Genomic DNA, 72,089 nt, shown 5'->3' on the forward strand with positions numbered 1-72,089 from the left:
TAATGCATTTATAGATGGAAATATTTGTGTCTTTGACCTATATACACCCAAATCATTACAATATGTACAACTTCATTTATTGTGCCTACTATGAAAATAGCAGGCAATATTAAACAGTTTCTTCCTAAACAGAAGAACCTCTTTGAAAATCAGTGACAGAACCAGAATATAATTCTAGTTTTAATCTAAATACTTTCACACTGAACTTCTGTGCAACTATTCTCATTCCTTTGGATTTCATGAGTATAGATCCAATATGGATTTAGTTTTGCATTTGTGGAATCTGCAGCAAAATTTTTCCAGCCATACATTGAATTTCTAAACTTAATTTCACCCCTGCAATCATGTGTTATAACTTCAGGTTATAAAGCACAAGAGGCATTCAAGAACTGAATCATAAATCTGCTTTTTGAGGGTTCCCAAATTTACGTTTCCTTTTTCTTTCTCCTCACTTTCTCTATTTAGGCTTCCTTTCCTTTTTTCCTTATGGCTCAACATTACCATTACACATTTATTAGGAAAATAAGTACCATTAGGAGAAATTTAGAGGGGAGTGGAGCTTCTTTTATTTCATCTGAATACAGTCAGTCACTCACTGCACTCCAGACACAATATCTACTTAAGCTAATTATCATTTCCCTAATTCAATTTGCAATGTGCTGGTGAGGTGTGAGGGTTGAGATTCAGATGTGTTTCCCCACAGTTATCAGATCATTACAACATGCAGGTGTGTGGATTACAGAATACTCAAACTATTTCCAAAAAAATCTGGTCTTCTCTTGCATTACTATTTTGGCTGCTGCTTCAGGCAAATGAGCTACTTTTAATTTTTAATTGCAGTTACTGAGGAAGCACACACATCACACCTGGTGACCAACACCGACAAAGTCTGTAGACTGATGCAGCTTTGCAGAAAACTTGTTGACCAAGGACACCAAGCAGGAACTCCCAGACTGTGTAAGACATTGACTATACATTTCATTCTCATTCAGAACAAGTCCTCGTATAAGCCTTAATTCTCAAAATACCATTAGCTTCCAGTTTTTCCAATTGACCTACCTTTTGTAAATAAAAGCCAAATCTTATGTTCTATGCCAAAAGGCTCTATCTCCTTAAACAGGCAGTACATAGCCTCTGCAGAAATGATCACTCACTTCAGTTTCTGTGCATGTGCAATTCCTGCTGAAGCTAATGGTTTGCCCAGATGCCCAGAGGTGGTACAAGGAAATCTGTGCTGTAGCACATCCACCCACACCCACACACATCTGTGCTACTAAAGCAACTCCTGCTGTACTTCTGTTTCTCCTACTCTCTGCATCATCCCTCTATGTCTCTAATTTTTGCTGAAGTAATTTGTTAACAAATACACAATGGGGAAAATTGTCTCTGGTCTCCCAAATCCATATGTGCTCAATGAAACATGCATGCACACATGAAGTCACACACATGAGAGAAAGACAGTAGAAACACCCACTGCAAGCCCTTGCACTTTCAAAAAGCACATGAAGGAAGTGTCTTTTATTTGGTAGGAGCACTCTTGAGATCTGTCCTAGGAGGACAGACTTGCAAAGGCTGAGCATTTCTGAATGAATCAGAGAGAAAAGGGACAGATGAAGCATTTACACCAACGCGGCATGACTGGGGGACATTTTGATAAACACGAGAGGGAAAGAATATTACAAGCGATGCTGCCATTTGGGATATAATTCACAACTGAAATCCAAAGTGTCCTGTTAAAAATATAATTTCAAAATTATGACACTAACTTTTAATCATTTATTTTGCACACTTTTCATTCTCTATGTTTAGGTTTTGGGGTTTAGTACTTTTTTAATATAAAAAGACAGGAACAGTGTAGCACTTCTGGAAAGAGCAGAGCAGAGACTTTAGGTATAGACATCTAATCAGAAGATTACAGTAACACTTATTTCCTCTATATTTCCTCTCAAAGAACATATCAAAACTTGAGGAAAGATTTTCATGGTCAGCATATCTCCATATGGGATTGTAGGGCTACATGTTTAGTGGGTTATAAATTAGCTTTAACTCACACATACATTTGGCTTAAACTCATTTGGCATTGCTTCCTCAGCAAGTATATCTTAAATCCATGTGCAGGTCAGTGTAACTGCAAAGCCTTTGCAGTATGTCTCTCCCTTTATATATGTAGTCCTATGTACATTCAAGAACATGCTGTCCATATCTTCTCTGTCTCCCTGAGAGAACATTATTCATGGTCGTACTTTGTAACAAACAGAACTCTTCTGGCAAGCACAGCTGTGTGGAAGAGCTGCTCTCCCAGTGGCAGTGAAAGGATGCAAAATAGGTACAATGATTCCATTTTTTTAAGGCTAAGGTATGTCGTGAAGTTCAGAAAGGATCAAACATTTCCTATTGCAGATAAAATTGAAGAGAAAAATCAGTTAAAAAATGTATTCAAAGACCTGATTCTCTACTCGGGAGTTTGACTGCTTCAAATTCAGCTGATATAAAATCTCCCGTATATGTGACAATCTATTTGCTGTTGTAGATAGTATTTGATTCCACAGTTGCACTGCATGACCAGTGATATATTTAAAGTACAAGCAATTCTAATCTATGTAATGAATAGCACAGCTAATATCACAAATTACAGAAAAGGGTTAAAAAACTTGTTATGTCCTGGGATTGGGATTTTAATTAGTTGAATATAAATATATATATAAAGTTTAGGTGGTTATGTAATACATATGCCCCTCTTGTACATACATAGTTCTAGTATTACAGGACTCATTCACAGTAAATGGAAAAGTTGCATGTGCCCCATAGTAATGCATAATAATTGTCCAAAATTAGAATCAATGAAAAGAAGCAATTAGTTTTAATCATTATGTTTGCTTTTTCTTGGTTAGTTTTCCACAATTGACACAGATGATGTGAACAGATTATTTCAATATCCCATGCAGACAGTGTAATGGAAGGCTCACTCCTAGCATTTTTGCTTTAGAGAAAGTAATTTTTATTGACTTGACTTTATTTACAACAGCATAAATTTAATAACTTTTAAGAGATGGCAATAGAAAAAAATGGAAGATTTTCCTCTAGTGTGGACGTACATTTAAATTTCACGTATCCTTTCAAAGTGTTTTCTGGACTCACTTGAAAAATGGCAAGAAATACGAGAGGGCATTTATAGCCAGATAATTAATACATATTAACCATATGTCTATGAAATCCCAAGGGAGTGTGAGACAGCAAGATGAGGTGAACAGCAAGCACTTCCTTTTCTTTAATGGCTGCCTTATGTACTGCATCAGGCCACAGTGTTAATGCAACAGTTCTGCAACCTGATTTCTGCTCCTGCATGCACGGCCATTGCAGGAAAATACACAGACCTACTTTCTGACAGTGCACCTTACTGGTGTGGCTGGATGGATGAAAATTAGGAGTACCATCATGCTAGCCTTTGGATACACTTCTAGTAGGTGTTATCCTCTTGTCAGAAAAAAAAAAGGAAAAACAAAAATAGAAAATGTGTTAGCAGTTTGATTAATTGCATTTTAATACAATGATGTAATGATCAGGTAAATGTATCTGCTAATGGCTTTGCATAGGCTGTTAGGACAATGTCTGAGCACAGTCTGGCTATCACATTTTCTCCTAGATCCCTGTGATGATTTACATAACCATTTCAGGAGCTTATCTTAGCTCTTTTCTTCTACAAATCAAGATAGGAACTCCAGTGTAATCACCTGACAATTGGTGATGGCCGTTTAATCTGTTATGACACCTCTTGAACTACCGTATTGTTGTTTCAGACTTCATCTTAGTCCCCGAGTAAACTGGACTAGCATTACAGAAAAATTAAATCAGTCATCTTCTTTGGCCAAGAGACCACATATTCATCAGATGTTTGAACCTCTGTCAAGGGCTGATTGTCACACAGGAAAATGACAGGTCTGTCTCCTCATGGTTGAAGAGCCTGATGGGAATGATATCCACACGCACAGTTTGTTGAGTAGGCTGTTTTCCAACCCAGTAGACACATTTTGGTTTGGAAAGAAGTTATAATTTGACAACACCAAAATCATTAATGATCACCGAAGACAAAATAGCTTTCCATATTCCTGTCTTGCGTAGATGTAGTGGGTCAGAAATTTAGGTTACATCTATCCTGTAAGGGGAAGACATGACTGAGGGGGGGGAAAGGGGGCATCTTACTAGTCCAGTAAGAGTGGATAACAGTGGTGTCAGGTTAGCGAAGCAGTCGCACATCTAATAGTCCAACGCGTTTCAACCGAGCAGTAGCTGTGCTGACAGGCCTTTCCCAATTAGGCATCTCCTGCTGACAAAAGTCAGCCTAGGGCTGCCTCTTCCTAATCTATGTAGACCTTTGACTATGGGGAAGAAGCACCTTTAGTGGGCAATTTCCTGCACAAGGTAGAAATTTTTCTACTTCTCTAAATGTTAACTAGCCATTCAAGACTCATCTAATCACCCATATAAAGACACAGGCAACCCTGGAAGACGATTCACCTCACCTTTGCAATAGATGCCAGCAACAGGTGAGACGAATCACCCTTCAGTTTATTGACTATAAGGGTGACATAGATGACTGGCATAAGCAGCTTTAGATCTTTAAAGCAGTGGCACAAATTTCGTTGCTGGTGTGCCTCAAATCTCACTTCTCTATCCCCCAGCTTCATTTGCAGTTCATTACTGGCTGAAATCCTAATGTATATAGCATTTTGAAGGCTGTGGTACATTTCCTCATTTTTAGTTTTGCAAGCATAATAAGAAAATTCCTTGAGTTACAAAACAGCAGCAGTCAATAGTTCGGTGATAGGGCAATTACAAAAATAAACAGTCCTGCCCTAAGTCTCTAATGCAATCTTCTGCTTAGAGATATGCTAACACCTCTGAATCAGTTTAACCTACCTTCTATTAGTAAACTTATCAGTAATATATCCATTAACTGATTTAGTTGGTATGCAAGAACTTAATTATGCAAGGAGACAGGTCACAGCTCTGTTACAGTGAGATAATGCACACTCCTGATGTGGTGTGAAACACCAAGTGGAACCAAGTAATTTCAAAAGCCTGAAAACTATGTTAAGTTGCAACACTGCACCATGTGGTTTCACACAGGGCATTGAAAAAAATAATAATTTGAGAAACATTTAAAAGAAAATTTTAAATTACTAAGTCTATGTAAGGAGGCTACTGAGTTATTCTGTGGCTTACTCATGAGCTGTAATAGCAGACGTGTTCTATACAAAATGTTTTAGTAATTTCTATGTTTTTTAGTAGTAATTTCAATGAATGAATGAATGAATAAGGAACAAAGCATCACAAATTTCACTGATACTGGCTTGGAATATCAACCTGTCCTTTCTGCCAGGTGAAAGATGTTTTTCACTTGCTTCATTGTCCTTAGTGAAATGTTTAGCACATCATTCATATATGAAAAACAAACAAATCTCTAAATTTCAAAAACTCATACAAATTCTCTCCTCTCCTATCCCACAGGAAAGAAGAGAACTAAGGAAAAAACACATATAAAAATCCTGCCACTGCATCTGAGTGAGAACAAAACTTTTGGAACTGCTTCTTATACTCCTGCAGCAATATGCTGATTTTGTACATGAGCATCAAAGTCCTTTCAAAAATAAATTACTAGATTTTTGCAAAATCACTTGAAATTAATATTTCTTCCATTTTACTCATAATGGGCAGAGCCTGCAGAAACTCAACGTCACAGAGAAAACCTGATATAGTGCCAGGGACCCTGGCTTCTAGACCTGGGAGGAAAGGCTAAAAAACCATTTAAATTCCCCCTCTGCTATTAACAGATAGCTTATTTCACTTTTGCAATTTATTTTCCTAATTTAATAGCTAGAGGTCATATCTTTAAACAAGCTCCTAATGGCTTCTGTTCTATCCATTTAGTACAAATTTCCCCACTGAGGTAGCTGCAGAAGTTAATACTAGCCTTTCTACAAAATATCCTCCTACCTGTAGGGACTAGGCATTATATCCTCAGTGGAAATGTGAGGATGCTGAGCAACTCTGACAAGAAACCCTGGAAAGTAGCAGTCAAGGGAAAGAGAAATCTATTTTTACTTTTGTTGCCACATTAACATTTTCGGCTCTTCTGCTATGGCACGCAGAATTCAGGAATGGACCCCAAAAGAAACTGCTGATGTTCAGTGCATGCTCACTGAGATAGGAGCAGCAAAGGGATGTCTTCCTGCTGAAGAAGAGGCTGACCCTTTGACCTTAACTGTTCCCACTCGCATACAGATATAGAAATGTAAGCTACTCAGCATGATACCAGTTAATTTAAATTACCTAACATCCCAAAGGGCAGCTCCCTGCTGAGGAGTCTTTTCTTTTCTTTTTCTTTTGACCTTCTAATACAGAGTAACTTTTCACAAGGATAAGTCAGATGGTCAGCTTGGAAGTATTCAGTTTCTGTGGCCTTTGGAGGTTTGTGCAAAAGGTCACCTCAGACTACATTCTGCTGAATAAGGGGTTGGAAAATTGCTAAATTATACTGAATGGTCAGATCCTCAGTCTTTGGAAAAAGGTGTAGCTGCACCATTGTAGCCATCTCTCTCCTCCAACTGAGTTATGCAATAACCAAAACTAGATGACAGATTTCCTTCTTCATGACGGCAATTTATTTAATTACTTTTCATCTAAGCAACTGCGGTCCTGTCAACCCACAGAACTTGCATTGTTTTAACCAAATCTGTCCAATGTTTCCTGCTTCCCTGGGTTAAATCCTGCTCTGCTGCCTGGTGTGACAGCACCAAATTTGGCCCTTTGGGTCACAGGGTGGAGCAGGACCTCTGGGGCCCCAGGAGGTAGATCCCATTGGGCTGCTCTGCAGCACCACAGCATCCTTCCATGGCAAGCTGTTATCTGGCACATTAAAGGGTCTAAAACCCAGATATACACTGCTAACATAGAAATTACAGTCATCATTACAAGAAATATTAAATGGTAGAAATTACAGAGATTGCATATTTAGAGAAGACCTGATAGATCTATCTAAAAGATATATAAATAATGACAACAATACAAACTAAAGGGCTTAATGAAAAGTATTTCCATTTTGCACGTGGGAACTTTGCTTAGGTATGACTGTGTCCACAATGTGAGAAATAGTAATGCTTTCCCTGTATATGTAACTGTGAATTGATCAATTAACAAATCAAATATCCCTTGTGTACTGTAGACCTGCATTTAGCTTTCTAGATCCTTTCAGCTCTGGGATTTCTACTTTTCTTTATTTTTCCTATTTACACACATTTCTGTTTATGCCATAATCCCCCTGAACTCATAGTCAAGACACTGGACAAACTCAGCTTTGCTTGAAGAGCTAACATTGGTTATCAGCAACCTGTGGGTCTTGCTGCTTGACATTAGTTTGATGGAAATGATGATTTGTTCCTTATTCATCATTTGTCTGGCTCCATAAGCTAAGCTGGTGTTGGAGGGCTTCGCAAAGTTAGCAATGACCCTCTGGCACCTCCTTTGCTCCTGTCAGGTGCCCCAGGCAGCCCTGGTGTGGCTCAAACCCTGGGAAGCTGCACCCCTGGCATCTCCTGCAACTCGTTTTCTCCCACTGAATTCTCTAAGGGAACCAGTGTTCATTTCAGCTGAAGTACAGAAAAAGATTTAACCTGTTTTTCTAAGGTTTCTCAAGTTTAATACATTATTTTATTTGTTAAGAAAAGGTCTCTCTTTTTTTCAGTTAAATTATACAACAGTCCTTTATCATCTCAGCAGGGCCTCTGGAAGGTGTTAGGTAGCATTTGGAGCTCCTACACAAATAAATCCCAAGGGACTTGAGTCAGACAGCAATGTTATCTTTTTTTGTTAAGGATCCATGTGGTGATTTACTCTTACTGGGCTGGTGGGAACTGATAGTAGGATCTACGTATGTAAAGCACACAAAGCATGCATGTAATTTTCTGCCAGAAAGGGACCTTTCTTCCAGTATATTATGCTTGTGAACAAATCAATTAAAAACATATTCTGATTAGCCAGGTGAACATATTTTTTGCTGGAAATTGTAACCTAAATTATAGCTATCTACTTGTGTCACTTGCAGAAAATTTAATTATAAGCCCTAGAAGAAAATAAAGTCTGTGTTTTTTCCTTCTCTGCTCATGATCTCCTGTCAACTGATATTTTTCAGTCCAGTTGTGTCTGTCCTTGCCTCCAACTCTCCATATCCCATATAATACTTTCAAAAGATTTTGCCTTGAAAGGACCAGGCACAGCTGACAAGAAAATGTTGGACCTAGGACATTCACAGGAGAAACTGAGGAGCCTCCTCATAATGATATGGATTCCATATAAATTATAAGTATACTCTGAATATATCTGCTGCTGAAGCTCTTCCCTTTGAGGAGCGACTTTTAGTCTCCTGATCATGGGAGGTATGCACTGGCTCTGCCCTTGGCTATCCCCGTTGAGGCTGGACTGGCTGCATCACCAACACATCACTTGACCCAGACCACTTCTGTTCACCATTTGGCACCCATCTGTTTCCTCAGTTCAAAGTGCTTGAAGTAAGGTGAAGACTGCATTACAGCTCCCGGGGCAATAATCTATATAACCACAGCAAGTCTCCTCTCAGAAGGAATGAGGTGGTTTAATATAGCTCAAGAAGAGCAGGAATCAATAGACATAGAGCATGGATGGTCAGGGGAGTGGTACCCATGGGGAAAAACTCAAGGAAGGAAATTACTTGGCACTGGTATATATACCTGTGCATTTCCTCTGCTCAAAGAACTTTCATTTGATCAGTAAGGCCCAAATCTGAGCCTCAGGTGGCCCAGCAGTTTGCAGTAAGAGTAATTTAGGGAGATTCAGCTGGGAACAGGCAGAAGTAAAATCATATGTTACTCCAGCACAAACTAAAGAAGCAGAAAGCTGTGGTCAGGGATTGAAGCAGCTCACACATGCTATGGGTCTGCACAGAGGGGGCCCTCTAACACCCACTCACCAGTGGGTTACACCACCTTGCTACACCAATTTACATCCCATTTCAGAGCCCTAAGTTGGCTCTGAAGTAAAGCTAAAGTTGAGTTCAAAGCAACGCAGCTGCTTCCAGGAGCTGCTGTGCATGGGGCAGGACTGTCAGGGGAAATAGTGATTTCTCTTTGAAGTTCTGTTGCTAGATGCATGTTGATTGTCTCATGTTACTGTAAGCATGAAGTGACTTAAAAGTTGAGCTCTCAATTTACTGAGTAGAGGACAACAGGAAAGGCAAAAATATTTGTCAAGAATGCTAATGACTTTCGTGTAAGACCCACATGTCTAGAAAACCAAAGAACTGAAATAAAATTGATTTCTAGAAATCATCTTCCAAGAAAACAGATACACTGACACTAGATACCAATCATATTATTGGCAAGACAAACAACACAATACATAGGAAAATTAATTTCTCATTAAGTGAAATATAAACCATTTGGGGCTTGGGTTTCATAAACCACTCAATTTTTATTCTGATATGTAAATTTATATATTTATAGGTTTATGTATTTATACAGAGAATATGATATACATAGTATTTATATTTTACTAGGATATAACTGAAAATATAACAATTAGTATAAAGAAAAGACTTAATAAACACCAGGCATGAGCTTTTAATCAGATCTCCTCTTATTACCCCTTGATCATTGGAGTGCAGCAACACTATATCCAAGACATATTCTAGAGTGAATAGTTTGGGGCCCAAGTTCAGCAATTCAGCTATGGCCCTAGTAATCTGGGAATAACTCATTGCTGCTTGAGCTATTCTGTGATACATTTGGCAGATGAGAAAGTACGGAGCAAGGAGAGTGATCATGCAAGGAAGTCTGAGGTTGGTCACATGACTGATAAGATTCTTATCTGACTTCGCTTCCGAGACTGGATGGTACCGCTTGCCCATAAATTAGCTTTCCTTTATCAACACGCATCACCATAATACGATTCCAGAACTTTACTGGGGGTTTAGTTCTCTTATCTCTGTCTCTGAGGCTGCTGAGACTGGCCAGAAGTGCACACCACAGTGTGGTAAAGGTATATAATTTACAATATGTAAACGGATATAATTTATTGCCCACTATGAGTGTGCTTGCAACTACAGTTACATCATAGAAAAAATTTTGCTCATAATATGCATCGGCCTTTGTAAGGGAGAATAAAGCAGCCTGAAAATATGTTTAATGATATCATAGTATATGACATGCACTGCAGGGTCTTTGCTCTCAGAAATGTCATTTGCTGGCAAAGTGTGTCTGTGCATCCTGGTTATGTATTGGCCATGCAAACTATCTTCCCCCAAAAATATCTAACAAGAAATAGTTTCTTTTATCATCTGTCTTGCTAAAGTGGAGAACTGTTAGTGCACACAGTGAGTTTATATAAGGAATGACAAAAGTTTGATTTCTCTGGAAAGATCTAACTCTAATGTCATCACTTTAAACCAAAGTGAGTATTTCTATGCCATTCTTTTGCACTGCATACCTAACCATTTTTTGTAGTCCATCTTTTATATCTTACCAGTCAAACCCTCCACTGTGGAAAGGTACTAAAGAAATCAGTAGATAGCTGAAAATATATAGTATTCTTGAATAGAAAGGCATTGCTCCAAAATTTTGCATAAATTGAAAATTAAGCTGAGTATCTGAACTATCCTCAGAAGGCTTTGGTTACCACCCTATAGCATTCTATAAATATATTTGTCAGTGGTATAATGTAGCTGCACAGTATTATGAAATGAGTGTGGTATAAGGATTATTGTAAAATAGAATTGAACTGAATCAGAAAACAAAGTTTTCCAGGAAGGACAGGCTGTAAGTAACCTGGGCTTGCAAAAATTCTATCATCAGTAAAGAATAAGTCTGAATTAGAAACACAATCTTAATTTCTAAAGTCAGCAAAAATTAAACTTGTTGTAGAAATACATTTTTTTATTCTATATCACTTGTACAATGGTCTAAAGACTGGCAGTTTGGATGCAAAATCATATGCATAAACACCAGGAGGTTATTTTTATCTTTAAAATTGACTGGGTTTGTTGCAAAATAATGTGATTGATTAGATTATACTTATAATTTACTTGACTGCAGAGGGATGCTTTTTCTCCTGTTTTAAGTGCTCTGACACTAGTGGTGATATCTACTGAGTGAATTTAACTGTGGTGTGTTCCATATCTTGAAATACAAAATTTCTGAGGAGACCCTTGATCTTTATAAATTCTGATCTTTTTATCAAGTTGAATAGAAACTCTTCCCAGTCTATTTGAACCTCCCAAGGACAAATAATGTAATCCGTGGAAAATCTCAGGCTTTCATCTAGAAAAATTCCATCCCCGTGTGATATTTAAGCAGCTAGCTGCTAGAGCTTTACAGCACCGTTTCACTCTAATAAGCAAGCATTCATCACCCAAAAGTGCAGTTTGTCTTCTGAAAAAGATGTAGGAGCAAATATAGTCCAAAATGATGAGTCGTTCCACTCGAATGGCCTCTGAAGACTGCTATGAAGAAATACGTTTAATATTGCTATAGAATGGTTAAAATTTTATGGAAAGACTCTTCACTACCTTTCATTTAAGTTCCACTAAGTCCTTTTATGGATGCAGGTGAATGAAATAACAATATTTTCCAAACCTAAAGTATTAGCTCAGACCTTTACCTCAGGCAGAATAAAATATACTGTACTTCCCTGGGATTTTCACTCTTCAGCAGGATGAATGGTTGTGTGTGTGTGTAAATATGTGTATGCAAGAGATAAAAATCAAGCTGTAAATCTGAGCTCAGAAATAGCCTGCAGAGGAATCACCAAGATTTCCTGATTATTCCCAATAACATTACCCCCAAGAAAGACCCTGCAAGAGTCTTTGGAGGATTCTGAGAAAAGAGGTTTTAACCTTTGGCAAGGAAATGGCCCCTAGTTTTTTGAAACTGTATGTTTTTGAAGAGAACAGAACTGTGTATATTTTTGTTGACAGAGTAGCATCAATAACTTCCTCCATTGGGAATAACCTTCAAGACCCTCAAACTTCCAGCCAGCTACTAAGCTCGCAGATGGAAACAGCTTTGTGTAGGGTTCCCCACTTCAGTTATGTGCCCTGGACATGGGTGTCTGCTGTGTGTTGAAGACACACTGATCTGCTGAACACTTCTGGTTGAAACATGGTTCTAACTGAGTGTTAGTCTTGATGATTCATTACCTCACAATTAACCTCACAACAAACCCTCATTTGAACAATGTCAAAATGCAAAGCACAGAACTCTTCAAATAGTACCACAGACACATGTTTTCTTTAGCCCTAGGCACAGCAGTGATGCATTTTGTTCATCTTTTATGGACTTCGGTGTTAATCCCTGTATGAGATTATGATGGCAATATCCCACAACAATGTGCCTGTAACAATTATAGCAACAATTACTACTACTCCTGCTGCTACAACTACCACTACCACAATTTCAAAAAAGTCTCTTTCAGCATTTCCGTATGTGCTGATTGTTTGAATAAAGATTAAGATAGATGATTGAGGTCTTGCCTACATGGAAAGATTAAAAATTACTTAACTCCAGGCTGAATTCCTCTGAAAGCCAGCTAAGATCGAACAGGCTTCCCTGGACATTCACTAATCCAAGCTGTCTGAGGTACCTATTTAAGTGTAAGATACATCACCCTTTTCTGATATTTATTTCTATTTTGTTCTCAGTTGAGCTGATAAAATATCTAATTTTAAGAAGTCTAATCCCTCCATCAGAACTGAGGCGCCTGCATTCCCCAGGTACAGCCTTGAGGCAGCCCAATGTGGGCTGCCAGTGCTGGGTCCCCCAGGGGCTGCCAGCAGCCAATCTGTCTGGCCAGAAGACTTTTTCTGTATTATTACAGTAGGCAGTCGTTAGAAAAAACTGCAAGTACAGACCCAGGTGTATGTGCTAAAAATGAGGAATGCCACGTTTCCCTTGGGTAGTGCTTGAAATCCTTATGGTTGGACTCGAAATGTGGTGTCACAGTCCTCTGCCAGCATGACTACTGTCATTCATCTGGAAAGAAAAGTGAAATGCCATTTATAGAAGATCTCATGATGCAGAAGAGATGCAATACTAATCAGAAGATGAGTCTAAAGAGTTGATTTCCATTCAACACATTTATTGAAAGAAGCAACTCCCATTGGAATGAATTTTCATTTTTTAGCAGCTCTCATTTCTGCAAGGTATCTATTCTATGAAGATTCGGGCTAATCCGTTTCCCCAAAGTTTGGAAGATTTGTAAGATTTACAGTAGTATTTTTGTAAGAAAAATTTTGTCATAATCCACACTCTTTGAAATAAAGTGCTATCCAACTATCCATCTTCTAGTAGTCACTCAGTCTTAGACCAAAACATAGTATTTATTTTGATTATTTTTCTGTAGCTCTATAATATATGATGTCATATAAAACCCATGGTTAGAAAGGAAACTCTGAAAGCTACACTCTGCATTACATTTGCTTTCCTCATTTAGTTCTATAACCTTTTCAATTATCCTTAAAAACTTGAGGAAAGATGAGGTTGTTTCAAGGACAGTCCTATTTTCTTTTTACCAAGCAAGGTCTAGAGTCCAGTCATAGTGATTTTGAATGCCAACTTAGTATGAAGCTTGTGAATTCTCACAGGTTATTCAGTATTCCAGGAAACTGATCCAGGTCCAAATTGGAAACACATTATGTAACTGTATCTGGCAAGAGAAGAAATTAGATTTATTGATTAGGTTTTTTATCAAATAATACTTCACACGGAAGTGTGAAGCTGTCTATAGGGCATGCCTGATTGCTATCACAGACCATTAACAAAGGAATAAACTGGCTTAAGCACATTAAAGCCTTTACAGGATATATTGAGCAGTGTTAAAATAAAGGATGTCATAAATTGTGTGCTGCAGCACTTTTCAAACAGCCAGTCACCTCTGCTGTGAACTTTACTGTATTTTAATTGTCCAAACTGTGCTGTTATCAGAGTGTCTTTCTTAAAGAACAAACTCAAGCTTACCCAGAAGTTATTGGAATGCTTGATCATTTTTTAAACTGCTTGCCATTGCCTCAGCTTAGACAACTGATATTCTGCTTAACCAGAAAATGTTAAAACCCTGCATGTTTGCCTAATGAGAAGTTTTCAAACAGCCTTTCTGTGCTGAAACTTGCTTACCCATTAGCACATAAAGTGGGAAAAAACCCTGGCTAATTACTGTTTATCTACCATTTTTTAAATCCCATTTTGCTGGATTTTGTTGAAAAAGTCATTCAGAAGCATACCTTTTCTCCTTGCACCCCATCCTATTTGGTCAGGTATCGGTCACATTATTGGACTGCACATATTCCATACAGGTGGAAATTTTTTTCTTAGGTAATTTTATTCTTTTACTGAATTTCTGTATGAAAGATCTCAGCAATACTCCAAAACTGTTATAATGTTTTAAAAGGCATTTCAAATAGCTCTTTATACAAACATCTTCAAGCAAGAGATCTATGGCTGTTCCTCTTCACTAAAAAACATTCAGCTGGCAATAGTCTTCCTTTGCTGCACCTCAGGGGCGAGGCCAGGCCTATGCGTATCTCTAATCTGTGCTTCAGTCAGTTCAGGTTTTGACAGTAATAATTCTGTTGCATCAGAGATGTCAGGTTGTTAGAGGACTTCCCTGGTGCCATCACAGTTGGGAAAAAATGAGCTTGAGTATGCCTGGTCCCATTACAGTCACATCTCCCCTGCAGACTCAGCCTGGCTTCAACCGGTCTATCGGTTTGCAATACATGACCTTGCATGAGCAGTGATGTTATGGAATATATTTTGCTCTCAGTTGCCTTGGAATATGTATGTCACAATATTCACGTGGTACCATTGTGTTATGTTACAGTTCGTAAGGTCTACTTGGTGTGTTGCCCAGCTGTGCCAAGAAAGAGGAGAACTTTCCAGCCTTACAATACTTTCCTCTCAATGAGGTTTTGGGTTAAGTATTGTAGCTAGCACTTAAAAAAACTCACTTTTTACTGACTCTAGGTTTCACCATGTATGTTGTAAACCTCACACTGTTTAACACTACTTACAAGTAACTGCGTTATTCTTATTGCTAGGAGACCTAAGAAAATAATAATACAAAATTTTTTAAAAATAATATATAATGATATAATAATTATATTTATAGAAAATATATAAAGTAATGATAACAGCAACAGCAACAAAACAACAACTATTATTATTGTTAATAATAATAGTAATTTATTCAAGAAAGTATGTCTGACATCTATATTTTAAACTCAGAGTACTGTATTAGGACACTGAGCAGTCTGTTGTTCATTCAGTGGATGAAGAATTAGGAAACACTACAGCTGTGAAAGAGGAGTAATAATCTACTCAGTTATTGAACAAAAAATACAATGCAAAAGAAATGCAGATGAATATTTACGTCTAATTAAAATTATCAGCTGGAATTACAGAGATGTGTTAGTGTAAATCTGGAACAATCCTGTGTATGCTTTGGTAGAGGTAGAATGCAAAACTGCAACACTTTCTGTGAAAGTTTCTATTCTACTACTGGTCTTTAACAAGAAAAAATATTAATATGATTGTATTCTCTTGACTGAGTACCAAAACTATTGAAACCCAATTTGTTGAAATGAGTTACGGGATTTCATTTCAGAGTGAAGAGATTAAACATGGTTACTTATCTGTCACCCAGCAGCTTATTTAGTTTGTCACTCATCTGCACTGAAGTCAGCAGTCCAAAATCAATATACTGCAGCTGCAGAATAAATGCAATATATGCCCTTGGAAGAGGAAAGCATGTGGTGTGTAAAATGATAGGTATGATGATCAAAGTGAAAGTGAACAATAGATTTTTATTTTTTTCTTTCCTATACTGATTCTAATAAAGAGGAGTGAGCCCTGTAAAGTGAAAGTGTTTTCACTTGCACATGTCCATTCTTCAACTCTCTTTCTGCACCTGTGAATATAAAAAAGAGATGACGGAAACGTTTTTTTTTTTAAGAATACTGTTCTTAATTCTCTCCCAGTAGGGTTATTGTGTGAATGCATATACTTCCACACATATTTTATTGCTCTCCTATATGCACGTATATACACACAAACATACAACCACAGAGACACATCCGCTATGTACATTGAAAATGAAAGAAAAAAAAGGCATAAATTAAATTTTTGCACTCTTATTTGACTGATAAAAATACCAGTTCTTTCTAGTGAGCTTTTGTTAGATGAAATAAAAGTTTAATTAAGTGAAAGGATGCAAAGAAGCACTCATATTTTAAATGTCTTATGAAGATTATCTAATTAATCCCTACAACTTCTCAAAGTCCCTTTGTAATATTTCTCTATTAAGATGCTGTTTACTCCCACTTCTTGCTAATTAACATGGATGCAAAACAAGAACAGACCAGTCCCTCTAGTCACAGCATATCTACCTGCCGCAGCTCATTTTTCTGCCATCTATCATCATTCTTTATTATAGACTTGAGGTGGTTTTAAATCCACATGACTTTGGGTCCTTTTATGAAGGGTATTTAGATAAATAAAGATGCAGATCGGTGAGATTTTGAAAAGACCTTTGTCTGAGGTCAGAACCTGCTTTATAAATACATAAAAATACTACATGTGAGAACAGCCTCTGTTCCAAAGAGCTCTAAGTCTCAACTGACAAAATCTTATCACCTCCTTTTTTGACAATTTAACATATTTTCTCTGTTGTATGTTCTTGTTACATATTTGCAAAACCATCTCTTCTTTCTCTCACCTCCCTTTGCCAATGCAAGTTCACCCAGTTAGCTGACTGCCCTTCTGTTTTCTGTGGTAGCCTTTAACATTCAAATACTCTCAAGTAACTGTCCTGCTACGATGTCTGATTAATTTAATTTTTGCAAAGCTTCATGGTGATTCCTGTACAATTAGCTGCATGTAAACCTTTCCCCTCTGTAGTAATGTGCAATAAGGAATCATTACAATCATGTAGCAACACAGGCTATTAAAAAAATAATAAATAAAAAGCAAGCAATACTGTATATAGTCCACATGCAAAGTATTGGTGAAGAGAAGAATAGTTGAAAACAGCCAATGAATAAGCTGTATAAGAAGCTGAGCTTAGAATCATAGAATCATAGAATCAATTGGGTTGGAAAAGATCTCCGAGATCATAGAGTCCAACCCTTGGTCCAAATCCAGTCCATTTACTAGATCATGGCACTCAGTGCCACGTCCAATCTGCGTTTAAAAATCTCCAGGGATGGTGAATCCACCACCTCTCTGGGCAGCCCATTCCAATGCCTGATCACTCTCTCTGTAAAGAATTTTCTCCTGACTTTTACAACTGACCAGGTCATGCAGACCCATCCTTTTGCACCTTCATAGTATCCTACAATATGAGTGAAAGCCAATTGTATCACACATCTTATTTCTCTAAGCAACTTCAAAGCACAAGCATCCTAGGCAACTGCCATTTACTCTGCTGGTGGAAAAATTATTCCATCTTAACTCAAAGACATAAAAAACACCAAAAACCACAAACCCTGAAAGAAGACCAGACCTTTTCCAAGGGACAGATAAACATGTGAATCAAACTTAAAAGCAAGAATTAACAAGTTTGTTCCCCAGATAAAGTTCTCCACATTAGATTGCTGTGGGAAGACAGAGTTTTGTAGAAGGAAAGAGGCTAAAACCCTAAATCATGTTAAAACAGAAATCCTGGTGTTCCACCCTGGTTTTGCTTTCACCATCATTTCCCAGCTTGCCCCTGCTCCCCTGATGTAGATCATTGTCTCCATTGGAGTGATTTCTTTGTAGCTCACACCACAGAGATGTCTCCTTTGAAGTGTTTGCAGAGAGGCCATCACACAAAAGTGACTGTAGTTTCAGGCTTCATTAACCCTTTGTGGATTTACTACTGATGGCCTGGTAGGCACTCCGCTTACTAAACCACTTCATTTATTGGATGCTACACGAGCTAACACAAAGAAGTATGTCACCAGGTGCCTCTTTCAAAAAAGTTCAGCTAGGGTATAATAATGAATAAGAGACAGAAGAGATGTAAGTGATTCAGACAAACTTATGAAAACATTTTATGTGGATTTTGTTTCCTGAAAGTTGAGTTTTGATGGCTTTATGGCAACTTTCTGTTTATTTCCTTCTGCTCTTGAAAGATGGTAGTGTGTGAACCAACAGACCTGACCTTAGATGGACTATGTGAAATGTATGTAATGAAAAGCAGCTACTCCAAAAAAAAATATAATGAGAGTAACCTCAGAGCTTCTCCATCTCTCACCATCAGTAAGAGGAATTGGACTATCTAGCCACATAGACCCGTTTTGTGCTTCTTGCTTGCAGGAACCTCAGCCTCACTGTATTGCTCAGGTCCACTCCTTCCCTCCAGTCTGCTGGAAGAGTTTTTGCAAGCTGTCAGCAGCAGAAAAAAAATAACAGATCCAAAAAACCCAAAAAACCCAAACTTCAGCTGTTTCCTAATGTTTAATTAACAAGGGACTAAGAATCAGGCCTCAGCACTTCCAGTTTGAATGGGTGACCTGCCCAGTCACAGTCAGTTGTCGCTGTAATGCGGAGATGCTCTGTCTGGATGTATCGCATAATCAGGCAGCTCCAGCCAGCTATTGGAAGTGCAGCCAAACACATGCTCATGTCAAAAATAGAAATTTGTCTAACTAGTGTGTTGGCACCGCTTTGACAGGTATACGATTTATAAACTATTCCTCGAGGGGAAAAGGAAGGCAAATTGTTTAAACAAAAGTGTCGGTACTTTCATCACCCTCTTTCCTGGGCAGTGTTTTCTGACCCGTGGCTGTGTTCCAGCGCTCTCCGATACCAAAGTGCTGCTGAGAAGCTTCCGTCTAAGCAAAGTCGGGTACTGTGTTCCTGGAAGCTAAATTATAACAATAACTTTGAAGAGAACTGAACCCCCCTGGCTGATAAAATGATATACCATAATAAAAAGGGAAAGGCACAGCTACATTTTGGCTTGAGTTTCCCAGACTTGGTGCAGTTGCCTGCTGTCAGCAGAGGATGTGTGTAATCACCAGTGGCAGTGGGCACCACCAGCTTTGAGTGCTGTCTTGAGAAGGAGGAGAAGGAGATTTGACCTTGCCTGCTCATAGCATACGTCATTCCCTCCCTGCCTGCAGCTGCTGGTCTGACCCAGTGGGGTGGCATCTACACTCAGGTGTGACTAGAGCCTGGCAACAACCACCTGGTTCTTCACTTCACCATTCAGGAACATTCTTCTGCAGAGGGTCAGGAGCTGCCCTGGTCTTTGCTGAAGACTGATTTGGCTTATTTTTCACTTGAGGGCCTTCACTGGGTGCACACATAGGAACTGAGCTATAATGACCATAAAGACTTCTTTCAACCACAGTGGAAGAAATCTGGGAGCTAGAAGGCATCGTACTCCTCCAAAGAGAGCAGTAGAACTTGTCTCAGCAGCACTGAGACTTAGGATCCAGGCAGTGCCTCATGGCCTCTGGCTAAATTCCCATTTGGCCTTGGGACTCTCAGTTCTGGATCCCACTGTGTGAACTCCTTTTTTTTTTATTTTCCTCTCTCATGTCTCTTTGGTGGTTTCCTAGCACCACACGGCAATGCCTTAGCAGTAAGAGGAGGGATGGAACTGTATCTTCTGAGGGATGGACCTGGTTGTCTGCTAAGGAATGGACCTGGTTGTTTACTGATCATCGTGCTGCCTCCCCAAGTTTGTTTGTCTCTTGGAGAGTGTGTGCAGGCACACAGCTATGGGTGATAGGCAAAGTCAAGCCCAGAGTGTCCTTGTGAAAGCCTTGGCCTCTGCTAAGAGTTTGAAATGGGCCTTCCTTGCAGCAGTGGAATTAACCTGAGATGGCCTGTCTTTCACTTCTCTATACAGTCAGCTGGAACACAAAAAAAATCTGCAGTAGTGCTTTGGGACGCTTTTTCCCAAGGCAAAATGGATACCTCGGAGATAAGCAACATTATGCTTCATCCCCCAAACAAACGCGTCTAAACAGCAACACATTGTAAAACATTGACTTCTATTGTCAAGGTTGCCTACTGTAATTCCAATTGCCATCAAAGGACTTTTAACATTTTATCTCAGTCAATAGAGACAAACATTTTGTGCCAATTAACTCAATTAAAATGTGGTGCATTACAAAAACAATTAACAGCTGAGGTCTCTGCAAAATGCTGTTTACAAAAGCATTTTTTGCTAATCTGTGAGTATTCTGAGGCTTGAAGCTTGTCGCCTTGTGCTGCACTGCCCTCTTTGGCTTCTTTCACATTGAAAAGTTAGGTTGTTTTAGCAAACATAATCAACTTGGCATGTCCTCTGCTTCAAACATGCAGCTGGAGACATCAACAGAAGATTAAGGGATATAGGTCAAATTTTCCAAAACGGAAGAGATTTAGAAGTCTTTCATCAAAACTTAGACTTCTAGATAACTTAACTGCATTGGCAAATCATATCCTTACTCAGAGAACTCTTTTACCTCAACAACATTTGTGCCTCTTTGTGTACCAGCTGATTGAAAAGCCTCCAGTCACGTTAAACGCATTTATGTCACGTGTCTGTCACCTCTGACTGCAGGATTATTCATGACAAGAAACATGACATAAAGCAAAACTAATTTAATCTACCTTTGGATAGGTTTAACATAGGAGAATAATGTGTCCTTGCCCTGCCAGAATTTTATAAATTACATAAACCAAATAAAAGGATTTTGACTTAAGGGCAAAATCTTTACTAATCTATAACTTCAATGACTATGATGTGAGCCTTGATTAAGAAAGAGCTGTGATTTAAAGAAGTCTTTATGGCTGCACCTGATTTTAATGGAGTAGATAGCCATATTCATAAAGCCTAACCAGTCACTATCAAGCATTAACACTTGGTTCTACTGCCTTTTCTGCCAATGACTGCTCAGCTTCAGTGGTCAGAGTATACTAAATAGGACTACTACTTTAAAATTATTTTAAACTGTAATCCATACAATTTTGGTTGAAAGTCCCATGTGTGATTCAAGAATACTCTCTACCACATGCAGAACATAATGTTATTTACATGTGGAAAGTAAAGCACTCCAAGAAAAACTCTGAAAAATCAAAAGGTGATAAAACCAGTGGGAAGAGATGTGAGTTGCCAAGAAGAAGTCAGATCAAATTAATATAAAAGATGCTTAACTCTTCCACTCAGTTTAAATACACATTTTTAAACTATGGGCTAGCTAACACGATTATATACATATATGTATATAATCAACGGCAGGAAATTGCAAATTACAGCTGAATAGGAAGTAGTTGATCATGACAGAAAGAAAGTTAAAAAGCAAGAGACTTAAGCAGTGTCCCTTAGCATTTGTCTTAGCAGTTCAGTTACACATTCAATTATGCACAGTTCCAGAAGATCTGAAGTATTATTCAGCCATATTTAATTTAGCTGGATTCATTTTTAAAAAACTTTATTTGCATCTTTTAAATGGATTACTATTTATATAATTTACAGAGTAGTTTCCTCTGTACTGTCTCATCTATATCTAGGGCAGTTTCTTTTATTGGAAAACAAACAAACACATAAACAAACAAAAACCTCCATAAAACCTTATTTATATATTCACTTGTCGTTTCCTCTGAGCACTTCCCACCATTCTGCTGTGGCAAGTCCCCTATAGTTACTACAGTATTGCCACATCATTTTCTACATCCCATATAGCTGCAAAGGGAAATAATTCACATTGGCTGCAGATCCACAGGCTCACATGTGTTTAGCATTAATGTAAAGGACACATAAAACCATATAATGTTAAATTTAGCTATAGCATACATCCAGTTTCCAATGTTAATCGACACTATATATGCCTAACTTACATTGAATTAAAAAAAAAGTATCTATATAAATAATATGGAAGACATATCTGAGCATATATTTGGACATATACATGCTGGCAGGGATTTATACACGTGCATATATGAATATATATATACCTGCACATATAGAAAGTGAGGTTATAAAATTTTACTAAAAACCTCCTAACTGGCTGTATTGTCAAGCATTTTGCCGAACTCTGCTATTATAGAAGAAAACCCAAAAGACAGTGGGTTTTAAGAGAGGGAGGTTGGAAAAGTGGTTAAGGCCAGTTCTGAATGAAGGAATGCCTCAGGGTATGAGATTCATTTGTCTTTGTACTAATGGGTTTATGGCTTTCTTTTTAAACAGCCAGCTGGGGCCGGGGAAGGGGTGGGGAGGTGAGGAGGACTCGCTAATCCCGGCTCCTGCCCTCCCCATCTGCCGTCAGCCAGCGAGGGGCCACTGCCTGTCTCACTGCCTGCTCCTCTGCCTGTACCCTGCTGCCTGAACCCCCTACCTTCCCCCTCTGCCTGTCCGCTCTCCCTGGCCCCGCTCCCTGGCCCCCTGTCAGCCCCCTTTCCTGCCCTGCAGCCCCTGCTGCCTGCCCCGCTGCCTGTGCTGCCTGCCCCCTCTGCCTGCCCTGCTACCTGCCCCCCCCCACCTGCCTCCTATGCCTGTACCCCGCTGTCTGCCTCTCTTCCTGCCCACACACTGGACAATCCCGGACCAGAGCCACCAGCCGTGGGAAAGTCATAGGTCAGAGCTGTGCAGGACACAAGGTGACATGTGGAGAAGAGCAGCTGTGTGGTGATTTGTGGCCGAGGGGGGAATATGTGAAACGCTAATGGCTGCCAGGTCATGGGCGACACAGCGTATCCCGCTCAGCACTCCTGGCCCCAGCTGAGTTACCCTGGCTCAGCACTGGAATATTATCTTTCGATTTTTACATTTTTCTTTCCTACATTCGCAGAGGGCCAAACTCACCCCACTCCAAGCATTGCTCTGCCTATGCGGGCTGTATGCATGCTGTTTGCTAATCTGCATGAAAGTGCCCGGGTATGGAAGGGAAACAGCAAGACATCTTATCTTTGAAGGGATCTCAAGGCCTTTTGAGTTTACTGTTGTTGCAGTCATTATTGTTTAGCATATCCTTGAAGGTTTGGTCTGAGGGACAACTGGTGGGAATGCAATTTAGCTTTTTATAATGTAGCAATTATTTAAATATACACCAAGCAGGAAAGCAGAGGCAGAGTGAATTTCCTCTGTTAAACTGTTACGATATGGGTCTTCCTGGGGGAAGGGGGGAAAAAAAGAGAAAAAAAGGGCAATATAATCTGCAGAAGGAGCATCACAAAAATAAATTCAAGTCCTTTCAGGCCTAGGAGCAAATTTTTGTATTGCTGTCTACAATTATTCAGCTACAGCTTAAATTTAGTTTATTCTTGAAAGTTTTGTGTGTGAGAATGAAGTGAAAGAGAAGCGCACACACACACACAAAAAAACCTCCCTGTTTATCAGGGGGTGATTGGCAAAACCTGTAAATTTTTTAAAAAACGGTGTAAATTTAGGTGTTTGACGTTTACCAGCATGGGGTGTCAGTGCTATGTACTTGCAAAAACTATTGCAATAGCAGCAAATCACATCCAGCACAGATGGAGCCTTGGAGTGACCTTTATAGTTCAGAATTAGAAACAGGGATGACACAAGCAGCAGGAATATCACGGTGGATGAGTGCAGATGATGGTGCAAGGCATTTACAGTCCAGTAATTTCTAATCTCAAAGTCACACTCCACTGGCAAAATTCAGTACAACTGCACCACCAAAAATTTTGGCTGTGAGTTGTGCAGAGCTGGGCTGCCACTGATCCTGGGACTGCAGAAACAAGCTAGGACCGTGGCTGCAGTGTCCCGAGTGTATTGGCTAGAAAGGATGGAACTGTCAGCAGAGTATCCGCAGGTGGGGAGAGCAGCCAGGGGAGGGTGAGCACAGAAGAACCGTGAAACGCTGCTGTTTTTCTGAATGGAGACCTATAGGCACAGTAGAAGACATGGTACTTGGCCTCACACAATCACATTCAAAGGATATGGAAATTATGTCTTTCCTGAATGCAATCTATCTCCTCTAGTGCGATTAGAAAATGTGTGGAAGGGCTGCCTTGGCACAAAAAGGCTAACACATCCTACCAGTACAGTGCAGGTGGAGCCTGTGTGCTATCTTTGCGTGCTTGCCAGCTCTGATGCAATCCCTACCCAAACCCTTCTTGAAGGCCAGTAGCTCTGCTTGCATCCTTTCTTTGGCCAGGAGCCAAATGCCACTATTTGATTAAAAGTATCAAGGAAGACCTCCTATGGGGCTGGTTACTGAAACCCAGAAATATCACATAGTGAAACAGAGAGGGCTAGCAGCTACTAGATCAGCAGCACATATCTGCTAATGCTGCACATTTCTCTGCATCAGGCATCATTGACATTTTATCCTCTGGTTTGTAATAACTCTTTCAACGCCACAGGCCTGCCAATTTTTCTTTAACACCTCCCCTCAAAAAATCAGGTGCAAAAGCAGAGCAATATGTTAGAGCCAGTGATCCCTTTCCAGAGCCTGTGGCATTGCTCACCTGTAAAGTGTAGCAATCTGCCACTTCCAGTGACATTCCAGTTAGGTTACATCCCAAGTGTCTCACCATGAAGGGGTTAACACTGTAGCAGCCTTTCTTGGTGGATCAAATTCTTGCAAGGCTCTCCTTGCTTTGTTCTTTAGTGGGATGAATTCAGCAAGAGCAGTCTTAACACTGGGATCTGTTGTCCTCCTTCCACTAGCACCCTTGTTCTTCTCCCTGACTTCAAGGCGGGCTCCCTGTTTGCATATCAGAATAATCTCACCCTTTCACATTGTCCCAGCAGCAGCTTCACACCAGTAGACTCTGCCCCTGCGGGGCCCCGGGTCAGGGACAGCAGCAGCCACCACCACTTCTGTGCTGTCAGGCAGGACAGAAGGAATGTGCCTGGCCTTGTCACAGGGGAGGGAAGCCTGCACTCCGCAAGAAATTTGAACAGATGTCACTAAGCTGGCTCAGAAATCACTCTTCAGTTGCTAGCTATCACCCAAGCAGTCCATCCAAACATCCAGTGCTCATCCCAAATTGCTTGCATACCAGCAGATTTGCCTTTTGTGATCTGTACACACTACTGGCATCTTTATTTAAAACCTCATTCAAATATTATGTGAAAATGCTTTAGATCATTCTCTGGCACTGGGTAGTGGGAAAGCCTGCAGATGTGCCACCGAGCCCTGCCAGCCCCAGGGCTGGATGGATGGTCACATCCAGGTCTCACCAAGACTGTGCTCTCTGTCACCCACTCTGGCTTCTAGACATTTCTTTGCTATTAATACCACAACAAGAAAGTCCTGTGTTTACAGCAGTCAAAAGTTTTCTAATGTTTATCACTCAGCACAAATTACCTTCAGTTGGAAATCTTCCTGTCTTATGGCATGTCCTTACAAATATAGGAATTAATGATATCCTCCTGTCCCTGGAAATGTTCAAGACCAGATTGGATGGGGCTTTGAGCAAACTGGTCTAGTGTAAGGTGTCCCTCCTCATGGCAGTGGGTTGGAACTAAATGATCTTTAAGGTCCATTCCAACCCAAACTCTTCCACGCTTCTGTGATATCTTTGTACCTGTGCCAGACATAAGATGCTCTCTGTGGAGCAGCTATTAGTAAGCTGAGCCATAGCTGGGAGTGAAAGATGCCTGGGATATACCCCAAGACTTCAGAGGTGTCAGCACATGCTGGAGTCCTGGAGGGGCTCCTCAGCTACCCGGCCCTGCACTGCCATATGGTCACCAACAGAGCATGGAGGTTAATGCTCTCAACAGCAAATATTTTCAAAACATAAAACACATTCAAGTAGCCATCTAGCCAAATATCTGAGAAGTTGCAACAGAGATTGTTTAAGGACTTTAAAGTACATGGAAGTTTACAGATTTGAGGACTTTTTTGGGACCCTACTTTGAGAAAACAGACTTTGCCAGTCAATTTTCCCATATATGTCTCCCTGAGTAACAAAATGTGCATCAGCCTCCTGGATAAGAGGCACTGAGAATGCCTACAATGGCCCACACTCTCCCAGGTAAGCTACATGGATTGTCCTCAGAGAAACAGAAGAAGGCAGGTGCACCACCATAATCTCACAGAACTGTGCCAATACTGCAGAGCTGCAACTGGAGAGAGGACAGTCCCCCTCCCCCCTTCCATTGCCTGGTGCTCACCTGCACTACATCAGGAGGGCAGGTCTATGTCCTCTTTTGGGCCTGCTCAGTCATCAAGAACCTGTTCAAACTCCCTGATATCAAACCACATACTGTTTTGAATTGCTGGCTTTGCTCTCTGTCAGGCAGGGGACAAATGTGGAGACTGGTAGCACTATGGCTCTGTACTGAACCAGGCCCTGAAGATAACATTTTGGGGACCTTGAGGCATTGGTTTGAAAGTCAGACATCCAAACATATTCTAGCAGCAAAACCTGTTTGAAAGAAAATGGGGCAATTGTGTCATCATCATTCCTTTTCAGTGTCCAGTCTCATTTCCTTTTGCATCCTTCCTATTAGCATTCATTCACTTTGACCATTCCTGTGAGTTTTTAGTAAAAAACAACTTGCAGATTAGTCAGTTTTAAGCAAATATTTGAGTGCTCTAACTTGATATGTATTCTGAACTAAAATTAAAAGTGTTTGTCCCGCATAAGCCTGACAGAAGTTCATAGTGACAAAGAGTCTGTGACCAGTCAGACCCTATCCTCTTTACCAGCAACTAATGGCTTATGTAGAAGCTGAGGGTTACAAGGAACCAGCTGCAGAATTATCTAACAAATAATTCGTGGGCTTGAGCAAGTATAATGACACGCATTTCATCTGTGTTTAAATTCAAGCCTGAATCAAGCTAAAGCATTGCAACTGGGTACAAGCAGAAAAAAACAATTTCTTTTTAACAGGAAATTCCGGGGTTTCAGACAAAAACTTAAACATTTTCACAGCCTTCAGGCGAAAGACACGGTGTTGTAAGATTGGCTCCTTAAATCACTGTCTTTACCACTCGAAGGTGCATTTTTCAACAAAAACTCTTTTAAGGGAGTAAAAACAAGGAGCTCTTATGGTCCAGCAAATTCAGAATCTTTCTTTAGAGTGCCAGAATGATCTAGACACAATAATGTAAATATCTATTTTTTCATAGCTTCCTGTAATAAGCAGCCCAAGGCTTCCTTCAGCCCCGTTAGCTGAATATACCTTGTAGTCTCAGGGATGATCAATTCTGCCCCCCAGGAGTATGAGGCAGAAGCTTGAAGGGGTCAAGCACCACACCAAACTTTTGTTTTGTTTGCATTAGGGCTTTGTCTCTATTGGCTCCGCAGAATTTTTATCTCCTCTTTCATCAATTGGTCCTGATGAATTTAAGATTCGCTATCATACAAACTACAGTTTTAGAACAAATCGCCCTTTCATTTAGTTAATACCAGCAGCATAGCTATAAAGCTGTAATAGTTTACAGCTTTCAGGACATAACCTGCAACCACAGACAATACAAATTATATTACACTGTGTTTTATTGCTCTTTGAGGCCCACTAACAGGCTCAGTGCTGTTTCATAGTCCAGAGTAGCAGCAGCTCTTTATTCTTTTTAACACATAGCTGAAAAATACTTTAATTCTGTTTCAAAATGGTGTGTTTATTTTTTTGTGAGTCTGTCCTCAAAACTGCTTGTAGTTCACTTACTGTAGGATGCAAACAGCACTCTCCATGCAATTAAAGGAGAGTATGCAGGCACAGGGAGAAATGTCGTCTTCCACACGCACTATCTGCACAAAGAGCGTCTCCATTTTGAAAAAGAAACAAGACCCCACACTTTGATAGTAATTTGCAGGGATATGACATCTGAGAAGGGAAAAACCTCAGAAATCACAATTCCTTCCTAAAATGCCCTTTGATTTTTCAGGTTGTGTGTTCAAATGCTTGAGGAATCATAAAGGCTGCTGGTGCAGTTTCTTAGCCCTGCCCCTTCCTCTCTAGGCCTGAGGCTGGGCACAGAGGGGAGCAGAAAGGAATCGCCATGTTTTCTTTAAATGGAGGGTCTAAATAAAAAATGAAGGCAATAGAGCTTCAGGAATTGCAAAGGGCCAGAGGGAGTGGGTGAGCACAAGCTAGCCCTGCCTTTTAAAACATGAAGAGGCCATGTACTTGTTCCTACTGCACCTGCTGTCCGTGCAGTGCTGTGTTATGGCAGAGGCCAGCAGTCCGATCTGCATATCAAATAGCTGATTTGTAGATGAGGTCATTCATTTTGTGGTCGTATGTTTGCTGTGGTGGGGATGGGCTGTTGCCTAGCAGTGGGCCACAAAGTCCCAGCAGGTTTCTTGAGTCAGCAGCCATCCTTTGCTCCCCTCACCACTCTCCTGCCCTCATTGACAATTCAAACCCAGTTTTGACCTTAATAAATAAAACTCCAAAAGGTTTGACTAGTTCCTAAGTTCAAAGCGTGGGTGACGTGCTGTGAATTGACAGCTTCCTTTGATGCTGCATTGGTTTGGTGACTCGATAAGAAAAATACATATCCAGAAACCTTGGTACCATGTGAATGGAGGGATGGCAGATAGTGTCTGGCTGCAAAAACACCCTCTGAGAGGCTGGGGCTGCCTTGGTGCCTGGGTACACTGCTCCACTGTTAAAACATGGAAGAAGGGATTAAAAGATCAGCACCACATTTATTTAAGCATTTAAACACGTCAGAAGTGGTTTTGTAAAATTTAAGCTAGTTTTCATGTATGACTGCTAGGAATCAATTATGCCTTTCCTGTTAATTTTGACAGCCACTTCACATTGGGCAACACTCATTCGAAACACTTTTTAAGAAGTATTTTCTTCTTTCAAAAGCAGCTAAAGCTACTTACTTGTAGTGTACAGCACATCAAGCTGGTGGAAAAAGAAAAAGAAATCAGTCACCGTTTCAAATTAAAAAGAGAAAAAAAAAAGCAGGGCAAAGAAGATGAAAACACTGGAGTACAAAGCTGCCTCTAGGAACTACAATACATATATGTTGTCACCATTTGGTGTCTGATAAGTTGGCAGAAACTGCAGTTTAAGTGCTTTTATTTTAGGAGTGATCTGCTGACAAAAGACACATGTGCAAACCATGCCATTTAGATGAAGGAGTCATATTCACTTTTTGCAAAGTACAATTTATTTATTTTTTCCAGATTATAATGTTTTCTAGGAAGAAAGGAGTACAAAGACCTCTCAGCCCTAAAACAAAACCAAACATCTCAGCACAAATTGGAACCCTGATAGCTCAAAGCAAAAGCCTCACAAACATCTATTAGAAGCAGGAAATGTCTAATGGAAAACTTACAAACATCTGATACATGAAAGGGAAGGCACAAAACAGGAAAGCAGAGGCATGAGCAGCTAATTGCTGTAGATTCCTCACAACATTCGCTGAAACACAGCAAGACACATCAGTCAGCTCCACAGCACTGGGGTATACAACAGCCATTAAAGTATTAGTAAGAATACTTGGAAAATGAGCACTTAAAAAAATGCTAATTCTTTGGACAGAATGAAGCTGCTTATGCTTGTGACTGAATTTACAAGGATGCTTTGAGGGTGGCCAGAGGCATCCTGGCATAATTCTTCTCATCTAATTCCAGTTATGAGAGCCTGCAAAAAGAATAATTTTTTAAAGTATGATTATTATTCACACTGAAATCTAGGTGTAAAAACAAGATGTATACCTTGCCAGCTACTGCATATATATCTAAACTTGTAGATGAAACTTGCACTTGGTTTTGATAACCTCTGGTCTAAGAAAAATGTGAAGTTTTGAGCAACAGCAATGCATTATGCTGGAGCATGGACATGCAGCAAACACAGAGCACCTATTCTTGCCCTTGTAAATGCCTGCTGCTTGTCTGGTTTGAATAAAGTTATGCCTACTACTGTCAGAACTGAATTTGGCTCATGGTCCTCATGCAAATTGCCGCTTGCCTGAATGTGTGCACCATATTAAGAATGCAAATATGTTTGGACTAGATGATTGTTCCTTTATTTGCTGTACACCCTAATTCACAAGGAGTTGAATAAGGGTAGTTTTGGTGTGTGCAAGAAGGCAGGCTCAGACAAAAATACATTAAACTGTTTGCAAATAAGTTAATTATGTCAATAGATCTGATCTTAAGTCACCCTTTCTGATGTTATGTATATGGTTTCTTGAACATAGCCAACAGAGAGAAAAAAAAAACCACGTTAAAAAAAAAAAATTGTCATTCTTCAGGACATGAAATGAAGGACCTTTTTCACATGTACTGCAAACAAGCTTATGTCCAGGGTCCCCATCTCCAATGCTTTGAGTTCTGAAGGCCAGAATGTATCATTTTATCTTTGTCTGAATTTCAACTCACAGACATTCTGTGAAGTTAATCGCTTGTATTTGTCTATTGGAAAGGCATCCAGCGCTGAGCTGAAGACATCTGGCAATCTAAAAAACAATCCCTCATTTATAATTTGTTCAAATGAATGATAACCATACCCATTAAAAATGTATATCGTATTTCTCATTTGAATTTCTGTGATATACTTTTTCATTCCTTCTCACTTCCAGCTGTTATTCTGGAACTTTGCCAACCTTCTGTGAGGCACTTAGGGAAAAAAAAATAAAAACACAAAACCAACTAAAAATTAACATTTGTGAAAAGAGAAATTAAAAAAAAAAAAAAAAACAACAAAAAACAACAAAGTAGCATTTTCTAGATTTCAGAAATAAAACCTAGCTTCAACTACAAAGTTAATTCAGCAAAAATACAAATTTTTATTTTGCTTACAATTTTTCTTGCTCACGTTTTAAAGAATATTTTAAATTATTTTGAAGGAAAAGTCCTATACTCTATTTCCTAATGAAAGGGAAAAAAAACCACCAACAAATACAACAGAACAAACCAAACCCAAGGAAGAAACCAAAATTTTTTTAGCCATATTTTCAGAGCATGCTATTCTTTCCTGTGGGAAAATTCACACATTCCTTACACTGAGATATTAAGTTTGAACTTTCAGTCATTTAATTAGTTCTCAATTCAACAAAGCATTTAAGCATGTTTTCAAAGCACAAAGCACTTAAGCACATTCTTATTCTGTCCCTGAATAGGAGCAGAGTGCTGAATCACACTGGGAGCTCCGAGAGCGGATCCCAGGGCAGCCTGGCAGGGCCACAGAGCTGCAGGGCTCTTGCTGGTTTGATTTCCCATGAAGGGGTATGGTAGTGATTACATCATGCCCAGAATTAAAGCCAGGCCTAGTTTGAAAATGCAAAACTTTTTGCAATCCTATATAATGTCACAAATTTATAATAGAAAATTGAAAACACACATATGCCAAATGAAAAAAAAAAGACAAAAGAATCTGTTGGGGATTTATATTTGCCCATTTTTCACAAGTATAAAATAAATATATTAAACAATAACCCGATAAAACCTTACGTTATAACTGTGCAACTAGACTTTCACTGTGTTTTGGATATATGGGATATGGAAATGTAGGTGAATTCAATTGCATACACAACCAGACAGAAAAACACATAATTTAGGTTTCCAAAATCTTCAGCTGCAAGGTACCTGAGGGATACATGCCCAGACAAAGTTACCACACACACACTCACACACATACAGAGCTCAGGTGAATCGCAACAATGCCTTGGAGAACCAAGAAAAAAGATGATGCTATGTATCAAACAGATATTGCAAACATATTTTCAGTTAAATTAACAATAGTATTACCTTACCAGTAATATTTTCTATCTTTTACATTTAATTTTATACCAAGAAGTCTATTATTTGAAACTATGTTTTCCGTTTTTACTTCGTCACTAGGTGTTCAGAAATATTTTAAACTTTACATTGTATGCTAAAATAGTAATATTGGCATTTCTGATTATTTCATACAATATTTGTGTCTAAAATAAGTCTATCTGAAATTTAAACACTCTGCTTTTTGCTTCCAAGACTCCCTCTGATATCAATGAGGAATGTAGGCTTGACCCATTCCTGAGTAGCCTTTTGAACAAACACCTTTAGCAATGCTAGAGGTAGCAGTCAGTTCTCTATAGAGATAAGCACTTAACAATTCAAGAAAGCAAAGAATTAATGGGATTCCTAAGAATTTGGGACCTGTGTCCCTGCCACAATGGCGTGTTGGTTTACGCTGCTGCATATGGCTGCAACCCCAGAATGACAAAATATTCAACTGGGATGCTTAGTTTTGTATTCACTTTCTGAGTGGCAATTCTTTAATTGTGTTTCTTTGTATTGTTTCTGTGTAAAGCTTTAAGGATTGTAAATCTTACTTACTTTCTACATCTTGTTTCCCATTTTCAAGAGCCAAATTCTGAAAAAAAATAGATTACACCCACCACACCAGGTAATATTCAGACTGAGCAAAAATATCAGGAATCAGATAAATATTACTTTATATTTTCTAAACAAAATTTTCTACAGTGATGTTAAAATTATATCTAAAGAAACACTGTTTCAAACTCAAAAAGGGATTTATAATGCAACCCAACTGAAAAAGTCTATTTACCCAAACTGAAATTCTCTGTTTCATTTTAACAAAATCGTAAAACATTTTTTTAAATAAAAATGTTTTAAAAGATTGAGAAATTCTACTGCCCAATGCCTTTAAAAAGGAAAAAAAAGGAATCCCTGTACGTTTCATCTATGTAGGGCTGCTAAAGTCTGAGGAAGGGGGAATTGTGCTTACGCAGAGGAGGACGCCCATCATGCATTCGCCAGCAGGGAGATGTCAGCCATTTTTCTGCACACTCTCCCCAAACGCAGGCTGGAGCTGCCCTCGCTCCACCATGTCAGCCCATCTGCTTCTCTCCTCACCCTGAGAGCGCTTCCACTCACGCAAACATCCTCTGGCTCACTACAGGCATATCAAAAAATGTTTTCTTTAGAAGAGAGGCAAATGAGGAATAGGAAAAAAAAAGATCATATTTTCCAAAGAGGACAAAGAAATGCGAAGCTCATCCTGCCTGCCTTGCTTGAGAGAGCTGCTCTGCATTCAGGGGTTAGCCCGGGTGGAGAATGATGCTGTTGTCTCACAAAGGACTCATGTTGAGCTGAATCTTTGATTACAGGACAAGTGCCTGCATTAGGCCCCTCATTGCGCTCACATTCTGCTCCTGCCATTTGTACAAAATTTCTGAGTGATCTCTTTGTGAATACAGACCTCAACTGAATCAAAGATGAGCTTCATCCTTGTTGTGTGTGTGTCCCCCCCTTATTTTTCTGTGAGCACTCCTTTTCTGTTTCCCTGCTCCTCCTCTCCCTGATCCCCTTCTCCCTGTCTCCTTTTAGACCCTTTGCCTGGTTAGAAAAAGGAATGCTATGGATCTAAAATAAAATCTGATGAATGGCAAACCTTGAAAATAGAGGTAGAGGTGCCTTGTGGAATCTTTTAAATTTCCCCCTCAAATTCAGTCGTGATCCCTGCAAAAATTATGTATAACCTCTTGGTCTTCTTAATAGGATTTATGCTTGTTGTTGCTCTGCACACCCTGCCATGCCAGAGAGGACTCCAGAGCTGCTGCTGTAACCATGGCCACTCCTCATTCACCACTCTTGGCAAATTTCTCCTGGTGTAAAAGGCAGTGGGAAGGAGAGATGCACCAGCAGATGCACGAACACGATAACCCTGTGTCTCTCTCAGCAAACCACCATGTGCCTAAAACCCACTGAATTTGTAAGCATTATCTGAGAACATTCTTTCAGCAAAATCACCTCAACCTCTGCAACACAGAAAACAAAGCAAATATATAATCAACCTAGTTTAAAATCCGGCTTCAGTCAAATGTCACGGGGGCTTCATGCAGGCTCTGGAAGCTGGATTTTTTATGCATCTGCCCAAACTGAAAAGGTTATTTCACTGTCTTCAGGATGACTCTTGAGCTGAAGGCAGAGCTGAGGGTTGCTGTCCTGAAAGAAGGGAAGTTGCTAGGAGATAAGTCCAAGATTTCAGACAGCATTGGTTGGAGTTATCTCTAATTGACAGCTGCTTACCCTAAGGGTCTAATTCTAACCTTGAGACCAAAACCATAATGAGAGGGCAGCTTTCCTTCACCCCTGTTTTCTAGCCAGGGCAAGGAGATTACTGCAGGTCTGTTCTTCTCTGGTTTTTGTTATGCTTCTTTTCGTGGGGCAGCCCTGTGAGGCTCAGAGCCTGCTGTGCTTTCTGAGGCTATAGTTTGCATCAGTGAGCCCTGTCTGATTCATACCACCTGAATAAACTTGCTCTTACAGCTAAGATGGTCTCACTTTTTCTTTTTTTTTTATTAAAGGGGTAAGGGTGAAAAGAAATTCTCTTAAACATAAAATGATTTAAAGACTTATTTTTCTAAGCAGATATGTTAGTGTGCAGCCTATGGTTAACCCTTTTTTAGGGGGACTTAGACTGTCATTGGTAGTTTTAAATCAAGCCCATGCTGTTGGCAAGTTGCTGTTATTTAGGAATGAAAATTAAAAAAAAGAGAAACATTCAGAGAAAAGAGATTAACAGAGGCAGGAAAATAAACTGGGGTAGGTTCTTGGGGGGAGTTGTTTTGGTTTGGTTTTTGTTGTTGTTTTGTGGGGTTTTATTTTTTTTATTTTTGGGGGAGTTTGGTTGATTGGTTGGTTGGTTTTTTAACTGACTAGGCTTGTTGGGATATTAATTTATGAAAAAAAGTCTCAGAGAACGTCAACTTGTATTTTAATAATAATTTTTTCTATAGACAGTGGAACAGTTTGCAAGAAGCCTAAGTCTAATTTTCTTCTTAGTCATACTAATAAAAATCTGGTCTTCTTCCTCTGAATTCATTGGAGCTACTCTGGACTTATACTAGGTGACTGAAAATATAGTTTGAATAAATATTTCCAAGGGGACAATTAAGAATAGGGAATGCAGTCACATTTAATAACCCATGGCAAAAGAAAAACAAGAAAAGAAAATAAGAAAGGAAATAAATCCCAATAATAATTTTTTTTTAGAAAATAATCCCATGAATGCTTGAATCTCAGTCACTTTCCTGCTCAACAAAAAAAAATTGTTCTGCAGATTTTTTCAAGTAGGTAAGATCAAGTAAAAATTTGTATCTTTCCAGGAGAATGCAAGCAGGAACCAGTTCATAAATGCAACATCACTATTGTAGGAAATTTCTCTGATAGACACTGTGGGGCTAAGTGCTCCATGGCTTAAACCATTTCCCATCCCTCTGCATAAGGGCAGGTAAGCAAGTGGGGAGCAGAAGCAAACTGCAACTCCACAATTACAGGGAGAGAGGATAGTCCCAGTCCCTTCATCCTGAGCCTCAAAAGCATGCCAATTTTGTATAGTATTTTGGGTACACAAATACTTACCCTTGAGAAATGTGTTGAGGCTACCAACTTGCTTCTCAAAGACTGACTTGATAGCCCTGATGTTTTCAAAGTTAGCAGTGTGGTCATTTGGATTTCATTACGGTGTTCTTGGTCTGGAAGCATAGTCCACTGGGCAAATTAATTTCTGAAGGAATAGCTGAATGCCTGCCTGCCTACCAGCCAAAATGGATAATGAGTGTATTGCCCATGCGTCAGAGCGGAGTCAGCAAGGCAGGCTGGACAGTGATAAAACAGCATAGAGAGAAGCTCAGACCTTGGCATCACTCTCACTCATCTCTGCTCTTGAGGGAGTGTATAAAAAAAGACAACATCCAAGGCCCTTAGAAAAATAGCCATTAATGAGTCCCATAGAATGAACTCATAGAAAGTGTTCTGTGGAGGCTGGAGTAATTTGAACGAGCAGACAACCAACCCAGCAGTGCATACAGGCATAGCCATAACTGCTGGAAAACAGTGAGTCTCATCTTAATCTTCATTTTTTCCTGTTTATTAGGTATATTTTCCTACTATACTGAGTCCTCTTATGTACTGCCTGTGACTGCTGCCTCTGGAAGTCAGAGACTTTCATATCGCTTAAATGGAATTTGTACATCCTTAAGGCTTCAAGTAAAACTAAAAATATGGTTTGGTGGCATATTTATAATAATGTCTTTTTCTACAGTAATTTAACTTATCGTTTATTAAATTGCATGTATTTGAAAGCTAATATTTGTACTGTGTCTCATGTGCAATTCAAATTTGTGCAGCAATTGCTGCAAGAATATTCACAAGAGTTGTTTCCTTGCTCCGCAAAACAACTATCTTTTCTTAGCACTATCTTGGTAAAGTGACCTAAAATATTTTTTCTCCATCTGAGACACCAAGAGTAATGAAAATCAACTCCTCCCATGATAAACTGTGATCTTCACAGTAGAAAGCAAAAAAAGAAGCAGCACAGAAAAAGAAACATGATCTTCGTACCTTCCAGAACCGCAATATAAAATTAGGAGGACTATCATGTAACTTCACAGGGGCATAAAGGGGTCACCTTAGCTCTTTGTATGTGTTACTGAAATAGAACTCTGCACCTCAGTCAGAAAATTTTCCTAAATTTTTATCTTGCTGTGCACTTCACTTTCCTGACCAGGCAGGCCGACCTTAAGGAGAGAAAGAGAGAGAAGATGCTTTGCAAATCAGTCTTGTACAAGCTACTGACCTCAGGAATAAGAGGAAGAGACTGGAAATCTCAGGAGTCTGGAACGACATCCTCATTCTCTGAGCCACCAGCATGCAGGCATTATCACTAAGCTGGTGTCAGGACTGAGCCATACTAGAGGTTTGGTGCTGATGAGTTACCCCTACATAGGCCTTCACTTGTGAGCTTATGATGGTCTTTGTCAAGGCTGTCTAAAAAATATTTCAAAAAAATCAACTGTATCTACAACATAAAAAATAAGAGCAGTCAGAGAAGGTTTGATTCTTCCCCTTCTGAAACCAGTGAGACTACATCGAGGCTCCCAGTTTACACATGTGGAGGTACCCTATACACCACAGTTTTAGGATGTGACCTCTTGCAAATAATAAAAATATTTGAAATATTTTTTTTTCATTTTTAATAAAAAAAGATTCAAACATTCCTGGAATAAGCAAACTTCCAGGAATAAATCTATGCATGTTCAAATTAGGAAACAACTTTGCTTTTGTACCTGGCAACAAACTATACTGCGAGTAAAATTTTACCCTTCTACAAGTTTTCAGATCTCTAACATCTTCACCTATTGCTTCCAAAACCATTTCCAGCTTACTAGGTATGTAACACATTAGAACAAAATAAGTCTGCAAGTCCTGGCACCAGGACCAGCCTCCTTCAGATAATTAGCAAAACTAGATCTGACCACAGATCATAATGATGTTACTCTCATCTTCAACAGTGACTACAGTATTTGAATACAGTTTCCTTAGATGGCATTCTAAAGTTCTTTTTCCCAAAACAGAGAAATTTTTTTGTTCTATCACTGAAAAATAGTTTATGCCTTTCACAGTATTCCATATATTCCATATATTATTATATTTACATTTTCTTTTCACCAGAAACCTTGATGTATAACACTGTGTTTTGAAAATCAACATCTTGCTTCCTGCCAGAGCCAGTAGATATACCAGCCGGTAATAGCTGGTTTCTAATTTTTTCTCTTTGTGCTAGAAGGAAAAAAAAAGTAAAAAAATTTGCTGACTTTAGATCTTAGCCTATCAGATGAAGACTTACTGGTGCATTAGAGGCCTATTCAAAATAGGGCTTTTCTTGCAACAGGAGCCCCTAACAATTGGTAATGAGGACAGATTCTGAATTGTTTGTGAGCAGCTGCTTAGTAGGTAAGAGCTTGTTTGGATTCAATTGAACAGTGTTTTTAGAAGCAGTTACTGACCCCTGACCCTTCCTACAGACTGGGTTGATGGGATTAGGGAAAGCTAGCGTTCAGCTTACACTCGGCTATAACAAGCTGGCAAGAGATAACATACTTTTTAATTATCAAGTTACACCTCTGCCAAAGTTTGTCTATGAATTTACCAAATGGGTCAATGAACTATAAGAAATCAAGCTAGGCTATGGGATAATAGTTACATAAGAAAACAGTTTAGGTGAAGATATAATTAATACATTTATGTGGGATTTTTTTTCCCCTCTGCAAATATTTCACATTTTCAAATCTTCTTCTATATATGCTGTATGTGGTATTTATGTCAATGCAGCTTAAGGTAAAAAAAGATCTGAATTACTTCTAAGAGCTGCCTAAAAGGTAGCCAAGGAAAAAAAAAACACAAAACACGCAATAAAAGAAATTTAAATTGAAGTAACAAACTGAGTAACATTAAAATTTGAAGCTTGATTTTTTCTGCCACTCTGAGGCTGCAGCAATATAAAAGTACTTACTATTGGCAAGAAGCCAACTTGCCTAGCAGTCTACAACCATAAGAAAATGAAACAATTGTGGTATTATTCACCTGGAACAATCAAAGATAATTTCTTACATAATAATAAAAAAATTACAAAGGCCATAGGGATTTTATGTCTTAATTATAATTAATTAAAACCAAACCAAAATTATAAGGCTTAATTATTTTTAAAGATTTTTTTCTCTGTTTTCTTTCAAGGCAGAAGTATGAAAAATTCTTCGGTTCAAGTCATTAGGGCCCAAAGCTTTCTTAGTTCTCTGCACTGTTAATATATATCATGTCTGTTATGGGAGCAGTCAGATCTGGGAAATTCTTAGTAAAATAATCATAAGATTTATACAGATCAATCCTTTCATGGACTAGAGAATTTATTGACAAAATAAGTTACAGTGAGTAGTGCTACTTGGTGAGCAGTACAGATATGTTGAAAGCCAAAGCATGGGCTGGAAACTTGGGGGGATTTGTCGCTGTATCTGTGCTTGCCATTGCTGAAAGGCTCTGCAGACCCAGAAAGATTCTCAGAAACACTTGGGATTACTCACGTTAGTTCTGTCAAATTTCTTTTATATCAGGAATGAGGGTCTCAAGATCAAGTTTCATTTCTAGTCTCACCAAATTTCCTGTCTCAGCTGGAGCAAGTCCCATTGTCACTTTAAAACTGAGAGGGGGTCTAGCAACGAAGAGCAACTTTGGGCTGTGGTGACCTGCATGCAGGAGTCCTCCCTTTAGGATGGGTGTTACCACATACCCCCATTTCATGAAGTGTCTTGTTGCCCCCTCAGAAATAGCTTTACATTTTCTTTCCTACACCTCTCTCAGAATTTGACTTGTGAATCTCAGTGTTCTAATGGTCAGACACCATTTTCTATCCTAAAGCTATTAATAGCTATTCCATAACATTTACTTCCTTTACCAGTAATGTCTTTTAGTTTGAATAGTGTCTTCTTTTCCTTGCTGTTTACTTCTCTAATATATTTATACATGGCAATCACTTCTTCCCTCAAAATTTGTTTTGCTGGGGTGAATAAACCAAAATTTTAGGCTCTTTTGAAATAACTGCTTCTCTGCCTTCTTGATTTTCTCATAAGCCAGTTTTATCCTATTTCTACTTCTATTTTTCTTTTGCAATGTGAATATCCAGACTTGTATGCAGTGTTTTAGAGAACATCTTACAAATGTCTGCTGCTGTGTAAATACTTCTACCTATATATCTCAAGATTACATTTGTTAAGATGCCATCCTGTTGATCTCCCAGTCTTCCTCCCATTGGTTATTTAAAAGTGGTCTCCCAGTTTATAAAAACAATGTAGCTATTGAATTTTGTGCTATTGAAATTCATCCTATTTCTATTACTAGAGTCTTCAAGGTCATTTTGCTTTTCCTGTATAATAATCTAATAATGTACTGGCAATGTAAGTGGAGGGCACAAAAGGAAAACGTAGCAACAGAAGAGGTGTGTGCAGAGACCAGCTTTAGTTTAGCTCTAGTATATCAGGGTTAGTCTTCCTAGGCTGCCTTTGTAGCCAAGAGGAGGAGAATAGCTTATCTAGGAGTCAAGTTGTAGCAAAGTTTCATTACCTTGTATGAATTGTGTTTGGTGGAGTTCATCTGTCATTTGCCACAGGAAGATCCTATAGAGAAATTACTTCCACTGGAGTTAACTCAGTCTCTGTGAATACCCCAAGTGTCTCTTTAATTCATTTCCTTTACCAGTATGCTCATGTTTTTGTCTCTTAGTCATTCTGGAAATATTATACAAGATTAATACACACACACAAACTTCAAGAGGATTTTCAGTAGCTTTCATCTAGTCCCACACTTCATCTCTCAGCCCAGTGCTGGTAACTTTATAGGCAGTTCCTTCTGTATCATACTGCTTCTCTACAAATCCCAGTTTCTTCAGCAGTCTGGTTTTGCAGTTAGTGTTCACATTACCTGTGAAAAAAAGTCCAAAATAAACATCAGTATGTAGTGAAGCATAATTTACCTATGATAAAACAATATTACAAGGTCCTTGAAGCCTTCAGGTCTAATTTCACCAAAATTTGCATTGATGAGGTCAGGCTAAAGGATTCTGTAGGTGCTAGGATGATGAATCTTAATGCAGACACTGCATTTGTGTATTCCTGTTACGCAGACTGTCACCTGGTTGATAGGTTTATTCCAGACAATTGCTATAGGAATTTGGGTTTCACTCACCTATTTTTCCAAATTTGTGAAATTTGTAGGTTATCTGAGAAACCTCAATTTGAGTTTAATAAACTATTTTGCTATAATAGTCACTTTGCTTGCAGGTGTCTCCTTTCCTATTTTCTTCCTAGTGTGTAATACCTATCTTATTGAAAATTGAAATAATGTTTAGATTTTTTTTAGCCAAACATCAACTGACTAAAATAAAATGTTTCATGTGTACCTTATCCTCACTGCAGTTTTTCAACTTCCTGCTTTTTTCTTCATCTAAGCACATACCTGAAGAAAACTTTAACTATTTTGCCTGATTTCCTTTATGAGGTCAGATTCAGTTTGAGTTTTACCTAGTCCCGCTCTTGCCAAGTCTCACTTAGACCTGCATTTCTTGACTTAAAAGTCATAGTTTTCTTTGGTGATCAGTACTTTTTTCCATTCCTTGTAGACTCCCTACTTATGCTTAACGTCATTTTCAAGATGGTTATTCTTCCAGTTAGGTCTGGAAAGTTCTTGTACAACATTTTTTTTCTCATTGCCTGGCATACAGATTCCAGATAGTTTTAGCATGTTTGACATGGAGACATTCCAGGCTGCCTCCAAAATCTAATCCCTGAGTTTCTTAGTTCAGTTGGTCTCCCTAAATAGTTACCTTGGGTTGCATCCAAACTCAGCAGCTTGTGCACCCGGCGCAGTGCCTGCAGTCCCAGTTGCTTGATCCTCAGATAGGGCACAGTGTCAGAGTGAGGTGGCTCTCCCTCCTGACTCATGGGCCCAGATTTCCTTCTCCTCGAAATCAAAGTTCAGCAAGGAAAGGGAGCAGAGGCGTGCCAAGGTTTTGCCCTCATTTTCTTGGGAGGTGGCCAAGGCCTATTTCCACATTCGGAAGCTCAGAAGTACTCCTGGCTGTCGTTAGTTTAGATGAAGTTCTGTCTTTTTGAAAAAGTAACTTTAAAGAATTTTAGCTGCATTATTTTTTTAATCCTTTTTTTATTGTTCTTTTTAAAACCAATTAAATACTGCACACTGAAGGCTTTGCTAGTTAACAACAATCCTTATTCAGATGGAGGCATCAATACTATTTGAGCCAGAATGACCTTTATTCCTCACAACAGGATAATTCTCTGTTATGCGGGTCTTTCCAACAACAGCACAACAATCTTTTCTCATGTCCAGATTAGATTCTGGGATCAATAATAGACTCCTATCAATTTCCCAGTATTCTCAGAATATATTTTGTCCTATCTACCACAGGTGTTTTTACCCAAAGAAGTATTGTTTAATTTTATTGTATCATGTTTCTTTACATATTATGGATATACATTTCTGGAGAAAGACTTTATTTTGATGTTATTTTTTGTCAGTGTGTTATGTCCTCCATTACAATCACCATCACTGAAATTTCATTCAGTGCCTCAGAAATACACATTTCCCCGCCTTGTTTCTCAGTATTCTCCATTAGAGTAAGAGCATCTTACCAACTGCACCTGATTCTACGTCTAAATTATACTCTGCACAGTATTTCTACCAACTGTATCCAGCTGCTCATACAGATATTAACCTTTCCTGTGACTACAGGGATTAAAACCTCCATCGTCCTCTAAGTATCACAAAGAAAATAGCGTCTCAGCACCTTGTGAAGGGGATTCTGAGACTGAGGTCCTTTACTATTGTGAGGTGTTGAGATTCTGCAGAAACACCTATTTAAAAATACTTACTCTCCATCTAAGGCCAGCTGTGCTCTAACGAAGAATTAAATTTTGCATCAGATTGACATATATATTTCTTATCAAATATATGATATCTTCAAATTAGAGCTGGGATCTCCACATCTCTCTGTGTAACTGGGTATGAAGAAGTGTGAAATATTAGCTAAGGGGAGTCTGTATGACCTATTTTTTCCATTCATACACAAAGTATGTGTATCACAAAGATGATACGGAAGAAATGGGATTGATAAACAACACAGAACACTAGATAGGATGCCATTTGGCCTCAAGGCAAGAACATACATATTTTTTTCTCCAGATTCACTAACACTTTACTGTAGATTTGCACTATCAGACCCAGGCTTTTGAACTTGTGATATGAGTTTTACCAGGGAATTTGAATCATTTAGTGCTAATTTAACATCGAAAAAGAAGTCTAGCTGTTAGTTAAAACACAGACTCCAGTAACATGGTGAAAAAATTTGTTACCAGAGGCTAGGTTGGATGGGGCTTATTGGTACCTGATCTAGTGGAAGTTGTCTCTAACCATGGCAGGGGGGTTGGAGCTATATCATCTTTAAGGTCCATTCAACTCTATAATTCTGTGGAAACATAACAAGCCAAATTTCAACTAATGTCTAAAATACTGAAATAACTGAGGATTTCTGTAGTAATACACTTTCAGTGGCTCTAGGTTTGCTTTATGCAGTTTTGTATGAATTAAAATTCTTGTCTCAATTTTATTTCTCTATATTGATATGCACACAAATCCACACACACAGATAAATGTATAGACATATTAGAGCGAAGTTTAATGACAACATCCCCACTCACTCCTGGGTTAGTGCTAACATGTGCTACCAAAAGACACATCAGCAGTTTTAATTCAGTTAAATTGTAGAAAGGAATTAATTCTGGTGCATCTTTTTAGCTTTATATACACACGAATATGTGAGTGAGATAGATGGAGGGAGACTGCTGAAAGCACAGTGTGAAAGTGGTCCAGCATTAATGTTCCAGATTAAAATAGCCAGGAACAGTCCTGTAACTGCTAATTCAAATGGATATTTAATTTCCCCAAATACGTGATAATAAATTAATATTAATTGCTAAAGAAAGTTTCCACAGGAAAGAAGTAGCAGCATATTAAGGTTATCTTTGGTTTATTATGATCTCTTTCAAGACAAATTAAGAATACCTACAGTTTTAGATATTATAGGAATGTCTTAAGTTTGTTTGGATTTTTTTCCCCTCTTCAGTCATATGGATTTGAGATAGTCATATTCATAGGAAACATAACTTCTATCCATTAAAATTATGAAAGAATTATACAATAATTCTTAAGCTATGTTGTTATATAGCAACATATTTTGGAAATCTGCAGGTCTACTAACAGAGAAGCATATTTTATTAGATGCACAGCTTATTTACCAAAAAAAAAAAAATAAAAATTAGTAGTACTAAACCTATCCATGAAATCCAGTCATTAGTTTGTCTGAATTATTTTTAACCTTCAAAAAATCAACTTTTTTCCCTCTGAAGTTTATGTAAATGGAAAATCCTACCACAGCTTAAAAGCACTAAAATTAATGTAAATAATTTATTTGGTTATCTAACACTATGAAAAAAGTTTAAAAATATATTTAGTTTTCTCCTCTCATTCTTGTCTTAGATAATCGGAGAAAAATATGTTAAAAGCTGTGTGAAGTTTTACATATATGCCAACAAATGAAAACGAAAAAAAATCTCATAATTTGCAATACTCTATACACAGCTGAATAAGAAATGGCTAAAGACTGTGCAGAAATTTTTGAGAGATTTCGCGTTAGCGCAGAATGTGGATTCTAGTTATTTTACATGTCTGTGGGAGTCAGACTGGTCCCGCTTCACCAGAGCACATTAGAATGCACTTCACTTAAAGAACTATTATACCACAATGGGTATGTTTATTTGCCTAAAATTAAGTATATTTTTAAAATTTTTTCTTCCCAAAACCAGGTTAGCTTGCGAATAATAATAATAATAATAATGTCTTCTGTACTTGTTTACAATTTTTAAGTCTGTATAGGAAAACTTTAACTGTATGTGGCTTAAAGCCTCTGTAAGAGGAAATAGGCATAAAATTAGTCAAATTATATAACTTTGTTTATAAAATTATATAAATTTAGGAGGCAACAAGTGATATTTTCTTGTGTTGGTGGTATAGGGTGAGGCATCTTGTCATATAATATGACACAATAGAAACAATTCGAGCTTATTATATTAATATTTTTGTTTCATATGCACTCCCCCTGAGGTTTGTCTTTCAGATTATTCGCATTACTATCTAAAGAAAGTTTAAAGCATCCTCATTTAGAGGTCAAATTTTCACAGGTAACACCTACTGAAAGTTGTTTACTTTTTGCAGTATTTTACATCTGCAACTAATGCAATAAATGGGGAGACTGAAACCCAAAGAGCATTATTAATAGTGACAGAAAGCTTTTAGCCAAGCTCCCTATGTGGTGATGGATATTGTTTATCATGTTTTACTTGTTGTTTGAAACTTCCCATCAGAATGAATCACTCATATAGGAGAAGAGGAACCAGATAAAAGGGAACATGATTTGTCTAATAGTAAGTTCTCCTAAAAAAAAGAAAAAAGGAAAAAAAAAAGAACAAATAAGGGCATGATTATTTGCCAAAAAACTGTGCTGTTGTACCCTGGTATCCTGGAAAATATTTTGCCTTTTATATAATATACAGTGAGCTGTACATTAATACCAAGCGTTAAGCCAGAAATCTTTTAACAGTATAATAAAAAATCAGTTGTAGACGATTTTGATTAGCTTTATTTCATCCTTGGATTTTTTTTTTCACCCTCATTGCAAAACTGTTGTACACAATAAAAACACTGCTGCAACCACTGTTCTGTCATAACCATACCCTGTTTTTCTTTTTGAGTTATTTGTGTGTTTCTAACTCTTGGTTTTACCAAGTAGTATGAATTAGCACAATGAAAAATGACAGGGGAAAAAAATCTGACAATTTGTGGTTGTTTTTTTAGCTGAATGAAAAGACTGGTATTGACAATAATAAATGCTTTAAAAAAAAAGTAAAAATTCTTACAGATCTAAGAGAGTATGCCTTATACCTAACCCAAAATATTTTTAATAGATGTTTAAAAAGTGGTATAGATATATTTCAAAACAAAATTTTATTTTTCTAGAATATATTTTTAACAATTTCACTTTGTACAGTTTTAAAATTAAATGCTTATACTTTAATTTGTTTCAGCCTTCTTTCCTAAAACATGTTACAAATTTCAATAGTTCCTTTATGAATATTTTTGGTCAATTTGAGCTGATATATGTGAGTGAAGTAATGATTTTGTTTTTCAGCTATGTTTCTACTGCAACAACTGACATATGAATTTTGATGAACAAGAACAAATTCCTCAATTTCTAAACTTGAGATGAACTTGAAAAACACATTTTAGTATTCTTTGATGCCTCAGTCTTTTTTTTATTTTTCATTTTCTGTGTGTTCCTTCACTTCCTCCTTTTAATTGAGACCAGAAACTTTCTTGGAGTAGGGATGCTGTGAGTACATTTCAGTGTATTACAGAATCACAGAATGGTTAAGCCACTGAAGATCATCTAGTCCACCCCCCCTACTAAAGCAGGTTTGCCTAGAGCAGGTTGCACAGGATCATGTCCCAGTGAGTCTTCAATATCTGCTGTGAAGAAAACACCATGATCTCTCTGGGCAATCTGTTCCAGCGCTTGGTCACCCTCAATGTAAAGAAATTTCTCCTCGTGGTTATATGGAACTTCTTGTGTTTCAGTTTTTGGCTGGCGTCCCTTGACCTGTTGCTGGGCATCACTTAAAAGAGTCTGACCTGTCCCCTTGACACCTGCCTTTAAGATGTTTGCATGCACTGATAAGGTCTCCTCTCAGTTGTCTCTTCTCCAGGTTGAACAGGCCCAGATCCCTCAGCCTGTCCTCGTAAGGGAGATTCTCCAGTCCCTTGTCCTTCTCTGGATCCGATTCAGGAGCTCCATGTCTTGCTTGTACTGAGGAGCCCAGAACTGGAGATAGTAGTTCAGCTGTGGCCTCATTGGGGCAGAGTAGAGGGTCAGGATCACCTCCCTTGACCTGCTGGCAATGCTCTACCTAAAGCAGCCCAGGATACCTTTGGTCTACTTGCCCACAGGGGAACATAGCTGGCTCATGGACAGCTGGTTGTCCACCAGGACCCCTTGGTCCTTCTCCACAGAGCTACTTTCCACAAGTCACCCCAAGCCTATACTGGTGCCTGAGGTAGTTTCTCTTCCAGTGCAGAACCCTGCATTTGCCTTCTTTCAACTTCATCAGGCTTTTCTCTGCCCAACTGCCCAGCCATTCCACATCTGGCTGGATGGCAGTACATCCTTCTGGAGTATCTGGTGTATCAATTTAGTTCAAATCAGGGAAGTACTTTTGAAATACATCTCCCAGTAGTCCCTGTTCCAGTTCACAGCATACAGAGGTTTCTGAATGCCAAGCTGAATTCATTTTGCATGAAATTAAACTGGAAAATGTTCTCCAGAATATGCTGTAGAAATTTTAGTTATATTGTAATCAATAGCAAAATGCCTATTCATGTCAGTTGATTCCCTATTGAAAAGCTCTTTTCAACAGAAATGCTGCTAACTTTGCAGAAAGAGGAGACGTAGATAAGTAACATTGACCTTTGCAGTCAAATTCAGTACGAATTCAATATGGGAATTTTTGTGCTGCTCACATTGAATAAACTTTGAGTGGACACACATTGCTATGTGTCTTGTGCTAGTGTATTGTCCGTAAGCTTATTCCAAAGTAGGACAAGTGATTATGTACAATAACAGCTCAAAAGCAATTTTTTTAGTAAAGCTAATATAGGTCAATGATACTGGTTAAATATTTGCCTTAAGGTGATGATGCCCTAAGACTTGTTTATTAAGTTCTTACGCACAAGGATTTGGAAGTGTGAGATACAGATTTTTAAAAATCCACATTTATTCTTACGTATATAATCCTACATAAGTAAACATTGTCCATTTGCTATTTGTCCCATAGAAGGTAGTTGAAGGTTTTGCACTTGACTTTTGTGTGAGCAGAAATAGGCAGTGAATTATATATATATATATTCCCTAGCTACAAACAGTGTCTTTACAAGGAAGAAAGTAGCTTTCTCAGGTTCAGTAATAAAGTAGATCTTGAAATGTCCATTTATAGATTTAACAGATCCGTTAGTTTAAACCATGCCTGTAACACCAGTTCTACTTACTTAGATTAGCCAACTGATACACTCAATCTACTAGAAGCAATTTTGTTTACACTTTTTGTTACTCAGTCTAACTACAGTTTTTTTGAAGCATTCTCCTGCTGTTTAAAGTCTACTTTTAAATTTGAAGGTATAACAAAGCATTTTTCAGTTCGGCAGACATCTCTTCCCTCTTCATACCTACTCACATCCCTGTAATTTAGAACAAAAAATACAGCTCCATTGCAGGTAATTTTCACTACTGTCCATCCTGCTGAGCTAATACAGCTAAGAAAGAGTGAGTTGAGTCCTACTTGTTCTTATGCAGAAATCACAGAATTAATTCCTGTTAGAGGTCCAACCTGTTATACCTGTGTAAACCTACAAAGGGTAATGGGGTTGCACAAGTGTCAGTAGAGGTATAATAGGTTTAATCAAGCATAACAGAAAGAAAATTGCTCTGCAAAATCCTCATTACTATAGATGAAGTGCATTCGTCTGTCTCAACTGTTAAGCCACAAACTGTCTGGGAAAGGCAGTTCCTACAACAATGATTCTCTCATTTCAAGTGAAACCTCTAGGTGACATAGTACAAACAAGTAAAGATTGTATGATAATAACCTGGACTGACTACTAGACAGAGTATTAGTTTGCCCAACACAGCCATTTGGGTATAAATTGCCTACAGGTATTCTAGAAATTGCACGGCAATACAATCAGTGAAGACAGCAACTGTATTGTCAAAGAATGTTGAATTATGCAGGCAGGTTCTTATTCAAGTATGCAGAGTTAATAGGCAGTATTTTTTCCCCCAACAACATAACACTTTATATTACAAAAAGAATAACCTTTCAGCTCATACTCAAACATTTTTTTTAAAGCTATTAAAATATCATTATTGGGTCACCATTATCTCAGGCTAAGAGTATGTGAATAAAGATTGGCTTAAATAGACTAAATCTCTCTGTTCATCACTTTCTTTGAAGAGTGTAAATAACAGATTAACAGTATATTTGGAGAGATGAGCCACAGTAGACACTGATATTATACTGTGACATACCATGACAATGCAACAGGGTCTCAAGTATAATCTGAGAGCAGGGATATAAAGTCTTGATTATGGAGAAACCATATGTTGTATTTTGTTAAGACTTGCAGCAATTACATCAGAATTGGGCTTCCTGGCATCCCTGCTACACTGAAAGCATAGTTCTGTATAGATTGGTAGGGTTTAAGGTCTGAAGGACCACTGCAGTCGTCTCTTCCAATAACCACAAGGCAGCCAACAAGGAATGCCCTCAGTTTGCCTGTTTATGCCTTCCAGATATTGGGTTGCTTATCCTATCCTTTCTCAACATTGCTGAAGTTTTGCTCCCCACAAAGATGTTTCTGGAGTAAAGATATCTAATGCTTCTCTTGGGTAAACTACATTTCTTTGTAAATCTGAGCAGATTGAACTTTTTTTCACTCTAAGTCTACTCTGCTGTCATGAGACTCCACTTGGAGTCCTGAGCCCAGCTCTGGGGCCCCCAAGGTAAGAAGGACAGGGATCTGCTGGACTGAGTCCAGAGCAGGGCCATGAAGAGGATCTGATGGCTGGAGCACCTCTCTGACAAAGACAGGCTGAGACAGCTGGGTCTGTTCAGCCTAGAGAAGAGAAGGCTTTGGGGTGACCTAATTGTGGCCTTCCAGTACTTGAAGGGAGCCTGCAAGAAAGGTGGAGACTTTTTGCAAGGGCATGTAGCGATAGGACAAGGGGGAATGGCTTCAAACTGAAAGAAAGTAGGTTTAGATGTTAGGAAGGAATTCTTTACTCTGAGGATTGTGAGGCACTGGAGCAGGTTGCCTAGAGAGATTATGATGCCCCATCCCTGGGAGTGTTCAAGGCCAGGTTGGATGGAGCTCTGAGCACTCTGGTCTAGTGGAAGGTGTTTCCTGCCCACGGCTGGGGCATTGGAACTAGAAGATCTTTAAGGTCACTTCCAATGAAATCGCTCTACGATTCCATGATTGTATTAATGTAGTGTTGATGCTATGATGGTCTCATATATAACAGAAGAAACGTTCATACAGGAAAGCATTATCCACTATTGGACCAATTTACATGGTATGAAAAAGAAGATGAATTTTCCAATCTTTTCTAGCATTCTCATGACATTTCCTCAAATCTTTCCATTTCGCAAATTATAAACACACTTTTCCACAACTGTGGCTCCAGCGCTGAGTAATTCTAACGGATACTCCCCAGTTACCTGAGGGACAGTACTAACTTTTTTCGTCAGCAGGTTACTTTCAGAGATCACGTTCAGCTGGTTGTCCTTGGTGACTCCCAAGTTCTTTCTGAGTCGTTCTTATATAACTGCATTGCTCCTAACTAGTTAAACAATTACTGGCTTACTTTTTTCTTTTTTCTCTTCTTTACTATCCTTATTTTGATGACATTTGCAAACTTCATTAGTAATGATTTTTAAATTTATTACACAGACTGTGTCGAGGAATGTTTTAAGTAGTGTAAATCTCCCAGAAGTAACATAATTGCTTAATGATAATTCTTCATGTAAGATTACAATTTAACGCTGATCAATAGCTTGTTTCCAATCTATATGGCATGCCAACTCAATTTTATATAATCCTGAATTTATTGGCAAATAAAATGTCATGCAGTCACAGTCCTGGACATAGGTTTATTCCATCAGCCTTTTTACCTTTACAAACCACACTTCCTGTCTAATCTGAAAAAGTCATCAAGTGAGTTTGATTACATCTCCTTCTGATCTTTATTGGAGTTAGTTGTATTTCTTTGCACTAATTCTTTATGAATCAATCCCCATAGCAGATTTTCCATTACTTTGTCAAAGATCAATGCTGATTTGACAGACCTGTAATCACCTGGACCTGCTCATTTATCCTTTTTGAAATATTCACTCAGCACTGGGTTTGTCCTGGCATCTGTATTACTGTCTGAAAAGTTATTTTAAGATAATTGTAGTGTTCTAGAGAGGGCTGGATCAATTCTTTCAGAACTCCTGAATGCAAGGTATACAGATTTATTGATCCTAAATGCATAGCTTTCACTACAGGCAACTGTGGTTTTAGGGCATGACATAGAAAATTCTGTAACTCTTACCGGTAAGGGTCCTCTCATTCTTAGCCTTCTGGTAAAATTATTTCTTTTTCTTACAGCCTGAACTATAATGTGACCCATGACCAGGCAACAACACGGACAATGCTTGTTGGTATGGGTTAAAATCATTCAAGAGAATATGCTTAAAATTAAAGAGTTACAGAAAATTACTCATCACTGCTTAAACCTCTATCCCTGCCTTGTTTTGTTTACCTGTATAAACACAGCGCTTGGGGCTGGAAGTTCTCCCTGAAGGACTTCAGAACATGGTAGAAACATAAAGCATGTTGGTACAGAGACCTGTAGGAAGATGGTGCTCCTTTTCATCCTGCAGTGACTCCTTTAGCTCTCCCTGACCACATCATTCCTCCACTTGCAGAACCTGCATATCCTTCATAGCTCTGTTTGAAGAGGAAAGCAGGGAAATGATCCGCTCTTCAGTTTGTCCACTATACTATTCATGGATCAAGGACACCATGCAGGTAAAATTCTCTTGGGTAAGGGCAGCACAGACAGGCAATATGTGGCCTGTATCCCAGGCATGGATAAGGCCAAGGTAGTACAGGATCTCACTGCCCTGGGTACTGCAACACCACAGTGGTCTCAGAGTAGAAGAGTTTGGGGATTTTTTATTAATATGCAGTTAAAGCCAAGAACCATTGCAGTGCTGGGCTGGACTGGCATTAGCCTATTACCCACATTATCTGCTTACATTTTTTGACAGACCAGCATAAGTGTATTTTGCCTACCAGCTCCCTGCATGAAGACTTTCTCAACCTCCTGTGCACCTGGCTCCCCGGGCTGTGGTGCTTCTGAGAGATGTTCAAATAGGACCACTTCTTAGGAAGCTAGAAAAGCCCTTTCAGGGTATATCAGCACAGCAGCTAGGTCATGGTGGATATTGAGGTGCTCATAGGAGTCTGATTATTTTTTTTAAGCTAAACAATGTAGTCCTTAGATTTCGGGGGGGTTTTTTTGGTTGTTTGTTTTTTTTTTTTTTTCTTTTTTTTTTTTTTTAAGAAGGAAAACAAAGAAATATGGAAATCAATTTCATGAGTAAACCAAACTAAATTAGAATGAAAGACAGCTTTGCCCTAATCTTGGGGAAAATAATATAGAAGAATTTACCACCACAAAATTCATGACAATACAATTGCTCCTTACTACCTTGCCTGAATACACAGGATGGCTGTTGATCTTGCACTGAATTTTCTCCCTTGAAAAGGAATAAAAAAAGGCAGTGTCAAATTATTTGCTTTTTCTTTAAGTTTTTTTTTGTGTTCCTTTAGTGTGGGAATTAGCTGTTATTCAACTAGCTGACCATAATGAAGAAGAAAAAAACAAAGATACAGCTCCCCTGAGACCAGGGAAAACTTCTTCCTAACCAAAAAATCGCTGCTATTTTACAAAGCATTGCTGATTAAGAGGCTTGAGTAAGGGAATGATGCCTTCATCAGGGGCTGGCAACTTATACCCAGACAGCTTTAGGACAGCATGTAGCAGCACAGCTTTATTGCACTATCTTCTCTTTTAATGGGTAGGACTATGTTTCTCAGACACCTGCAAAAAGGACTAGATTTGTAGCCCACCATTAGTCCATTCTATCATCCTCAATACAGGGAACATCTTCTGACCCTGCAAAATTGGCATAATCTGAATGTGGAGACTGGCATCCACGTTGTGCCCTGCTGACAGTCAGATGCTATCTCCCCTTCTCCTGAGTTTCTGCAAATGAAACTCAGGAAAATGAAATGCATCTCTTATGCCATACCTGAAAGGCTGCAAAAAAACTCTTGCCTAGATGTGCATGCATATTAAGTAATTCAGATTTAAGATACAGTGCTCATGGTCTTTGAAGAACTGTTTCCATGTTGAGGTTGAATAACAGGCTTGGGAGAAGAAGCACGTCAGTCAATTGCCTAACAAATTCTTTGTGAGTAGAAGAAAATAATAGAGTAATACCAGTGTCTCAAATTTCACATCTCAAAACAGCACACATATACAGATATACAGTCCCTATTTGACATAGGGGTCTTCTGAGATAGAGTGTATTTATGTCTACAAGACACAGTGGGATTCTTGTATGAAAAAAAGTTTATAGTGTTGTCCTGACAGGCTGTAAAAATTCACCTGGGAGGAATAGGTACTTTTTTCCCCTGATGGAAAAGGAAAGAATGGGATTATCAGCATGCTTGAAACTGAAATTTTGAAGGAAAGATGCTTTGTCTTCCTCTACATAAAAACATTGTTGATAAGGAAATAATGTATTTTCTACAGTTTTCTGAGTAGCTCTGGAAACAGGAGATGACTTAAAGAGCACTCAAGGCTCAGTCTCTGTGTTGTGAAGATGATTCTGTGATTGTTAGGTTCTGAATAGGAAGATGTGAAAGAAAAATCTAGTAATTTCTTATCTCCTATCTGTCTTGCTGTGGGAGATATTTTGTACCCCTCAGCACAGTAAAGTGTGGGAAATCTTCAGTAAGTTACTTATGTTTTCTTAAAGCAAAGGAATTGATATTCACTGATGCTCAACACTACATTCAGTGTAGAGTTCCTCTACCCTCTTTCATCATGGGAGTCCTGGTAAATGGCAAGTTGAATATGAGTCAGCAGTGCCTGGCAGCCAGGAGGGATAACCATGTCCTGGGGGGCATCAGGCAAAGCATTGCCAGCAGGTTGAGGAGGGGATTGTCCTGCTCTGCTCTGCACTGGGGTGGCCTCACCTTGAATATTGTGTGCAGGTTTAGGCACTGCAATACAAGAAAGATATTAAGTTGTTAGAGAGTGTCCAAAGGAGGGCAACAGAGATGGTGAAGGGCCTTGAAGGGAAGCCATATGAGGAGCAGCTGAAGTCACTTGGTCTGTTCAGCCTGGAGAAGCAGAGACTGAGGGGAGACCTCATTGGAGTCCACAAGTTCCTTGTGAGGGGAAGAGGAGGGGAAGGCACTGATCTCTTCTCTGTGGTGAACAGTGACAGAACCTGAGGGAATGACATAAAGCTGAGTCAGAGAGGATGTCAGAAAAAGGTTCTTTACCCAGAGGGTGGTTGGGCACTGGAACAGGTTCCCCAGGGAAGTGGCCACAGTATCAAACTTGTAAGAGTTTAACAGGTGTTTGGACAATGCTCTCAGGCACATGGTGTGATCTTCGGGAATGTCCTGTGCAGAACCAGGTTCCCCCAGGACCATCTGTTTACTTTGGCAGGAATTCAACCTTGGCATCCACTTAAATTAATGTTTTCCTGAATCACGTTTCAAAAATGCTAGAAAATTCACATTTTTCTCCCCATACTGGCTTCAAAGTTCTGCTGCAAGGTGCAAAAGGAACCATTGCTATAAAGACTACCACCTTCAGGAGTGAGGGTCTCCTGTGGATCTCATCTGAGAAAGAGTCTCTGGAGGACATCAGTCAGAACAACCTTAAAAGGCCAAGAACGTCTCCAGAGAAGAGCCATATGCTTGTATACTTGGTAAAAAAAAAAAAAATTCTGGCCAGATAAATTATGCAGCCCATTAAGTCATGGAGACTTCTGCAGAACATTCATACCTACAAGGACAGGCTATGAAAATGAAAAATACAGTCCTTGAGAGACAAACTTCATCCATGTATTTAACAACAAGCATTATGATTTTCACTGACCTGTAGAGGAAAGTCACTGCAATGAGAATTAGAGGAAGAAGAAGGGTAGATTTAGAAATAAAATTTTTTTAAAGTATAATTTAATGAGTAAAGTTGTTTTCTTCCCAATTAAACAACCTGGAAGACAATTTTCCGAGGAATGTTTGAAAAAATAATTATCATCTTCAGAATCAGAGGACCTTAACATCTGTGCTTCTTAACAAAACTACTTTAATTTTCAGAGCTTGCAAAATTCCCATGTGCCCTTATTGGAAAAGGAACAGAAAGGAACTTAATATAAAAAACTTTCTGAGATCTTTCTGTTCAAGTTCTGCCAAATAATCTTTCTGTGTCTTGAAGAAATAGGACGATTACCTTTCTTTCTGTGTCCAAATGAGATACAGACGCTGAAGAATCGTGGAAAAGAATGTGTCCTTAATAACTAATGTGTGAGTCACTGGGTTTGTTAAAAATTAGACGTGGGTTCAGATCCTCCTTCTTGTGCACCATGTAGTGCTTCTAGCTATAATCCCATTGTAAAATCTTGACTGTCTAGGCTTTGTTTTCAACTTCTCAGCTGAAAAAATACATTCCAGATTTAAGCTGAGTAAATTTTGGGTTCCAAATTTTGGGACCTACATCAAACTTATTGTTGCAAAATTTAAGAAAACAATGGTTTAGATCCAGAAACAATCTTTAGAGCCAAAATGACAAAATACACCAGGATTTTCAGCAAAAGCAAAAGCAAAAAAGAAAACTTAATACGGAATTCAGACTCAAAAAACTCCACAGTTCTAAGATCTTGGAATCAAGTTGGGGATTCTAAAATTTTCAAGGAAAGCTCTGGATCCCTTTCCCCACCCACAACGTGGGGGAGCCCAGTTCTAGTTCCTTCTCCATCTGAAGAACCATTCCGACGTCTTGAGGGACGGGGAAAGGGGACTCCAGCGACAGGGTTTTTCAGGCCCCGAGCCTGGAGGGGAGAGGTGCCCTCCCCTCCCCCCAGCACCCACGTGGCTCCATGGCAGGTACAGAGACAGCACACCGGGCGTGGAGAGGAGGCAAGAGAGAGTTTATTGTTGGGAAGGGGTTTATAAAGCTTTTAGGAGGGTCAAAGGGGAACCAATCACAAGTTCAGGGTCACACAGAAAAAACCATCAGGTAAAAGGTCAACAGCCAATAGGAAGGGGTTAACAAAAGGACCAATGGGACACCTCAGGACACCTTTCCCAGGACATTCCTGCATGGGAGATAACAGTTGCTGTGGGGGGTGTTTGGAAGAAAAAACACGTGTTTGCAAAGAGACCACAAAGAGCCAGTTTAAGACTTTTCCCATATAATGCAGCTTTAGTGCCGCAGAAAGCAAGCTAAACTATGAAGAAATTCTTACTTGTTGTCTTCTCTAGCTCTCTGCTCTTAATCTGTTTTTCTTTCTGTTACAGTGGTGTCACTGCTGATGATGGTCTGATAACGCAGTCCTACACAGAGATTTCCTCTTACTTATGCAACTCCCACTGAATCCAAGAGAAATTCCACATTAAGGCTCTGAAGTGTTCTTGGAATCAGATGAAAAAGGTAGGAGAATGAGGCCAGGTAGCTTCCATCCAAATATGTAATATCTACTGGAAACACATATCTGGAGAGGTCCTCCCATTGTATGATTAAGGACTGTGTAATTCCTAGTTTGATGGATTCCTTGCTACCTATGAAAAACATAAGACTTTTTGCTTGATAATACAGGACATAGTTCTGTGTTGAGAAGTAGCATCTGTTCTACCAGTAGAAGTGTCTTAAGAGGGTAAAACTGCTCCAAAGCCCTTCCTGCTTACGATTGCTTTGAAAAATCTTCTAATCCATACCTGATTGTCATTTTGTGGTTGAAAAAGGCAATTTATGTTTAGAGAACATGTTTTATACGGATCTTTCTGTTTGATTTTGCTTTTAGCTGTGAGCTGGGCAAACCCTGTATATCTCTAGGCTTTTAGAGCTTTTCTCCTGAGATTGCTGGGGTCTGTGGTTCAGTCACCTTCTCTGAAGGTGTTTAAAATACAAGTAGATGTGGCACTTGGGGACATAGTGTAGTAGGGGGCTTGACAGTGTGAGGTTAATGGTTGACTTGATGACCTTAGAAGACGTCTTTTCCAACCCAAAGGATTCTATGATTCTATGACCAGGAACAGCAACAATGAAGGGGTAGAAAAGACAATTCCTGAGGATCTCCCTGGTCAGTTATTCTCTGATAGGTCTGGTACCAGTACTAATGTCCCCTTTTGTGGTCTTTTCTCCTGTGGAAAGACTAACCATGTCTCATGTAAATGGTATGAAAAGAAGCAGAATTCTACAAAAGAACATGTGCATCTATGGGCAAACAGATTTGGTAAATTTTGTAAGAATTGTAAAAAAAAAAAGGTAGAAATTTTAAGTTAATCTTCTTTTTAAGGAATCAGTTGAGTCAGAACCAGACTACTGCAACATGAGAAATGACTCCCAAGAGTTGCAGGTCCTGCCTAGAGCATATCTGTTCCTTGATGGAAAATGTTCTGTGTGAATGCTTTACAATTATATATTTAAAAAGTATTTATAAAAATAGAAATAGATATATTTTTTCTTTTTCTTTCTCTTTTTCTTTCTCTTTCTGTTTTTTTTTTCCTCCCGAAGGCTTTTTGGCTCACTCTGTTACAAATGTTCTTTTATTTGAATGGGTTTATTTTTGTTAATGCCTCTTAAGTCTTCAAAAATTCCACCCTTACTTAGTTGCAGTCCTCTGCTTCAAACTACAAAATAACTCACACAGGGCCATCAATATTGGACACCCAAAACCCTTCTCTTCACGAAATCTATAGATGTGTAGTAAATTGGGGGAGGGTTTGTTAGGGATGTGCTCAAGACCAATACACAGCAACCCAGCTACAACCAGTCTTTGTTATGTGGAAAACCAAAAGACCCTACATAGGCAGAAAACACTGCATTTTCCTTTTTCTTTTTTATTAGTTTTTTTCCATTTGTAACATCAGTTAAAAAGAAATAAGTATGCTCATTACTTTTGTAAGATGGCAATGAATTATTTAGCTAAGAAATAATTGCAGGAGGCATGGCAGGGAAAATTACCCACAAAGCCAGAAAACTGCAAGTCAACGTGCCGTCATTGGACACAAAATCATCATTAATTTTAATGAGATGCGGGAGTATGCAGTTCAGCAGGAGGAGGAGAATGCAGCCACTTCTCAAAAACCTGCATGGCATGGTGGGCTAGAGGAATTTTACTAGCACTCCAGATCGATAGTGGAGGCAGCAGTCAATATTAGTAGACCTCACAATCATCATTAATTGAAATCTCTCAACCTTCAGTTTGCATAACAAAGCAGCTAGTGCCTTAATGAAGAATATAATATCTTGCAATCTCGACCTCCTACAATAACCTTGTGGACTGAGATGGTTGAAATAGAGGCTGCACCCTCTGCTGTAAGCCCTTCTCTGTACCTCCAGTGTGCCACACATACGTGTATGCATGTTCCTCATATGCTGATGTACTGTAATTTAGACAATTAAATAATACCTAGAAATTAAGTACCTTAATTCAAATACAGTGAGTCAAGAAACTTTAAGTGCAGCAGCAGAAGAAAGTAAAACAAACCACCAAATAGGCTCATTTTTGTCAGAACTGAAAGTACGGATATTAGAAAAAATATGTAAGTAAAAAGATAATCTTTGAATTTGAGATGGAAAATTTGGAGATTAAAAAAGATTTTGGACTGGAACAGTTCATATTAAAGCAAGTTTTCTGATTTGGGTCTTTCTTTCTTTCTCTGTTTTTTTTTTCCTTTTTTTTAAATAGAGTGAATGAAAAGGCATTTGGAAAAGATCAGAAAGGCTAAGACATAATATGAATCATTTGCTAGTTGTCAGCCTGAACGTGAAGATGATTGAAGCTTGCAAGTGTTCTGTCCTGCCATATGTTAGTGTCTGTGTAAAAGAATCTGATGAAGATGATGAGATAACAATTTTCTGGCTGTAATGAGTAAGGGGACTGGGAAATTGCTGGGGAAATTGTGGGATTAAGGCCCATTTATGCCAGAAAATTGCAAAGAACTCTCAGAGCAAATGCAGGAAGGTAGTGGCTGAAGTATTTATTGATTCCACAAATCAGTCTTTTTTAAAAAGCATAGCAAAAAAATGCTTCCAGGTCTTATAATGCAAAACCATACTGCCATAGACACATTAGAAGTTAGTTATTTTCACCACAAGTCTTTCATTCTCCCTATCCTTGCTATGAAGAACAGTTGTGAGTGAAAATCCTCAGGAATAAGCTCTTTTTGTATTCCTGTTTTCTCAATTGCTTTCTGCTATTACTTCATGTGGGAGAAGAAAGTATAATGTCCCTCTACCATCTCTCGTGAATTATTATATTTGATAGTGATAATAACATATAATTGTTCTCATGGCAGTTCTGTTTGAAAGCTTGAAGACAAATATCTGATTACACAAAAGTACAAATCCAAAAGTATGTGTTTTTCCTTTTTTAAATTTTATATCTTGCTTCTTCTCTTTATGTATTCAAGTCTTCTACAACTTTTCCCTTTTTGATTTCATTTTTTTTACTCTTTCACCCACTCTTTATGCTTCACCTTGTCATTCTGTAAGAATAGGTGTAGCATTGGTCTTAGTTCACATTGCCTTTGATCTCTCACTTGTCTCTCTTATAGATTCTTCTGAGGTGGTTTTTGACTTGCATAAGATTAAGTATGAGAAACAGCAGAGGTGATTTTATTGAAGCTGAGTTAACAGAACTGGGTTTACTCAGACTGAAAAATTGTTCTAAGGTGATATTGTTTTTCATCTTCTCGGTACAAAAACAATCCTTGCATAACTTTTCTGTAGAGAAACAAAGAAAACTGGTATTCCAAAAGAGCCAGTACCCCAGCAGATGAGATGCTCAGTGAAGCTGATCTGTGGGAACAAAACAAGGTGAGTTCAACCTAATTCCAGTGACTTGATAGTTCAGTAGTTTTCTCTGATATTTCTTTTTTCTAGGTTTGACCTGGAATTTCTAACCTTAGAACCATTTCTAATCGGAGACACATACACACACACACACACACACACACACACACACACATATATATATATATAAATACATATAATTTTTTCCCCCTAAGATTGTCAGTGAATCAGCACTGAGTAATGAAAAATTGATTTTGACTTTGGGTGTACACTGTATCCTTCTTCTCATGTTTGCTGGGTATGTTTTAATTTGGTGCTTGGCTGACTGATAAAATTAATCTCCAAGAACTTAATGTCTTCAGGCATATTTTACCTGAGACTCAAAAATTACCTTGGCATTTTTGAAGGATGCTAAATCACATTCCTAGTGTTCTTCTAATCCCTGTTTAGTGGGAAAAAACTAAGAAACCCTAAAAACAAAGGAAAATTTATATAGGGCTGATGATTTTTCTCATTTTGAAATTTTCTGTTAGAGCACAAAGCTTCATTAATCTAGGACAGGGCAGCCCTCTTGTCTCCATGGACATGACATACCATGATCCCAGGCAGAATCCGGAGAGGAGGAACAAGCTGGCATTTGTTCAAATATGCATTAAAAAAAATGGGCTGCCAAAAAATGGAAAATTACAGAATCTACTCTAAGGGTAACGATAAGGAAAGGAATTAACCATTTTGATCATTATTATTCTGCCAAAATGATGTAATCCCTGTCCTTTCAATGTTTATGTTGGGAATAAATTCATGTATTCTCATTTTTGTTCCTTTTGGTTCCTGCTTCAATATTTGGTCACAGAAATGAGGTGAGATAAAATTGTAATGACTAATATGGTCCCAAAGAAAAAAGCAGGCTGTTGAACTGGATTAGGGAATGTGGATTTCTTTTCATTGAGAAAATTTTATCTTATAATTTTCTTGAATAAACTGTAGGCACTATTAATTACTTCCATTTTGCCTACAAAATACAGCTTAGTTAGCAGTACTTTAATTTTTGTGCAAGAAGATCATGGTGTCAAGGACAATATCCAGCACCAGCCCAGAATGCAGTCAACATTAAAGAGGAATCAGGCTTTAGAAGGAGTCCAGGCAAAGGTTAATATTATATGTACTTGTGGATTTTTGTCTGAGAACACTTTGTTGGCATCCTTTTTGATGTTAAGCTGCTTGTTGACTAAGTTTCAGAGCCCATGTTAGTTCTGTATAGCAGATTTTTATATTGAAAAACAAAAAGAAAAATAGGGTGGGTTTTTTTGCATGTCCCTTTTATGTTAAATATCTTTATGTGTTCTGCTTCAGAGACTTGAGGATACATTTATGATCGACTTTTTTTCCTTCCCCATGAGTCATGCCAACTACAGCATACAGTGAGGCTGCAGGATCTTGACCTCCATGAGGTACTTTTTGCCCTCTGAAATCATGAGATTACATGAAAGATCTGACCAAAGAGCCTGACCTGCCTGGAAAACAGATATATAAATCATCTACTTTACCTTTCTTTTAATACAGAATTTATAGGTTGAAAATATTTGTGGTCTGGACATATGTTTATGTAAGACTAAGATTTTTTCCAAGCTTTAATCAATAATTTCTGATATGCAATTTTTATCTACAACTAGTTCTAACAAAAAGTTTGTTAAAATGGGCTGACTAAAGAAAGAGAGAGAACTCAGAATAGATGAAGGATTGGAAAAAGGAAAAAACCAAACCACTGCAAAATGACTCAGAGCAAAAAAGAATATTTACATAAACTTCTATGAAGACATGTATAATTAACATTATTTTTCATCAGTGACTAGATGCAGTGCTCATTTTGACAATGTTAATGCTACTCCCTCCATTATCTAAACCTCAGGCACAAATTCCAAGATGATGCACCAGCATATTACAATTATGATAATGTCAGAATGTCATTAATGCCACAAATATTTCTATGTTTCTGGATTATCCCATATTACTTCACTGAGGGCAGGCTGAAGCTTTTTGTGTCAGACCTACTGTACACTATGATTTTTTTCAAAATTTGAAACTAGTGCCCCTAATTTTAGCTATTTTTTCTTTTCCTAAATGTGACCGATTGTATTTACAGACAACTTTTGATAAAATTTAATTTGGTTTTAGTTGAAAGAAATAAAAAGATATTTCTTAGCCTTACAAATCTGCCTGATCAAGGCTTTCATACGGGAATTTACTTAGGTTTTAAAACACAGTCTTCCACTGGACTATATATGCCGAAGTGTGCAACAAGCTACATACAAGGCCTATTGAATGAGTAGGTGCAAAAGCAAAATAGGATCAGAATGAAAAAGTGAGCTAAAGTCCTCAATCAGTGTAGCAAGCAGTGGTCACTGCATAGAAATTTTCATCCAGAGGTCAGTTATTTTGTTTTTTACTTTCTTCTCCTTCCAGTCTTTCCTAGTAAAAAGTGCAAATTACACTCTGTCATCTATTAGGGGATAATCTGCATAAATACAAGCCATCCCTTTGGAACTGTATTTCCCATTATTTTAATCTCATTTTGCTCCCAGAGCTTTTCACCATGCTTAATACAAGTTCTCTTTTTACTGAACAGCACAAGGGCAGAATTTGTGCCTTGCTGTAAGTCTGGTAACTGCTAGCAAAACACTGGATGGGAATTATTTGTCATCCAAAATTCTACATGTGCTGCAACAAGGAAAAAAGAAAAAGAAGATATTTTTGCAGGAAAAAAAAGCACACATCATTAATGAAGACTCTGAAGGTTTTTGAAAGTGTTGCTTTGCCATTTTTTTAAAAAAATCCAGTAACAGGATTCCAATGAGCATGCAATTATCAAGTTTTGTCAAGAAGGTTTCATGAATGCATGATTTCCTATTATGGCATATAAAAAAATGTTTGTCATTCAGTGTGTCTGTACCTAACTCTAAAGAGAAATCCAGTTGCATGTTTTCCTCCAGAAAATGTGAGGACCGACGATGAACGTGCCGTATCAGTTATGTACCTAATGAAAAAGTTTTAGGAGCAGAAAGTATAGTTTGTTGCAATCAAAGAAATGTAAGTGCATAGTCACCAGTTTTCATTGTTTTTCTATCAAGGTGACAGCAAGTTTAAAACTTTCAATCAAGTATAATACAAGGATTGGTTTTGCCTGTTGTTATCATACTCTCATTTTAAAGAAAGTTTTAAAGAAAATGTTTTAGAAATTAAAATACTTTAAAAAAAAACATGGTAAAAAGTTAAATAGATGGCTCTGTTCTGGATTCAGAAGGGTCACTGCTTTGAAAATGGAGCGACTTGAAAGTGCTCAGAATTTATTTTGATTCTTTGACGATTTTGCACTCAAGGTGAAAGGAGATGCTGACGTCAATTCAATTTGATAGGCAGTGATTCTCCACTGTATATGACATTAATTAATTCTCTTTTTAGCAGGGTCAACAATCAGAACAAAGACTAAATAAATCAGGAATATCTTTGTGGAAATCAATGAAGTAGCTTGAGGGAAAATAAGCATAAGAGCAGAAAGAACCCCAATAAATGCAGTTCATTATTCATTTAATTTAATTGCTGTAGAAAATTAGTGCCTTTGGACTTACTAAGCCATTAGTAGAATACACTCAACTCTTGCCTTAAAGACAAGGATGATTAATACTTAAGTGTTTCTCTGCATCCTGAAGACACATGAAATGATGATCCCACCACTGGGACCTTTCACCACTGGACAGCAATCGAACTGTTTCAAAAGGATCAGGTGGGAATGAGGAAAAGAAACGTTTCCCGGAATTCAGAGTTAAAATAAGGCTTCAATTTTGCAATTAGTTTGCCTTATACTAAAAGACTCTGTGAAAGAGTATCTGAACTGCAAATAAATTCAGTTAGCTGTTACAGCTCCTCCCAACTCAACACTTCTGCTACCTGTAAGGAAAGTCTTGTCCTTCTCACTCTAGCTACACCACTTACTCTGGTTCACCCTTGCCATTCTCTGTATGCTGGGGAAGACCTGATCCTCAACCTGTGCAGATCTAAGAAAAAGCTATTTTAAATATTTTAAAATTAATAATGATTTTATGTGTCTTTAGGTCTATAAAATCTGAATTTGCATCAGAATGTCTTTAAAACTCTGGGAAAATTAAAGCTACTTTTCTATTTCTGTATTATGAGTTATTCAGTCCATCTGGATCAATACAAAATGCTTCTTGATTATTTGTCAAATTCATAATTTGTAGACACAACACATTTATCTTAGGGAAATTGAATAAGTAGGTCATATTTAGAAGTTTTTCAGAAATGAAAGTTTTCTAATGTGTTAAAAATACCATAGCTCCACTGCATGATATCAGTGCTACTCCAGAGTTTATAAGAAAAACAACAACAAAAAGAATAACTATTTATAGCAATTAAAATATTTCATGTGGAGTTTGACAATACACATTCACTCTTAGTTCATCAGAGGTCAAATCAATGCATAACACAGGAATGTTCATGGACATTTACCTGTACCGCAGGACAGAATATAGAGAAGAACTGTGATGCATGTGTACAATTAGTAATGTAATTTCTTTGTTTTATTTCCATTAGTAGAAACATTGACATGGACCATCTAGACTAAGTGTAGCTTAATTGGTGAATTACTGTTCTGGATACAAAATATGGGAGTTAATAAGTAGCCAAAAGAAGATGGGAAAAGACCCATTAAGCTGCTCAGTTTTATTCTTTTCCTGATGTTTTAAGTATTGGTCTGTTTGAACCCCAGAGTAGCTTAAAGGCATAAACCAACACATTTTGACCACTGTTTATATTAAGAAGTTTATGAGCCTTGGACTATGAAAAAACTGAATTTTCTCAAGAAAAAAAAAAATCACAGAACGATAAAACCATACCCCTGCTCAAAGCAGGGTCACCTACAGCAGATTAGATTAGGTTTTGAATATTCCCAAGGATGGAAACCCCACTGCCTCTCTAGGCAACCTTTAGCAGTGTTTGATCATACTTGCAATAAAAAACTTTTTTCTTACGTTTAAATGGAATTTCCTGTATTACAGATTGTGCCCAAGAGTTGCCTTTGAGATAGTCCAATAGAGCAAGGAATGTAGAAAGACTGTTGTCTCAGAGGAAGTATTTTTTGGACCAAGATATAAGCAGTTTGTAAAAGAAAACCCATAAACATATCTGTGATTCAAGCCGAATATCTACTTGGGTTTATTTAGATATTTCTACAAGATCCATTTTATATCTTTTAAGTGCATGTGTGTCTACACTATCATAAAAGTCAGCTCCCTCATTTATTCCAAGTCCCAATCTCTTCATTATATGCTCTGTGTATGTACAATTTCACACCTAAGCTCTCTGTCTGAATAAAGTAGTTAGACTTTTCTGGGACGAAAGTTAGTGGCAATTATGAGAACATTTGCTCTGTTGGGCTGTAAAGCACTTCTCACATTACTCCAAGCATTTTGAACTGGGAAAACAAACAAAAAGCCAGACAACCATAGAACCAAAACAAACAAAACCCCCACAGGTGGGCTAGCAGAAATCTGTCTCAAGTAGTACACAGTTTAGATGCAATCCATTTGCTCTTGAAGCAGTGAGCATTAATGTACATGGACATGAGTCTTCAGAATCACATAGTTTGAGGATCAAGAGCTAGTACAAACATCCTAAGCAGTGCAGGTGTAGCTGTAGAAACATTAGATATTCAGAAAACTTTGAGATCAGACATTTTTCTCTTATGAGAGTAACAGTTCTTGCTGTAGTCAAGGCAATCCCCCTAATGTTCTGCCAGAGAAGATAGACCCAAACAGGATGTGGGTAAGGTTTCCTAGAGATAATAAATTTTAGTTTCATGCAATGACTTTTTAAATATCTTTTTTACCTGAGTAACATTGCCAATGAAATCTTGCTAGGTTTCAAAAAATCTGAGACTCGACAGTTGTTATCTGTGGCTACTGCTGACACATACATGCGTAGACTTTACTGTCAAAGACAGGTAGGTTTTCATTTGAGGCTCATTAACATGATTGAAGTGTCCAAGAATAAGGACACTGTGAAAATGAAACACTGCAGTTTCACCACAAGACAAGATCACCAATGTTACACTATGCCTCACTCATGTTGCCTAACTGACTGTACAAAAATATTAAGCCATGTCTTTCCAGTAGTTTTGCTTTAGAGTAAGGCAATATGCTAGTTGCTCCAAGTGAAAAACACATATCCTTTGAGCAGTGACCTCAAGGCTTATATGTCTGCAAGGTCTCAGAAGAGCTACACTTACAAAGTCTTCCCAGAACATCTCAGGTGATAATATATCATTCTCTATTCCCTGAACTCTGTTGCTTCAAAACTTTTTCACAAAGATGGGAAAGGTGGCACTGTTGCCTGAGAAGTTTTTGAATGGTTTGTTGTTCCTAAACTTGGAATCTTTCAACCTGACCTTCAGTACTTCTCTGAGGTGCCCAAGTTAGGGATGGAGCTGGTTGGGTTTACTGAAAAGTCATCAGAAGCAAGCAGCTGGAGATCTTGTCCCTGTATTGCTTTCTTGTAAGTGCTTTTCTTTTCTGTTTATACATTAACTGGGGACAATTCTAGGTTAGCATCATGTATAGGCTGATTGTTTAAAAGGCAGTGCAGGGACTTCTCCAGCTTCATTGAAATCTGCCTGTTCCACTTGGGTTTAAACAGAACAAGAATTGAGAAATTGCAAATTCAAGGAAACTCAACCTTCAGCTTTCCATAACTCTGCAGAAAGAAGCATCTAGGGGAGTTTCTCATAGGAGTTTCAAAGGACTCAAAATTGCACTTTTTATTGGGTCTGGCTGACCTGGAGTTCACTTCCCCACAGTAGCCCTCACAGTGCTGTGCTTTGTGTTGGCAGCTATAACGGTGTTGATAACACACCAGTGTTCCGGCCACTGCTGAGCACAGCATCAGCACTGTAACATTCTTTCCCGAATCGAGAGCAAGATCCTGGGAGGGGACCCAAGTAGGCCAGCTGACCCAAACTAACTAAAGGGGTATTCCATACCATATGATGTCAGCTCAGACAAAAAAGCTAAAGCAGGAGCAGGAAGGGGGGCATTCATTGTCTCCAGTGGCTGCCTGCTAAGGAACTGTTGTGCGTGCTGAAGCCCTGCTTCTCAGCAGTGTCCGACCATCACTGCTCATGGGAAGTAGAGAATAAACCCTGCTATTTTTGGCTTCACTTTTGCATACACAAGCTTTCACCTGGCTTCTGCTTTAATAAACTGCCTTATCCCAACCCACCAGTTGTTTCTCCACCTTACTCTCTCCCCTGTCCGGCTGGGAAGGGGAGTGATAGAGCGGCTGGGTGGGCACCTGGTGTCCAGCCAAGGTCAACCCACCACACACTTTCACGTTTCTTGTATTTCAACCATGCCCTGAGGTCCTGACACAAAATTGGGTTCTGTTGTATCTAGTATTGAAGAACCTCAGAGGAAGGTATAGCTCACATATTGTATTGCTCTATCTGTCCAGTCTGATTAACTGTCCAACTCATCTACTAAGACTTATTAAATCAACAGGTTTGTTGATTCCTACATGTTTCTAGAATTGTCAGACTGTAGGAACAGCTGTGTGAAAGAAATCCTAAAAACAAATTAAACCAAATGTCCTTTAGAGTTCATTATCAGATTGCAAAGTAACTCTAAAAGCTCTAAAAGCTACCAGAAAAATTGTCATAATAATGTTCTGTGGTCCCTTTACTGGTTCTTTTGAGCTACTCATAAGATTGCAGAATGATGCAACATCTTTAGTTATTACTTGGATTTCAGAAGAATCCACAATGTGCTAAATGCTTCTACGGTACAGGTGCAAATACAGTCCTTACCCAGAAAAGGAGAAAGGTCTAAGAAAAGAGAAGAACAAGGAAACAGAGTGAGATATTTTACTTCTTCTTAGGTAGTTCTAATACTACATGGACAATCTTTTTTCTTCCTTTCACAAAGAATCTTAGATACACCTTCACTGGGCCCTTTTTCACTTATATCAAAACTCTTTTTTCAACTCATGTTCACTCATGGGATAAATGAGACCAATACGCAAAATGGATTAAATATCATGGTCTGAACTCCACTGAAATTAATAAAAGACTTTCTCTACTAACATCAGTTGTCTACAGACCATGGTTTAATCACCTAGATGCATTTAAGTGTCACCGTTTCCTTTAAATTACTTTTAAATATGGATAAAAAAATTATCATAATTGGCACATATTCTATTTCTGAGACATCCAGTCTTGGAACACTACTTCCTGAAATATCTCCCTAAAAAGAGAAGTTTTTGTGCATGGGAGAGGAATGGGGATCAGGCAAGCATATCGTTCTGCTTATACTATTAAACTTTGTTCAGTAATACTAGCTGTCTCTGATTTCTTCAGATTATAAACTGCCTGTCCCCATACACTTTTAAAGCAACTAGCACTTTGCTGATACTTTGAATTATTAATATTACTGTTGCTATTAATATTAATTCCAAACAACAACAAGGCAAATTGGGTGTCCTTCATACAAAAAGTGAGACATATGTTTTGACTGTCACCAGAGGAGCTTTTTGCTATTTTTGTGATTTGACACTAGCACAAATACCAATACCAGTGCTGCTGATAATTGTTGTCATGGCCAAGTGTCACAACTGGCAAGTTAGAGCAGATCTTAGGTCTCAACATTAGGAGTGCGCGTTATTTAATATGTGTTGTTTCATGCAGTAAGTAAGGCTGTAAATTTGTGACTGAACTGTACAGAGAATATGTCCTTCATCTCCGAGTGCATTCTAGTTTTGCAGAAATCCCCCCAAAAGAGAGGAAGAAATTTTAAGATCCTTAGGACTAAATGAATTTCTGAATGAATAGAATGAGTAGAAAATGCAGGACATCCTCTCTCCTTCCCACTGGTTAAAAAAAAGTCAGAAACTCAAACAGATTGCATGTTTGGCACCTTCCTTCCATGGCCAGAAGCGCTATAGCCCAGTCAGTCCATACAATTAGATGTATTATCTCAGAAACATCAGCTGAAACAGGCATGCCTGCCTGCTTGGGAAATCTGAATCATATCCGATAGATTTTCCTCTGAAACAAAATGTATGTGGTGTGCTAGCTGCCAAATATCTTATTTACTTTTCTCCTTATGAAGACAGGAGATCACCAATGGTTTTTCCTTTTAAGTTTGATCATCTTCTTTTCTCATTTTGTGCACCAATAAAGATATTTTTCCTTACTCTACTTCTAGAATAAAAAATGCCTGTATGAGTTCATTTCAAACCATGACCAGGATGAGTGATGGATTCTCATACTGCCCATAGCATACACAGATGTTTATATCTATCAAATGTCATACTAAAATCCTACAAATAATAATTTCTCCTTCTTGTCACTCATAAAGCCAACAATTATGATTTTGTATTTGGGAGTGTAAGAAGTGTATTTCCTCCTCTTCTCCTCTTCATGCTTCTCATCTCCTTTTGCTTTTGTGGGACAGGCACAAAAGCCTGAAAACACAATAAATTTTGCACTCTTTTCTGTCTCATTCTACAAAAGCATCTTGCTGATCCATCATGAATCTTCTGTCTATCTCATCTGAGGGTCATGACTCAGAGAGGAAGAGAAATTGAATATGCTATATGTGGAATATGAGATAGAACAGTATTAGCACACTGTCGCTGTTAGTATCCTTGCCTTCTTGAATAGGTAGTCAGTGTCTACCTGGGATGAATGACTCAAGCTCGGTGGGTGTGCAGGTGACGGTTCAGGCTTATGTGCACAAACCGTCTTTTATTCCATGATTCAGCCTCGTCTCTGGTCTTCCAGTGTAGCTGGGGTTGCAGCTTCGGACACATCCTTCCCCTTAGATGACTTTCCCTTATGAGGTGATGCTTCTTCTGTTCAAAAAGACATCACAGAGAGATGCTTTCACTTTTTCTGGAGTTCCATCTTTGCTTATATTTGCTTGTAAAGTCCTCACAAACTGCAGTAAAGGGCTGCAGTTTTCACAAAAACTTCTGCATGCAGGAAACCGCTCTGGCAACTGGAGGCAGTGTAATTTTTATCTTGACCAGTCACTGCAATCTCATACAGGCTCCAGTTAGTCTGCGTCTTTTCAAAGCAATTGCTGACAACCATTCAGTAAATTTATGGTCAAATAGGAGATGCCCACTGAAGCTGCCAGTACTCATTCATGGGAGATCTGGTGGCCAGTCTCTGATTTGTCCTTTGATGAGTCAAACCAGTTCCAGCCAGAATCCGGATATTTTATTTGTAACCGTTTGAGGCTAGCCTGCAGAACAAAATCCTCCCAAACTTCTCAATCACCACTTTTTAGGCTACAAGTGTCATCTTTAACAGCACTGAAGGAACTGTTACATTAAATAGCATGGAATTAAACAGAAGTTTCCTATTTAAAGATACCTGGATACCTGTGTTGTAAGCTGCAGGCAAGGGTTTTGCCAGTGGTATCTGATATTCCCATGACTGAGCAGCAATATAACCCTGTCCCATAGACAAGTATTGAATTACCTTACTACTGTATGCCTTCTTAATGAAACATTAGCAGCTTTGGGAACTGACAAGTTTTATCCATGATTACTTTAACACAGGTAATATGAAGAAAGCAAGCTGAAAGACAGAAACATGATTTGATATTTATTTTAATTCTATAATAACATAGCTGTTCTAATCAGAGAGGTACCTTCCAGGCAGATGTTCACATCACAAGGGAGTTCATATGCCAAATGCAAGATTAATGGGCTCACATGCTAATGAAACACTCTTTCACTTTCCATGCCAGAGAATAAAACACCAGCCCTTCGATGGTGAAGCTGAAGCTATACCCTTCCTTAGCTGCAAAGGCTTATTCTTGTGGGATTCTTCAGAAATTATTTCACTGATTCATTGAACAATCTGTTTAGCTTTATCCTTTTCATGCTATAGTAAAGGGCTTAGCCCTTTCCTCCTTACATAAGCAAAACTCATAATTTGCATGTCTAGGGTATATAGTACCATTGCTCTGCAGAGCAATTTTTATCCTGCTTCTGAGGAGGTACCAAACAGAAAACACTTCTAAAAAAATGAGTACTGGCTTGGTTATGAGAAATGACATTTCAGTCTGCCCTAGATAATAGAGCAAGAGTCAATTTAGTGTCAAAAAATAGTAAGTTGCCTCCCTATATGAAAGGTTTTTGGTTTTGTTTTCTTTCAGTGGCAGGCAAACTGGCTGAGATTCTATCTCCACCATGAAAAAAGCCTTTATTTTGTGTTATTAAATGAAAGCTGAGCTTATCACTGACATCATAGGCTAGTCCTAATGGCTTTTACAATGGCCCTAATGGCCAGCCTGAGAGACTCCCTGGGCCACATTCTCAGGTCGTATAAACTAATGAACAACTGGACGCTTTATTTTTAGTACTTCCTTTGCCCCATGTGTCGTTTTCCACCCAGTAGTAAGCTCCAGCATACACTTGCTTCCTGTGTCTGAGATCTGGCCTCACAATTTTCATACGATTATAATTTTTAAACAAGTTCTGCTTGAAATCTCAAACTTCCAGGTTCAAAAAGTCAGATCCAAGGTGTTCATGAGTATAGCCCAATCTTCTTGCCCATCTTTGCCTACACCTGTGTGCCTGAGTGTAATTTAGGAATTCCCTCCACCAACTTATCATTGGTTTTGTAGAACCCAAATTACCTTCATTTTCTTTGAATTTTATGGAAAGGAAATAAAACATAATAAAATATTATTCCCAAAACAGCAGTTAGTATAAAGTGTAGTGTAATCTATATTTCCCTTCTATTTCAGGCTGCCTCAAGAGGACACTATGTTGCCAAGGTTATACAACTATAATCATCATGTATTTATGCAAAATAAGAACTATGTAATATTGTAACATTAAACATGACGAGATTATTAAAAGGAAAATACAGATGCACATAACCCTTTTCTTCTAATTCTTCCTTCTATAGGAGTTCAAACCAAAGCTTTAGCCAAACACCTGCATGTATCCATTTCTTCATTACTTTACCAGTCTTGATAGACTAAGACAATTAGTGTCTCTGTACATTTATTAAATATATTGATTTTTAGGTCACAAAACGTTCTTTGTGAGAAATTGTCTCGTCAAATAAGCTCTAAAGAATCTGTATTTTATAAACACAAGTTGTCAAGCACTGGAGAGTTAAAGCTGGAACCAACCACACCACCACAAATAGTAGCTTTTTGGATGGATTAGCTGGTGTGTGTGGTACCTCATAAAAAGCATCAAATGCCCTTAGCTCCCAGTCAGTCACAGAACAGAGCCCCGGACTGTTATCTTACTCCCTAAAAGTTCTTTCTGTATGGGGAAGGATAAGGGCTACACTTCCAGATTCCCTGGTTCCCATCTATATTGGCTCCAGGCACAGGGAAACACCCCTCTCTGCTCACCAACTTGGGATGTGGATACAGCTCCACATTACTCTTTTGTAGATAGACTATAAAGTCATCATGCTGCCTTGCCCATGAAGGAACATAACAACATGTAGAAACACAAGGCCAGCTCCAGATTTAGACAGCTTTACAGTGTTGCAGAATATCAGAACAGATGTGTTGAATCAGGTCTAAACCCACCCAGCCTGTTACCCCATCTCTGGCAGTGACGAGGTGGGTGCCTGGGGCAGTATAGAGGAAGGTGGAGGCAAACACTGACATTTCCCCAAACAGCTTCCGCCAGTTGAACCTCAGGGGCCTCCTGTGCCAAGTTTGCTTTCTAGGTGTTTCCATTCCTGGATTTGTCTTCCTTGTTCATTCTCTTCTTGAATCTAAGTGAGCTTTGAGCAGCAATAACATCCTGCAGTAGCAAGTTCCCCACCTTATTTACATACAATGTGAAAAAATGACTCTTTTTGTTTGTATTCAGCTTACATCTTACTCGTTTTGGTGGGTCACTGTTCCTTTACTGGGATGAAATGG

At 38.5% G+C, this 72,089-nt stretch overlaps 1 long non-coding RNA gene across 2 annotated transcripts; it reads right to left on the minus strand.

Annotated features, from left to right (window-relative positions):
• Window positions 1-29,087: 29,087 nt before the first annotated feature.
• Window positions 29,088-35,547, minus strand: LOC135412078 (uncharacterized). 2 transcript variants are annotated; one of them, XR_010429492.1, is made up of 5 exons: window positions 35,316-35,547; window positions 32,677-32,844; window positions 32,265-32,301; window positions 30,217-30,563; window positions 29,088-29,586 (listed from the first exon to the last, which is right to left on the minus strand). It is a non-coding gene; the product is annotated as an uncharacterized LOC135412078 (long non-coding RNA). The 2 variants fall into 2 exon arrangements; XR_010429491.1 differs by lacking the exon at window positions 35,316-35,547 and having other exon boundaries at window positions 32,677-33,260.
• Window positions 35,548-72,089: the final 36,542 nt, after the last annotated feature.

The sequence above is a fragment of the Pseudopipra pipra genome, chromosome 3 (genome assembly GCF_036250125.1).
Source record: "Pseudopipra pipra isolate bDixPip1 chromosome 3, bDixPip1.hap1, whole genome shotgun sequence".
Taxonomy (NCBI): Eukaryota; Metazoa; Chordata; class Aves; order Passeriformes; family Pipridae; genus Pseudopipra; species Pseudopipra pipra.